Consider the following 72,089-nt stretch of genomic DNA (forward strand, 5'->3'; position numbering starts at 1 on the left):
GCTTTCTAATAATTTTTTTACTTTTATTTACATTACAATACATATTTTTATTACAATACATTTTTTGGATTCTTTTTGACATTCCCCTTTTATTTTGTATATAGCACAAATTCGCATAGAATTCATACTGAGTTTTGGGGTGTCGTCATTTTATTTTCGTATCCGTTTTAGGAAACCCTTCAGTTTTATTCCCATTTACGAGATTAATAAAATCTAATTGGTGCACTGGTGGTCTTTAAGAATCCCCAGTATTGGATTTAGAATTATGTTATTAGCTGTTTATTGTAAGCGTTTTGTTATGCAATGCAATATTGAAGCTGTATAGGTTGAGGGTAGTTATACATTTGTCGTATATGTATGTGTGTTTGCATTATTGTACCCTTACTACAATAACTAAGAAGGAATGAAATATTTATAAATACAAATAAGCATCCCGAGCGGTAATCAAACCTGTACAGCTTCAGCGTGTAGGCGCCGGCGCGCGGCGTATTAGTGAATCCTTCATTTTTTTATATATATTTTTCAATGCTTACTCAAGAAATGTGTCTAGGATATTTGGAAACATGCGAATAACCGTTACAGTGTATCATCAGTACAGAGTGCGCGCTCTACCCATACGGTATTTCATCGTGAAATTATGACTTTGGTGCGTGCCCGATGTTTGGAATGAGATAAGGATAACATTTTATCTTTATTTCTATCACAAAAGGAACAGTTACTAATTACATTACACATAGCGTTTTAACTAGGACAGTATGGGGTAAACCTAAAAAAGAGTTAGAAGAGCTATCTGATAACAAAAATTTTGATATGTTAATTTTTTTAACATAACTTTATGAGGATTAATTTTTTTTAACAAAAGTGCAATTTTAAACCAAGAATTTTTTGTGTAAAAGTTTTTTTTCCACAGCTTATGTTTTCATCAAAGCCGAGTTGGATGGAATGAATAAAAAAAACAATTTTTTTAAATACAGATAAAAAACATTTTTAGTGAGGATCTATAAATAATGAAAACTATATAAAAAGTAAAATTTAGCTTCTAATAGAACTATAATAGGTAGCAAATTTAACAAAATATTTATGACTATAGCCGCACTTTTCACTTTTTTGGAACATGAGACAAAAAAAACAACCTATTTATGATATTTTCTGAGACTCTCAACTTATTCCAATAAAAATATAGTGAATAAAAGTACATAATTATGTGTATCTACATTTTGAACGAAAATCGACTATCTTAGTACGAATATGTGAAGTAGCCATTAGGACAACGTCTGTATAGCTACTTATACTCCTAACATTTACTAATTTGGTTTAATAGAAGTACATTAAAAGCTACTGCAGTAATATTGCTCAGTGGCATTCATTTAGCGAACAAGTTTGCAAGCTGGTAAACTTAAACGGTCCGAGGTATTCTATTGTTAGTTCAATTGAATATACCGTATTTGGCGACTCACCTGAGTTTGAAATCAAAATCATTCTCATTATATGTATTCTTTCATTGTTTTTGTTGACGATTTTTGAATAAATATTGCGTTTTTTTTCTACAACATTTATATATTTGCACATTGTATTGTATTGTGTTATTACGTAATAATTTATTCCCTCAGTTCGCTACGCTACAAATGAAAATGACGCAGATATTTAGGATAAAATTGGATAGACTTTCCATCAGGTGGCTCATTCATTAATGTACCTTTCCAATTAAATTAGGACATGTACATTTTACTGAACAATATTAGTCTGACATTGATAGCATTTTTTTTATGCAAATAGACATAAGTTTTATATTATCTTTACTATTGGAGATAGTAAATAAATGTACCCTGTGATTATGTTATATAAGTACTATACATAACAATACTAAAATCTACTAAAAAAGATATATCTACTAAAAAAGAAACTACACTTATTGGGTGATTAGTGAAATCATAAAATGAAGAAGAAGAAGAAGAAATATACTTTATTGTGCATATTACAAGCTAACATAACATACATCTTCTTATAATATAAAAATGAGTCGCTGAATGTGTTCCTTAGCGCAAAACTCGAGAACGGTTGGACCGATTTCGCTAATTCTTTTTTTAAAATATTCTTTGAAGTACGAGGATGGTTCTTACGGAGGGAAAAATTCTAAAAAAAAAAAAAATATAAAATTAAAGAATCGACTGTTAGGCGATAAGAAGTTCGCCGGGTCAGCTAGTTAAAAATAAAACTTGCAAAACAATATTATGTACAAAGGCGGTCTTATCGCTAGGTAAGGGTTATCAAAAGACAAAACAGAAAATTAAAAACAAAGTAGATCCTACAATGTAATAATACAATAATATATATATATATATATATATATATATTTATATATATATATATAGAGTATATAGTATATATTATAAACATATAAAGAATTAAATACACAAATAAATACATACCCAAAATGTTACAAAATTTGTAAGTTATATATTTAACAAACGTCTGATGTATATAATTATATATTCCTTATGTTAGTTACTTATTTAACTTAAAAAATGTTCATTGCAATAGGAGCTTTATGGTAATTATACGACTCTCTTCCTGTTCCTACTAAATTTCTCTAGTCTAATCCTTGATTGTGTAGACTCTTGTTATTTTAATTTATGGGGTCCTAAATGCCCATCTAAAAAAAATCCTTTCTGACTTCTAGGTTTTCGAATTGCAGCTATAATTTTTTGACTACACAAGTATGACCAAGTATTGATATTTTAGACATATTGTAATAGTAATAGGTGCCTATCCAGATAGGTAATTAACGGTAATTTTACGACAATTCTAGTTTAATGGTGAGGAAATGAAAACGAAGAATCCGTTTCGATTTTTGCTCGTCCCGAAAGATATTTGTATTTGTGCTAATATTTATTTATTCGCAATAGTACAGCCAAAGTAAGCTATAGACATAGAATATTATGGGAACCTGGAATACCAGGAGCATCATAAGCGTAACTGAGGTAGCGCACAGCAGGACGGCGGTGCACTCGGCCCAACACACCCTCGAGGTGTGCTCGAGATGGGCAGCGCTGCGTCGCAATTTGATGACAGTTCTCGGAGGGTATTTTGGGTCACTCCCGAGCTTCATCACCGCGATGCTCGGCGACGACGAGTCCTGGAAGGCGATGGTCTCCTTCTGCGAGACAATAATATCTCAGAAGGAGAATGACGAGCGGATGAGAGAGGAAGCCGCCGACGAGGCCTCCCTCCGCAAGCGACAAACGGAGGTGCGTAGGAGGTGCTACTTAATGCGCCTCCAGTAACACCCCTGTGCCAGTGTTGGACCGGGATGGGAACCCGGTCCTGCTAGACACGGCGTCGTTGGGATTGTTGAGCTGGACAGTCTCCATGGAGGAGAAGTCTGGCCTTTTCGCCGAGGCCAGCCTGTCGCTGGAAAGATCCTGTTGCCTGCAGATCCGCGACCCTCCAATTAAAGCGGTTGAAGACTCCCCGCAGGGGTTTGGTCGGTATTGCACCCCCAAAAGCTGAAGTCGACATATGGTCTAGAACTGCCTACCCGGGCGTCCTGGATATCACCCGTAAACGGGTGCCCAGGCGATACAAAAGAAAACAAACGATCAAAGCTAAATAATATTGCTTTCAAGTAGTATTTTGTTCCTGTGGTGAGTTGAGGACCAGAGCTTCTAGGAGGTTTGGGGGTAGGGTCGGCAATGCGCTTGCTACGTGTTAAAAAATTGTTTGTTGGGTTAGAGAGTCACCCACAACTCCTAACACGAGACACAAGAGAGAGAGTAAAAAAAATCCTACAGAATCTTAATCTTCTTTTTCCAAAACACACAAAATCACCTTACACTAAAGCAAGACTTAAACCTATAAGAACTACAATGACTCACCCACAATAAATTGCACTCAGATCTTAAGACGGCGAGAGAATCTAACCCAAAAAAAGAAAAGAGCAAAAAGGCAAAAAGCCCGCAAACACTCGCCCTGAGGCTTATATACCCTAGCATACCCCGCGCGTCGCGACACAACTACCCCCTAAGGTGAACCGCGACGTAATACAATACGAGGGTATTCCAAAATTAAATCAGTCGCCTAGAAAAAGTAAATAGCAACGCTAATGCATAACTGTGCTATTATACATCAGCAGGAACGAAACCAGGCGCTATTAAAAATATATGCTACACGCTTGCGATGCTTTTGGTGTTGCAGGCGTCTATAAGTTACGGTAATCGCTTACCTTCAGGTGAGTCGTACGCGTTTTGCCAACCTAGTTGTATAAAAAAAGCGAATATCCTAAATATCGTCTTCTAATAAATAGTTATTACTCCTCGTTCGTAGGTATCGTAAGATGCCTTCCTTAATTCCAAAAAGAAAGGATTCATAAACAAATAACATTGTATTATATGAAGAACGATGGACGTTATTCCGTCAACAATTATTTCAAAATAAGTGTACGTTTTTTTTATCGGTATTTTCAGTTGTTACAATAACATTTTGTCTATTATGAAAATAGTGGAGTCTCGAATGAGTTACAAAAACTAAAAAAAAACTTTGCCTAGATTTTTAGAAAGAAACATTGAATTGATATTGTTACTTAAAATGTCTCTTTTTCCATGATATATGAAGAGGATAGGATAGGATAAGCTTATTCCGCCACCGTGCTCTAGAGCGCTAGTGCGGGTTTTCAGATATAATTATTCCCTACTATGAATAACAATCACTATAACAACCGAAACCGATAGATGTTATATTTTCGCATTTTCCAATAAAACGCATTGCTACCAAACCGAACCTCAAAATATGGATTTCAAAAAATTAATAGAAAAGTTTTAAATTTGTCTTATGGGATCCTATGTATCTTGGAAAAGTTTTTATAATGTTTAAAGTTATTACTTGTAGCGCAGAGCCTTGCAATTTCAGATTGAGTTGAAAGTAAAGGATTAAGAATACAACCCTCAATGCTAATTATGACCCAATTTCAGGCCAAATATTACAAAGTTTTTCTTTCAAAGCGACGTTTAAGTGTAATGTTTTCGTTAACTTTTATTTAACTGCAATACGCGAATAATACAAGAATAAAGTAAATTCTGAAAAAATATCTGTACTATTTTCGGCAATTGAAGAAAAACAAAGCATCTTCAATTTGGTAGGTACCAATTTTTCATCTACTGTTTGATTGTTATCGGTTTTGTGTGCGTGTATAGTACATTTAGAAAAAGTCGTGTAAAAACACAGACTTAGGTAACATATGAACTTACGATAGCCGTTAGCTCATTTTTCACTAAATAACTCTTTTACGTTATGGTTGTAATGACGAAAAAAAATTGTTCATTATATACATACGTACCCAAGTATACACAACCTAGTTATATTGTACTTTTACCTATTTGAGGTCATTTATTCATTATAATTTTTCTTCGTACGTGTTTCAATCATCAACGATGTAAATTATTTAACGAAAGTTAAAAGGACTAATTAAACAACACATTTTAGCTTTTTTTAAGAAGTACACATTTATGGGCACCATTTAAAATATAAATGTAAATTGAGGTTTACAGTAATGGCTTGAACTTTTTGTTGTCACGAGCTGTTAAAAATACCGCACACACTTTAAAGAGCCTTTGTACTACGATGAAGCTCTGTCTTTGTCTTTTGTGGTATTAAAAAACCTTTCATTTCCACTAAACGTTCATTCTCAATGAATTAAAATAAAACAGTCGTAATTCTAATTTCTGTACATACATGTAGCAAGCATGTTTGCTTACAAAGTTAACAATATATCAATTGTAAAATATTAAAACGTTTGCAATTATCGTTATATATAGGATTATTTTGTATAATTATTTTGTTTATTATCGAATAACATATTTATGATTGTTTGCTTCAAAATATGTTGATACATAGCTTATTGTAAACACTACAGTTAACATGTTTATGATTGGAATATTTTTTCTTTAATTTATCACATTTGTTTGGATAATAGCTACGAGTGAGATAAATTTGGGACAAACAAGTCAGCAGAAATAAACTTTGTTAATTAAGATGATACACAGTATTTAAGTAAATAATTACGCATGAAATGAATTCATTATAAAATCTTTCTAAATAATGTTTTAAGGAGATACCATCTTTTCAACTTATCGTGTTTTAATTTTCATGGCATGCAATGCTTATATCTAGAAACCTAGTACCTAGTGATATGGTATGTTTCAACCTCTCATAGCATGTTCTGGAGATGATAAAGTCTGGATATTTTTTTGCCAAGTATAATCATTATTATCTGATTTTTTCGTTCTACACATATATGTTTATGTATCATCATTACATCATTACAGCCTATACAGTCCACTGCTGGACATAGGCCTCCACAAGTTTACGCCAAAAATAACGTGAACTCATGTGTTTTGCCCATAGTCACCACGCTGGGCAGGCGGGTTGGTGACCGCAGTACTGGCTTTGTCGCACCGAAGACGCTGCTGCCCGTCTTCGGCCTGTGTATTTCAAAGCCAGCAGTTGGATGGTTATCCCGCCATCGGTCGGCTTCTCAAGTTCCAAGGTGGTAGCAGAACTGTGTTATCCCTTAGTCGCCTCTTACGACACCCACGGGAAGAGAGGGGGTGGCTAAATTCTTTAGTGCCGTAGCCACACAGCACATGTTTATGTATATATACGATTAATAGATCAATGTTTTGGATAAAATTCAAAAAACAATATTTTGGTTTTTTATTTTTGTCTTACATTTTTTTTTTTACGAATTTTGGTAAAAACTTCATTCACACTCATTTCAGCCCTCTTGTAGTCCACTACTGGCCATAGGCCTCCCTAAGTTCGTGCCAGACATCCCGGTTTTCCGCAATCCTCATTCAGCCTACATCAGAAATATTACCTACTACTATATTAGCCTACACCAGAGACATGATGGTAAAAATTTATTTCACCAAATTTAAAATAATGCGTATTCATTTGATTGTTTTTCTTTTTTACTACCAACGTTTATCTACTAGTCGATGTAATTTGAAGTCAGTTTTTTCGTTTCATAGACGACGCGTTGACGCAACGGTCACAGCACTCGTTTGTGACTGTTGCGCTGATGGTTGCGAGTTTGACCCCGCACATGACAAAGATTTGTATTGGGCATACAGATGTTTGCCGCGGTCTGGGTATTTGTGCAGTACTTGTGCGGTCTCCTCGCCGAGCCTCAGAGAGCACGATAAGATGTCGGTCGCGGTTGTTATCGTGTACACCTGATAGCGATCATTACACATAGTAGGGAATATATCCGCCAACCCACATTAGAGCAGCGTGGTGGATTAAGCTCTGATCCTTTTCCTACATGGGGAAAGAGGCGTATATCTCAGCAGTACGATATTACACGCTGAAGTTAAATAGAGTCGTAAAGCCCTAGCTTGTATATGTAAAAAATGGTTTTATTTGTCATTGTATTAAAAAATTAGTATTGATTAAAATTATATTTATATTAGGTAACTAGCTGTGCCCGCGGCTTCGCCCGCGTTGAAATTAGTGTTTCACAAAGTTTTCCCGGCAAACTTCCAGTAGAACTCTGATCAAAATCGGCTTAGTCGTTCCGTAAACCTTTCTCTTGCCAATGGTGAAGCCCTCTCTCCAATGGCGAAACCGCATGAAAATCCGTTCAGTAGATTTTGAGGGAATGGATCACATACACTTTTGGGGACTATTTTATAATACACTAACTGTCGCCCGCGACTACGTTCGCGCGGTTATGAAGATATGCATTACTATTAAGATGTTTAACGCAAATTATTTTTTTATTTCAGTCACTTGAAATGCTTATCACTCTGAGTAACTTTTTAAAAGGCGCAATTTAGTGTAATTTAATAGTTATTTTTATGAAACTTCTCTATACACTACATTTTTAGTTTTATTTTCAGGCTACAGTATACTGCACAATAACCTATTAGGCGAGCTTATAGCTGCCGTATATATTTCATACAAACTATCAACCCCAATTAAACCCCCTTAGCGGTGGAATATCGTTACGGGTCTCTGTAAAGAACTCACTATAGACGGCGCCACGGTTCGCTTAAACCAAAAATAAAAATCATCATATCAAGAATTTCGCTCTGGCGGGTGCATCGTTCCATAGCTTAATTGGCTAGAGCGCCGACACGGTCAGTCGGAGACGCGGGTTCGAATCCCGCTGGAGCGGTCGATTTTTGATATTATATTCAAAAATGTTTAGAATTCCTAACACAAAAATAAAATCGTACATATTCAAGTCTCTTACTTCAAAAATATAGGACTTTCATACAAACTTCCAACCCCCATTTTATCCCCTTAGGGGTCGAATTTCGTAAAACCCGTTCTTAGCAAATGTTTACGCCCTATAAGGAGCCTATCTGCCAAATTTCAAGTTTGTAGGTGTTATAGTTTCGGAGATTTTGTGATGAGCCCCCGTTATAACCCCAAAAGGGAGTTGATTTCTAAAGATACATTATTTGGATACCTTCTCATCACCTATAAGGCATAAATTTTAAATTTCAAGTCTCTTACTTTAAAAACATGGGACTTTCACACAAACTTCCAACCCCCGTTTTACCCTTAGGGGTCGAATTTCGTAAAATCCGTTCTTAGCGAATGTCTACGCCCTATAAGGAGCCTTTCTGTGAAATTTCAAGCTTGTAGATGTTATAGTTTCGGATATTTCGTGATAAGTGAGTCAACCTACCATCCCCCGTTTTAACCTCAAAAGGGAGTTGATTTCTAAAGATACATTATTTGGACACCTTCTCACCATCTAAAGAGCGTACATTTTAAATTTCAAGTGTCTTACTTCAAAAACATAGGATTTTCATACAAACTTCCAACCCCCGTTTTACCCTCTTGGGGGTCGAATTTCGTAAAACCCGTTCTTGGCGAATGTCTACGCCCTATAAGGAGCCTTCCTGTCAAATTTCAAGTTTGTAGGTGTTATAGTTTCGGAAATTTCGTGATGAGTGAGTCAACCTATCATCCCCCGTTTTAACCCCAAAAGGGAGTTGATTTCTAAAGATACATTATTTAAACACCTTTTCATCATTTATAGAGCATACATTTTAAATTTCAAGTCTCTTACTTCAAAAATATAGGACTTTCATACAAAGTTGCAACCCCCGTTTTACCCCCTTAGGGGTCGAGTTTCGTAAAATCCGTTCTTAGCGGATGTCTACGTCTTATAAGGAGCCTTCCTGCCAAATTTCAAGTTTGTAGGTGTTATAGTTTCGGAGATTTCGTGATGAGTGAGTGACCTTTCGCTTTTATATATATTATATTATTATTATTATAGATTATTTCTTTAGTGTGTCCTTTTCTCCGGCTTTACCCGAAGAGATAGATAGGTTTTTAACGATAAGGCTGCCTTTTGAACATATTTTTTGTTTTTGTTTTCTTGCAAGCTATTTGTATGTAAAATATTTTTGGCTGTACCATAAAGTATACTTGTATAAATGAACATAAAATAACTGCTGTGTGGTTACGGCAGTAAAGAACCCACTCCCTCTCTTGCCGCGGGTGTCGTAAGAGGCGATTAAGGGATAAAACAATTCCACCACCACCTTGGAACTTATATGGATGACGGGCTAACAATTCTACTGCTGACTTTCAAATACATCAAACCCGCCTGCCCAGTATGGTGACTATGGGCAAAACATGTGTTCGCGCCATAATGTTTGGCGCGAACTTAAGGAGGCCTATGTCCAGCAGTGGACTGCGATAGACTGAATCGAATTTAAGATATGTATAAAAAGTTTCGATAAATTTTCTAACTGCTAAATATAAATAAGCTATCAGTATCAAACGTATGCTATCTTTAAGTAAGTTGTCTTATCCTACTTGGTTCAAACGTACATTAATTAAATTATTATAATATGAATTCCTTTGTGGTTTATGTAATCAGCTCTTTGATTTACATCTCAATTATTACAAACAATACTGAACTGAAACAGCCTATAAAGATCCCTATATATAGGAGAAGGATTGTAGATTATTCCGCCAAGTTACTTTATTGTGGGTTTGCACATAATTTCCGTACAATGAGTAAATATAGATATTTATTATAAAGCAAGCTACCAGTACAAGTAAAATAATTATTTATTTGTTTATTTTATTTAACACCTATTTTTCTGTGATATTTATATGTTAATTATAGATATCTGCATGTAATTTTATATTTGATATTTGACAATTTTAATCTCACATCACATGACATCTATATATGTAAAATCATTAGGTATTTGACTTATCACAAAATTTCAAAAACCCCTGAAACTATAAATATGGAATTTGGCAGGGAGGTAGTTTATAGTTAGTAGACTGGGCCGGATTAAGGGAGTCTAAGGGCTCTTACAGTAGTTTGTACGAAAGTTTTATACTAGAAGTTTGAAATTTGGCAGGAGGATAGTTAATAACTAGTAAACGTCAAATAAGAACTCATTTTGTGACAGGGCCGTATTAAGGAGATCTAAGGGCATATTTGTATGAAAGTCTTTCAATCTTAATTTTTTGTGGTACAAACACTACAAGTTTACGTTGGACTAGACAAGAACAAATTTTGAAAAATTGTATTTCTAAGGAAGTGGATGGAATAGGGGTTGAAAATTTGCATGACAAGTCCGTCATTTTTCTAAATTAGTAGCATGAAAATTAATTTTTGGCCTATTGATTTAAAATAAATAAATACGGGTTTAAGCATTTGTGAACTTTAAAAGGGTGAAAAAGGGAATGAAATTCGTATGGAAGTCGGTCATTTCTGAAGATAGAAACTTGAAACTTTAACTTTAGGCTTTTGAACACATATAATTATGTAAATAAAAAATAATATAAAATCATTGACATTTTTAATGAAAATGAATCTTATCTTTGCGTAAACCTTGAATACTGGACTGTTTTTGATTTATAAATATTATTTGATTTATATATATCTATTCTATACATATAATAAAATGGTAGGAAAGTCAAAACTGTACATTGAATATTTTTTTTAAAAGAATACTTGGGGTGTGATCTACAATCGATACCGAAGCCAAAAATATGGTTTTTAGAATTTTTGTCTGTTTGTCTGTTTGTCTGTATGTATGTCCGGGATAAACTCAAAAAGTACTGCATGGATTTGCTTTAAATTCGGCACGAATATTATTAAGAAGTCGGGTCAACATATAGGCTACATATTATCATGCTATCACCTACGGGGAACGAGCAGTGAACCTTTATTTCTTCAACGCATTCTGTAACAACGCGTTATCTAACGACGCATATTTGAATGTTGTTGATATTATGTTAATAAACATGTCATAAGCTAGCTTCACACTATAAATAAATACATTCTGTAGTATATTTAGTATCAGCATTGCACCCGTGCAAAGCCGGGGCGGGTCGCTAGTATATATATATATACTAGCTGACTCGGTAAACGTTGTCTTGCCGCTAAACGCTATTTAAAAATAGGGGTTGGTGGTAGAAGGGTGAATATTAGAAAATTAGGGTTGTATGTATTTTTCAACGCCAAATCATAATAAAATAAAAAATAAATAATTTATCTACAAATTAAAAAAATACCTAGACTACCCTTAACATTTAGAGTGGTGAAAAATAAATGTTGTTCTATTTTAAGACCTACCCGATTTGCACTCAAAATTTCATGAAAATCGGTCAAGCCGTTTCGGAGGAGTTTAACTACAAACACCGCGACACGAGAATTTTATATATTAGATAAAAATTTATATAAATTAAAAGTTTATGATTACATGTAATATAAATAAGCATTCAAGTGTTTACGAAAATCCGGAAATTCTATATAGTCTAATTTTGTTTGCGCGCCAAGAAAAAACTATCTACCCTACTACTATCGACAAGTAATACAACGTAAGTAGACGAAAAAAATTGTGTTTGCTCGCAAACGAAAAAAAAACCGACTTCAATTACATCGAAAAGTAATACAACGTAGATCGACGAAAAAATAGTCAAGCAACTACGCGTTATCAAAGATTACTCAAAAAGTAGTTATTAGATCCCGATAAAATTTATATGTGACCACATGATAAACATCAGCTTTCGATTAAATTAAAAATTATCAAAATCGGTACACCCAGTAAAAAGTTATTACGTATTTTCGAGAGTTTTCCTCGATTTCTCTGGGATCCCATCATCAGATCCTGGTTTCCTTATCACGATACCAAACTAGGGATATCCCCTTTCCAACAAAAAAAAGAGAAAAAGAATTATCAAAATCGGTACATCCAGTAGAAAGTTATGCGGTATAATACAACGTAGGTCGACGAAAAAAGCGTCAAGTAAAAACGCATTATTAGATATAACTCGAAAAGTAGTTGTTAGATCTCAAATAAATTTAAATGGGACCAATTGGCACACACCACCTGTCGATTAAAACAAAATTTGTCGAAATCGGTCTACCCGGTCAAAAGTTCTGATGTAACATACATAAAAAAAAAATACAGTCGAATTGAGAACCTCCTCCTTTTTTGGAAGTCGGTTAAAAATTAACAAACACATTAGTCGTCATTACGATTTCCGAGGGTTTCCCTCGATTTGCCTGGGATTCCATCATCAGATTCTGGTTTCCTTATTATGGGACATCACACTTGGGATATCTCCGTTATAACAAGATAAGAATTATCAAAATCGGTTCTTAAGCGACGAAGCTATCCCCGAACATACATGTAAAATATATATATATATATATACGGTCGAATTGAGTAACCTCCTCATTTTTTGAAGTCGGTTAAAATTGGAGATTAGTTAGTATTAGTAAGTATTACTTACAAATGACTTGAGAAAACCAGAAGGAAGCCTGTTTAAAACAGAAGAAACAGGCTGTTTCTGTTCTATGTCTGTTCGCTCGACTATATTATAGCTCTGCAAGAAGTCTGGTAGCTCTAGCGCATGAAAGGTGAATCGTAAATATGTATACGAAGATATCCTATATTTTTGTAATATAATACGCTTCAGCCTGTAATATCCCACTACTGGGCATAGGCCTCTTTCCCCATGTAGGAGGATCAGAGCTTAATATATAATAATAAATATGTATTATTATTGTAATATAATAATATATGTTTATTATATATTATGGTTAGTGGTTGTTTTGGTTGAAATATTTTAGTAAATCGCATTAAGTAATAAACTTTAAATGGTAGTATATTTACGGCAATATAAATAAATAAATAAAAATAAATAAAATAATGATTAAACATTACTTTTGCCGAACACACACTACTTTTGAGCGAAGCCGCAGGCAACTTCTAGTTGGGAATAAATGCACGACGTCCGCATGAAATTAGAATATTTAAAAGTTTCGACATTAAACGGGACAATGGTACATTTTGTGGGATAATTGACGAATAGTCGCAGCTTTTTTTTTTGCAGCGGCTCTAATTTTTGAGGGTGTCTCACTGGCACGGAACGGAGTCAGTGGACGGAGTCATTGTAACTATCCTCTTTCATTCAATACGAGCAGAAACGTTGATAGTAACAAGAGCTCATTGGATTGTTTGAACAGAATAATCTTACCAAAAAACCTACCTGAATTCTTGTTTTGCAAATGGTCGTGCAGTTAAAAACCTTTTTTTAATTATTTAAGTTTAAACATAAATACCGTAAAATTATTCTGTTTACACTCTACTGCATGAAAACTTAAGTGTCATGTACCACTTAATAGAAAGGGAAGAGCAACTGTTCCAGTGTTAACTAATAATTTTGTTATATTTGATGGCAGGATGTTCGTGGATTCCAATCTAGTGAAACATTCGGACGCTGAGAAATTTCTCCCTCGCCTCCTCCTCTTTGGTTCATTATGCAGCCGCTCACTCCACGAGCCAATCACACGGCACCGCGATATTGCTCACTCGCTAGAGATTCTAACAGCGGCTATCGACATCGACTTTGACATAAATAGAGCAAGTAACACTTCTGTTACTAACGTAAGAAAATATTTTTTAGTAATTATTTACCTGTAGATATATTTGCCAAAATAATCTTTTTTTCTTTTTAAATTATCTACCATTAGTAATGAGCTAGGTATGTAGATATATAATAATATTATCATTACATAGTATTAAACAAACTCGCTTCCCGCTGTCTGTATGCTTAAATCTTTAAAATTACGTAACGGATTTTGATGCGGTTTTCTTTAGTAAATAGAGTGATTCTAGAGGATGGTTTATATCAATAATATATGTATGATATAGTAGAGGAACACTTGATGACGTAAATAAACACATTTTTTTGCGCTTACATTGCAAATATTTATTTTATATTTTATATTTAGTATCAGCATTGCATCCCTGCGAAGCCGGGGCAGGATGCTAGTTGTCTATAAATAAGAAAAATTATACACAGTGCCTAAAAACGAGTGTGCTTTAGAACACACTATTGAATTAAAACTTACTAAGCCTAATTAACTCTCTTTCTTTCCATCTTCACTAACGTGTATCTCCCTCTCAACTTCCGTTCGCCTTGCTCAACCACACTTTTCCTAACACTCTCGTCACTCATTAACCAGCTTACTCCCCAAGTCAAACGTACGTAAATATGTTTTACTCCAACAGCTTTACTTCAATAAATCAAAATTTCATTTGAAAATACATCGATAAGTTCAATATAGCGACAACTAAATACCACCTCACTGGCAATATTACCTGTTCCTGACACAAAGAATAATCCGGGTCCGTCTTTGTGTACGTATATCACAAAAGTCTCATAGCTCGTAACAGTACTGCTCGATTCAGTTGTAAGTATTTTTATTAAACGAGGGAGACGCGGGCCCGTGGTATTGAATAATACTCGTATAATGTGGTAACGCATGACTTGTCGCGAGACGCGTCGCGTTTGATAAGTTATTTCCGCTATATCGACTTTTGTTGCTGACATTTGCTACATTACATTTGATACACAAAAATAAATATAAGTAGAATATATTCAATAACTGGTAACTAAAAACGTAACAGAAGGCTAGCATTTACATTTTATTTCTATTCGAATGTAGGAAAACAAAACGTTCTCATTTGCCGGTAGAACAAATAATACTTAGGTAGTAATTTCACTGATCATGTTCTATCATTAGAATAATGGAATTAGTGCTAGAACTAATGGATAAAGATACCTTTAGAATAATGTGCGTATAAAAATGGGTGGTCTGTTTCTCCTTTTATTTTCTATTTGTTTCTTTCTGTTACTAAGTTAAAAAATGTTATTGGTAGGGATTGAATATTTTAACGAGGTAATGCGAGAGGTGTACGATTACTGCAATAATTTGTATGGGAATCGTCTTGTGTACTGTCTGTATAAGTATTACTTGTTCACAGCTCAATACATGTTCCGATTTCCGCCGAACGATGACTTTTTGAATTGAGCCGTCGTCGTCGCCTCGCTTTGGAGGCGAGATCCATACAAAACTTCTTTTATTACTGACAAGTGTCACTAAGAATCTAAAAATATATTGAATATTTTTTGTGTTTATCTCGATTACGATTCATTGAGAATTCAGATATTTTATAATAATGATTAAGCACTTAATTATCAATAATTAATATCAGTAGAAAATTACCTATAATTAAAATATTTACCTAGAATACCTATAATATAATAATATATATATTATTTTTTATAAATTACTTGCAATTATTTTGTAAAACTATGTGTAACAATTTTAATTCAACCGAACGTGCTCCATTCGCGACGGTAGACAACATATTAGGTAAACAAGTTTAGGCTTAAAATCAGTACGAAGTTTACGAGTTTCCCTATTTCAAAAGACATTAATTCAGGTGTATGTATAATTTAATTCATACATGAATAGTGTTCGAGATATCCTGTCGTAAATATCGAACAATATGTCGGTGTGAGTCAACGTTACGAATAGATAAGTAGGGTTATCGAACACAATAATATTTATATAATTCAAATATTTTACTAAGGTTAGGCAAAGAAGGATATATTCTGCTCAAAATCTGGAGGAGCCCGATTGGGAAAGTACCTCGACCTTACAGAAGATAACAGCTATATAATACTGCTGTTAAGCAGTTCCTGTGGTGAGTTAGGTGACCAGAGCTCCTGGGTATTGAGGGTAAGGTCAGTAGCGCGCTTGCGTTGTTTACAGTGTTTCAGGTGTCTATGAGCGACAGTAATCGTTTACCATCAGGTGAGCCGAACGCTTGTTTGTCGACCTAGTACTTATTAATCTTATAAAGACAAATAATTTAATTGCTTATTTGTTTAAAAAACTAAAATACTACTTTCCGATTTAAAAATTTCTCATCAGTAATTTAATGGCAGAAAATGGAAAAGCTTATGCGGCAGTGAACAGAAAGTTAATTTAAAATAAAGTTGTAACTTTAATCGAATTTGTTATTTGCTTTACTTTATGTTTTGATATCTTTCGTTATCAATGGTTATAAATATGAATTCTGTCTTGTTTTTAATATTAAAAAAATATATCAGTAAACATATATTGTACTAATTTAATAAACATTAATAGTACCTAGTCTTGATTTATCCTTTTAAAATTTTCAATAATAAACATAATATGTAATTATTTATTTGTAAAGATCAAGAAAATCAAAGGCAAGTTTGGTCTCATTAGTTGAAGTAAGAACGTATATATGTAAAAATAATAATATTCGAAATCTTTTCTAAATATTTTTAGCATAAGTGGCAACCCTGTGCACTAAGATCACGTTAAAACGTGTTTTAACCTGTCGATTCAACTGTGTTCCTTTGTAGTGTGGTTTATCGCTTAAACTAGCTTTGTTGGTGATATCAGTAACTTGTACAAGCTCGGACTCGTTTACGTACTAAATAAAATAACCTGCTTTAAAAAGAAGTTTACTAATAGTTGAAGTCGGAATATCTACAATTACCTGTAGATATAGCTTGAATGAATTAGGAAAATAATGTCAGAAAAAATGTATATAAAACAGTATTAATTTTCTTTTTTAAATAGGTAATTGACTGACTATAGACATACGTCATATTATATTTAAACACGAAAGTTATTATATCTTAATTATACGTTAAATAGTTAATAGGTAGGCATATAAACACGAGATATGCATATTTGATCAACACATTCCACAGTCAAAAAAAGTGTACTGTTGCAAGTTCCAATCCCTCTCCCATACGGAGAGGTAAATACAGCATTGGAATTTCCATGCATATTTTATTTTTTTAATTCAACTTAGTTTATGCAAATAATTAAATTTAAACAGCGAAATGACCACTCTACTTATGTTATTATTATACTAACCTATTTTTATTTTGAGCTAAGAAAAAGTTGAGAAAGAAGTGAAACACTTATTTAATACAGTAAAACTAATTTAAGTTAGCTGTTAGTAAAAATATACTTTATATTGCTCCGATGACGTAAATCGTTGTGTCTATATTTATTAGCAAACGTGGGTAGAGCAAGGCCTTTGTGTGAACATGTCGCATCGTGTCTGGATTGTCTATAAAATATGTCATCGAAATAGAGATAAACTTTGTCATGATAACACGCATGACCTGTTAGTTCACAAGTAATATTTGTTGCTATAGAAATAATAAGCATAATTACATTTTAGTATTTTCATATTATATAAACATTCGTTTCTTTTATTAACCGACTTCAAAAAAAGGAGGAGGTTACTCAATTCGACCGTATATATATGTATATATATATATATTTTTTTTTATGTATGTTCGGAGATAACTTCTTCGTTTATGAACCGATTTTGATAATTCTTTTTTTGTTGGAAAGGAGATATTCATAGTTTGGTACCATGATAAGGAAACCAGGATCGGATGATGAGATCCCAGAGAAATCGAGGGAAACTTTCAAAAATCGTAAGGGTGACTAGTAAATTTAATCATGTTTTCATTAAGTACTCTAAAGCACTACTATTTAATAAAGGTCTGGAGTCGATCTGATGATGGAGAAGAAAGACAGTCGAGGGAACTCTTCAACAATTTATAGCAATTACCTGCTTTTTGAACTTAATTCGTTTCTATTGATGAGAACTTTGCACCTGTATGAGTTATAAGTGCCATTACAGTCTGATGATGGAGACAAAAGTTAGTCGAGGGAACTCTTTAACGATTTATAGCAATTACCTGCTGTTTGAACTTAATTCGTTAATTAATTAAAACTCAATTCGTGTTAATCCTTGTGGTTCTCCCAACCTGGCCTCGGAGAACACGTTAGGCTGTCAGTCCCGGTTGTTATTACGTACACCTGATAGCGAACTTTACTCATAGTATGTCGACGCGTTAGCGCAGCGGTCACAGCACCGGCTGTTGCGCTGGCGTTAGTGGGTTCAATCTCCGCGCACGACAGACATTTGTATTGACCATATGGATGTTTGTCATGATCTGGGTGTTTGTGCTTGTGTATTGTGTATGTTTCCGAACCCCCGACATAAGAGAAAAAGCATCCTTGTTAGGTCTACCCATCACTAAAAATTGTAAAATAAAATAATTTTTAACAAAAAAAAAAACGACTTCAAAAGGAAACTAAAAAGTGAAAAATAAATTTACTTAGTACAAAGTAATTCGTATTTTGATTGAATTAATCAGAAATGATTAAATATGTCGGAGAATTAAGAAGGAGAAGGTATACTTTTCGGCTTGAAGGTATATTTCTCTTTCTCATGATCTCAGAGTACTCACTCAGTCTACTGTGGGCATAAGTGGGTAATGTTGACTCAACAAATAAACACAATTCAATGATATCACCAAATTATTATAACACAGGAATCAGTTAACAGAAAGGTAACGCAGTACGGAAGGCGGGTAGTTATTAGTTAAGGGGGCGAAGACTAACTTCTTAGCATTCGATGGATTCACGGTTCACCGTGCGGGTACCGAGTCCATCGTGTGGCAGAGGGAGTAACTCAGAGCAGTGCCTAGGACTTGCGACCTAGGTGTAGGTTTAAGGAGGCCCCCTTTGAGATGCGCATCAACGCTCACCTTCACTGCTCGAGTTATACGTCCCGCCTAGCCAAATTAATCGTAATAGATAACAATTAATTCGTTTACACAAATTAATTATTGAATGAGTCTAGGTTAAGCTACTAGCAGGATACAACAAGTGTATCGTGCTAAGCCAGAGCCAAGACTACCTTAGCGGCGGTTGCACCGTTTGTTTAGTACACGTCAGAATAACTCGAGTAATATAATAAATGAGGGTAGGTGACTATGGAACGATGTGCTAGGTGGCGCGTCGATCACCCCACTACTCTAACAGCTAATAATTGACAACTGACATTATCTGAATACACCCAAGTCAAACACTTGACGTTCCGTATTCATACTCTGCGATAAATAAATATTTTATACTTTTGAAGTTGGTGCCAAGTAAATACTACAACAACCTGGCTACAATAACAAATACAAACAACACACACACAACAAACAAGTACAAAAAATATTATTAGATATGTCAAAACAATAACAGAATAATAACAGTATTCAATCTAATAGTCAATGAAACAAATTATGAAAGAAAACTAAATACAACTTATGAGTAGATACTAGAGTAGTTATTGTTTTACTTGGCACCGACTTCAAAATTATAAAATATTTATTTAATCATTTCTGATTAATTCAATCAAAATACGAATTACTTTGTACTAAGTAAATTTATTTTTCACTTTTTAGTTTCCTTTTCAAGTCGGTTTTTTTTTTGTTAAAAATTATTTTTAAAAATATATACCTATGTAACAGGTAGTTGTCCCACGAAATTTAAATTAAAACCCGTAAATAGATTTTTTCTATGAATTTTCATATACATATAGGTACAAACTTTGTTCTGACCACAACGAATACATTAAATACGCGTATACTTATACAATATAATATTAAGAAGCTTACTTTAGAGAACCTTCTTACTTTCTTCTATATGTATATAAGAGTATATATAATTTAAAAACTATATACAATTTTAAATATGTAATTATAAGTATTATATAATTATAAATTGGTGGTATTTAATCATAAATAAATAGCCGGCCAAGTGCGAGTCGGACTCGCGCAACGAGGATTCAGCACAAACAAAATTAATATTTTTTTATTATTATATGATGTACAATTTATGCTTTTCGCAATTTTTCTTTTATCTGTGTTATCCTCGTAAGACGTTGCTTCGTACCAAATTTCAAGGTTTTGAGTTTACGGGAAGTACTCTGTAGGTTTTGATTCCCTTGCGAGTGTCGAAAATTTGTAGCATAAACGGTTGTATCTTTTGATTGCGTTTGCTTAGAAGTTTGATTTGTTCACAGCTCTAAGGGACAGTAGACTTGAGTATTTGATATGAATTTCGGCTTAAAATCTCCACGCGTTCCTTAGAAAAAGGGTCTTGATAGACGGACAAAAAAGTGATCCTATATTTCCATTGATCCTATTGTTCCATTTTTTCCTTTTGAGGTACGAAACCCTAAAAATTAAGAAATAATTGAAGTTATTTGTCAGAACGTTTTTTTTAACTTCTCAACTACCGGTCTTACACAAGAAACCTTCAGATAGCTGGCGTAAATATAAATGTATATGTTAATAGACGTATAATTATTAAATTTAGAGAGGACAACAGCTATGATAGAAGAAAATATTTTGAACGTATTCATAGCCGTTGATGATATCATTGATATAACATCGATTTTACGTAAAGTAGATACGGGGAAAAGAAGACCAACCTAGATGCAAAAATACAATCGCTGACGTTGCAATGCTGAGACACTTCTTTCCAATTTGGTATTCGAGGCATTTTTATATTCAATATATATTTCAAAGAGAGAAAACGTGTGTTATATTATTGTTGAACTATTTTAATATAATAAAGAACAATATATAAAATATAGTAGATAAAGTATAAAATACAAATAGTTCAAATGGTTTATGGTATAAGTACCTACAAGAAAAATATTTCGATCGAATTTTGTCCAAATTGATTTCAGTTCCAACAAACGTCATCATTCAAATATAAAAATACAATACGTCATGTTTTGTGAAGACTAAGAACACTTCAGGCTGTAATATCACACTGCTGGGCGTCTCTCCTCATGTAGGAGAAGGATCAGAGCTTAATCCACCATGCTCTCTGAGGCACGGCGGGAAGACCCACAAGGACTGCACCAACATCCAGACCACGGCAAACATCTGTATGGTCAATACAAATGTTTGCCATGTGCGGGGATCGAACCTGCAACCACCAATGCAACAGCCACAAACCAGAGCTGTAACTGTTGTGCTAACGACGGCGTCAAGACTAAGAAATATGTATAAAAAATTGATTAATGATGATGATGAACCTTTGATCTAGTGTAAAACGTTCCAAATGACGTGGACTTTTCACTGTTACCTGGGAACGATAAATGTGTTGTATATAATTTTACAGTGGAAGAATATATAATGATTTACTTAAACCGATGAAAGTAATTATTTGATGATAAAAAAGTACCTACTGAAAAAAACCAAAGTTAAATAAAATAGGAAAAAAAATTACCATTTTTCTGACTTTGCCGAATGTGAAAACAAGGACGCAATAAAAATTGTATTTGTATACACACTGGTTACATTTCCGTATAAATTTGGTGTAAAAAATAAATGTAAATGCGAACAATTTGGATATTCTCGAGTGGTCAAAACTAGCCTTGCAAAATGCATAATGCTCTTTTTGTGTCCATGAAGCTCCAGGGAAAATGTTTAAAATGTAAAAGTATTTTAGCACTATAAATAATTTAAAATCGCATTGCTTTTCAATGCTTGTTTTTTTTAAGTTAACGACTCATACTTTAAAAAAAATTATGTGGATGTGGCTAATTTTGAGTTAAGGTTTTAGGAATTTATTAGTAATATACCTAACTACTCTTCGTGTTGACGTAGTAGAAACAGGTGTTCGTATGCCTAGTTACTGCCACTTATCCGCACGTTGTTGTTCTCTGTACTATGGACAAAGATGAGAAGGTCTGCCCCTATGTTTCATGAATAGTATTGACGCGCGACCCTCACTGATTCCTCATCATGCTTGATCCAACAATATTTTCTTTTCCTCTTGCGTATAGAACAAGACCAGGGATCTTCGTTTAATCACAGGTACCTGCGTGCCAGTGTACCTATCTCTGCTCAAGGAGTGGACACTAGGGTTGAACAAATAAGTATTTGTATATATATACTTTGCTCATGGCATATAATTAAGTATGTTCATATGGGATACTTATTAAATAGCAAGAGAAGTTAAAATGAACATTTTAAAAATATTATACGCATAAGTTTTTTTTTCGAATAACAAACATTTCACGAAAATCTTGGTGTCTGCATCGAAATCAACATCGAATATAACTCTGGTTATGTATTTAAATCTTGTTTCATTTGTCATTCCTTAGCGAGCAGCAACAAAGTACAGGAAGTGAATACGGGATTATAAAAAGGTGAGGTTAGCAAAAGAATGTTGATTTTGTTCCCTGCTGTAGGTACTACGAAATTTAAAGAGCTTTTTTGCACCGAATACGAGTATTTTTCTACGCATATACAACGTTTATAATTATTAAAACTAACTTTTATGAATTTATTATATTATTCATAACAAATTTATTATTCGTACGTCGTGAGAGTTTTTTTAATTTGCATTATTTAATTAAGGTTAGGTAAGTAAAATCATTAAGAACATCGTTAAGAGTACTTGACAATTGTAGAGATGTAGAATATGAAACGTAATTAAATTCTGTTTTAACATCTATTTTTTTATTCTTGCTAATAAAATTAAAGTTAGCATATACAATAGGTATATTCATAATTAACAAAATTAGCAATTCGAATATTTTAAATATTAATGTAAAATTTTATTATAATTAAAACTCAAAGAAAATAAAAAGAATTCACTTCAGTCAGGATAATTAAACTCATATTTCTAGAAAGGACCTTATATTCTACATGATTATATTCTTTTGATAAGAGTTTTCACGGCTTTTATGTTATAATAAAACAATACAGTCGGAAGGGTTTAATCCCCGTAATATATTTTATTAAGCATAAAATGTGATAGCCCGATTCGTGGGTTTGCTATTTAAAACGATTATTACGTTTGTTATTTTAATAAATTGTGTCGCGCAGAAAACATCGTTTTAGGGAATTTGTATGTTTGATGTTTGTGTTCTTTCTCAAACAAAACCCATCTTAATGATTGAAAATTATTTTATGCTAGCTGACCAGACAAACTTCGTATCGCCTTATTTTTTTTCCCTTAAATATAATAATTACATATATCAAAGTAAAATATAGCCTATCTTTCAAGATGGAAATTTAATTAAAAATGGTTAAGTAGTTTAGGAGTCACGTTTAGGATGAACAACGTAACACGTAATTTATACATCTATACAAATAAATAAATTGGAGTCTGTTCGAAATATTAAAATAACCGCTTCTTACTAAATGCATATGGAATACATCCACGGTACATATACCAAAATAATATTTTTTATTTAAAATATTTGCCTGCCTGTCTGTCTGTCTGTCTGTTTGTTCCGGCTAATCTCTGAAATGGCTGGACTGATTTTGAACGGACTTTCACAGGCAGATAGCTGATGTAGTAAGGAGTAACTGAGGCTATTTTTATTTTAGATAGATGAAGTAAGGAGTAACTAAGGCTATTTTTATATTAAGGCTTATTTTATTTATTTTATAACTCTGCGAACTGAAAAATAACTTTTTTGTTAAATTCCAACCGGACGAAGTCGCGGGCACAGCTAGTATTGAGATAATAGAAGATGTACAGTCATTATTGAAAATTGAATCATAATGTCGTAATATTTTTGACTACTAAAGTATGACTCACAAATAAAGTGTGTAGTGTTCTGTTTTAGGCATTTATATACAAAAATAGAAATATATATTTTTTAAATATTATGATTGAAATGAAGGCAATAAGATGAGTGTGAAATTATGTAAAACTCTGCTAATACGGGTAAATGCGACGTCACGCCGAGGCGGAATGGTCGAAGTTAGACTATGGTTTTAATTTTAATAAGTGATATCATTGCACGAGCTACCAAAGAACTGAAATAGAATTATAAAGAAATTATAAGATAAATTATTTTCTCAGTTTGCGCAGGTACTGAAATTGATTTAACATTTTGACGCAATTGCTGAAAATTTTATTGGCTGCGCAAAGAGGTGGAGTTTTTGTTTGCATGCTTCCTATACATAATTATTAAAACTAAACCATTAATTTGTATTTATGTTTGTATATTGTATATTTTTTATGTGCACATATGTATGTCTATATATGTATAAGTATATTTGTATTTTATGTAACGCTTTCTGCTGATTTCATCTCTATATTGTCTAATACTATGTCTGGAAGAAATGATTAATAAGCAATAAGACTGCCACAATGGTGTCTTCATTCTCTTTTTTATCACTTTATGTATACACATTAATATACATTAACATACATTAATATACATTAAGTAAAACTAATTGCGTTTATGCGGTGACCTAATTAAAACATATTTATCTTAATAAAATATTAATTATAAATGAACATGAAGTTCTTATAACTAAATTGTTCTTTATCTTCGTCGTTATGAAATATTAAATCTAAAAACAAATGATCACGTATATAATTAATTTTCTTATACTTAACGAATATTTTTAAATTAAAAATGTATTAAAAAACAGTACTTTATAAATTATTCCAGTGTCAAAGTTTTGAGTGTACTTTCCTGTTTGCCATCGCATCTAAAATAGGTGAGTGGTCCAAAGATCTTTTAAAGATTACCATAGCATGCGCCAACATTCAGAAGTCATTATTAAGCTTTAATGGATTTGGGACTCCAGCCGTCAGATCCTTATCGTGGTTGCCCGTCGTTAAAAACAAAGAAATTAATTTGGGCGGCTTCGACTGCAGTTTATTTATTACGGTCGATAAGATTCTTTTCTTGTTACCTGTATATGACTTTTAAGGTGTCGATCCCAGGTGATTTATTTACAAAGGATAAAGAGAGACACTCGTATCACTAATTAATTAAAAGTAAGTACATTTGAATGATAATAAAATTAAACAATAAATATTTATTTATGGTAATTTGTACGTGATTATTTAATAATATATTTGTAATTATCTAACGTAATTTCAATCATACTCGCTTTATTGTAAAATCGAGTTATAATAGCTCGTAATGATTAAGGTATGTTTTACAGAGACAGTTTGTTTCTGAAATTAAATTTGGTAACTAAATTATAATAGTAATCGTTTTTTAATGACTTTTCGATGATTGAAATCTTAATCGGTATGAAAAATATTCGTGTCGCGGTGTTTGTAGTTAAACTCCTCCGAAACAGCTTGACCGATTCTCATGAAATTTTGTGTGCATATCGGGTAGGTCTGAGAATCGAACAACATCTATTTTTCATCCCCCTAATTGTTAAGGGTAGTTCACCCCTAAATATATTTTTTAAATTTTTAGATAAATTATTTATTTTTTATTTTAATATGATTTGGCGTTGAAAAATAGATACAATCCTAAATTTTTACCGTTCTACCACCAACCCCTATTTTTAAATAGCGTTTAGCGGCAAGACAGCGTTTGCCGAGTCAGCTAGTATATTTATATTATTTCTTTTTATTATATTTCAGACAACTTGAAGCTATCAAATTTGACTAAATTAAATGTAGTTTAAAATTCATCGTTTACTTAATGTGCTCAAATAATTGTACCATAAAGTATTTAAAACAATAAACAAGTCAACTATTATAAGTGAAATTAGCTAAAGCCTTGAATTTTATAAATTATCTCCTAAAAATTGTACCTGTAAAATATACCTAATCATTAATAAACAACAGCTGGCCAAACAATGTACCGTTAACACAACACATTACTTTTCTAATCTGCTCATTGTATTCCCTATCTCTGTATTAGATGGACATTTATGAATAGACGGAAGAACTTACATATGTTGACCGAGTACATAGTTTAAATTCGTCATTAAGCGTACCGTAAACTGTGAAGTTGCGAACAAGCCGCCGGAACTAGTTCATAACCATTAAATTGGGACGCCTGGACCCATGTATTAATTATATTGCTGACGTTACATTCGTTTAATTGCCTGAGAAAAAACCGACTGAGAACTTATTGTGCTGAGACCAATGTTGCCTGCCAGGAAATAATTTAATTTTGATACTCATTTATCGCAATGTAAAGTAACTTTAAGGTTGAAGAAGTTTCCATGCAAAATAATTTTCAAGTTTATTAAAAACATATGAGTAGCGTAAATAATACGATTAATATAATTATATATATATATAATAAAATTAACTACGTTGTGATAACAGTTCCACTAGCAGCGACAGTCAGGGATAAGATTCACACATAAACAGCGTTTTTATTTTATTCTTGTTGGTCACCGTGCCACGGACAGCGCAATCACAAAGCCCTCAGTCCTCGACATTATCGTAAACAGTTGATAACGATCATTAATCTTGATTACAGAATTATCCGACAGTACGAAATGGAAAATTTCCAATTTGTCTCTTTTTAATGTAAATTTTTTTTCGCATTACAGAATTTTATAATTCAGAAAGATCGTTTAATTTCAATTTTAGTGTGGGTGTACAATACATGTAGTATTTTTATGAAATTGACAATTACCCACTAAACTCTACTTAAAAATCTTTCAATCCATTGTATGAATATTTTAAAAATTCTAATTATTATTTAGATTACTAGTTCGTTTAGTAAGTTTGTAATTAGAACTTTCAAACATAGAACCGACTATTAGAACTTCAAACGCTTGTAAAACAAACATTTTAATGTGAAACAATACACCTATTCCATACGGAACTTTAAAAATAAAAGTAGTGATGTAAATTTACTTGACAGGGCCATTTAGCGCTTTTAAAAATGCAACTGAATACTGAAACGCAAAATACATTCACTGCTTTACTAATTTGTGGGTAATATTGGTAAGAGCGCTGTCGAACGTCGCTGTCGGCGCTTAAATGAATACGGACGAAAGATTTTAATTTACACGACGACGCTTCCGTTTCGATCGATGTTATCAACATATTTATAACGTTGCTTGAGATCATCCAACTGTTTCGTATATTCAAATAAACCTATGTTTTATAAATATGAATTATGAATGGTTTGTTTTGATTTATCTTTGATATATTATAGAGAGGATTATATTTCAGACTAATACGAAATTTAAACAATAAATACAATTTAAAATAATCAACTGGCATTAGATATAGCAACACTGTCAATAGATATATAAGGTTTGCAAGTTTGTTTATAGATTTGTATCAATTGTATGACCAACTTTTTGGAACTGCTAAATCGATTTTACAAATTCTTTCACCAGTATAAAGCTATGTTATTCCTATATTTTCGTGATAGTGTGCTTTCAGTCAGCATAATTTCGGATTTGAGACATCGTTGTGGATGTGTGCGCATGCGCGACGGCTAAACTCTGGCGGTTACGGGTTCGATTCCCGCTCAGGATGGATATTTGTATTTGTACAAATAGTTTCCAGTCTGAGTGTCTGTCACTTTAAGCTGTCCGTCCCGGTTTTTATCATAGACACTTGATCGTTACTCAAAGTATCCGTATATATCCGTCATTCCGCAGTAGAGCAGCGTAATGAAATAAGTTTCAACCCCTATCCTACACGGAGAAAGAAGACTATGTCCAGAAGTGGGATCTTAAAGACGGAATCAATCAGCAACATTTGTAAAACAAGTTGGAAGAAAAAGCGTTTATGGATTGCTTCACCCGCTCATGTTGACTATGGTAAGTAATACGTAAATATTAACAATGTATATAATCTATTTATATATCCGGGAAGTTGAGTGAAATATAGAATTAGTTGAATAACTGAATTAGTAACTGAGGTAGGGCACAGCAGGAATTTCCTGCTCAAAATATGGAGCAGCCCGACTCGGGTAGTACCTCGACCTTACAGAAGATCACAGCAAAATAATACTGTTTTCAAGCAGTATTGTGTTCCTGGTCCTGGGGATTGGTTATAGGGTCGGCAACGCGCTTGCGATGCTTCTGGTGTTGCAAGCGTCTATAGGCTACGGTAATCTTTTACCACCAGGTGAGCCGTACGCTTGTTTGCCGACCTAGTGACATAAAAAAAATTATATTAATTATATATTATTATTAATTAAAAATTGGAAAGTGATTTTTCAGCACTACTTATTATTAATTGTGAAACATTAATACACTTATTGATAAAAGTTAGTTACCATCAGGACATTGAATGAAGATAAATTTAACATTGAATAGTATGTTGGTTGAACGCATAATTTTCAAAATACGTTAACTTGTGGTTGGCTGCCTTTGGGTAGAGACTTTAGGAACGAGTAAATAAACTTGAAATCTACAGCAAAAAGATTGTCGCAAAACGAAGTAGGTACGAGTCACCAAGCTCGACATATTTTATAATTGATAACAATTTTGTATAAACTAATAATAAAAATATTTATATGAATATATCATTATTATATTTATATTAACATATAAATGTTTATATTTATATTATATAAATATTAAAATAATAAAATATAAATGTTTATCTACAGATAGCTATGTACACGACTAATTGCAGTAAGGCTATTTGGGATACTCTGCTTCTATTTTAAACAAATGTTTACATAGTTATGTTTATATAAATAAATTGTGTACACTTTTATATGACGCCGCGTTAGCGCAACGGTCACAGCCATGGATTGTGCCGGTTGCGCTTTCGATGCACATGACAAACATTTGTATTAGCCATACAGGTGTTTGCCGTGGTCTGGGTGTTTGTGCAGTCCTTATGGGTGTCCCCACCGTGCCTCGGAGATCACGTTAAACCGTCGGTCCTGGTTGTTATCATGAAGACCTGATAGCGATCGTTACTCATAGTAGGGATATAGGTATATCCGCCAACCCGCATTGGAGCAGCGTGGTGGATTAAGCTTTGATCCTTCTCCTACATGGGGAAAGAGGCCTATGCCCAGTAGTGGGATATTACAGGCTGAAGCGACTTTTACATCACAATAAAAAGTACTTCCAATTTTATTATTCTAACCTTTTTTAGTAACATAACGGTTCAAAATGTCAACCACTTATATTTACCAGCAAGTGAAATAAAATTCTGCTTTATGAAACGATAATTACTGTTATAAATATAGATAATTGACTACACAACCCACGCGGTTTCATCGGCGTTAGCTTTCGAATTCATGACACATAGCTTGACGTCTATGTAATCAAGTCCGTTCCTATGAGTCATAACTTTGACGAATTTTAACGCCCAAATTGTTTATTTAAATTAATCTTTATGCTTTTACTTAACTACCGATATCAGAGCACAATATCAATTATTATTTTTTCTATTTTATATAAATTGTATAAAATTCCTGTTGTTAGAAATTCTAGGACTTTGACTATTTAATATTTATCTAATGAATACTTTACGTGACTACATGTACACATACATAAAGAAATATAAGTGGTGTGAAGTGATGAAGTGAGTGTGTTGACAAAGCATTAAAAAATAATTTATTTATTTAGAGAGACAATTGATAGCTTGTTATCAGATCGCATCATTAAATTTGTCATTCATTTTTCATATATTTTTTAGGCTGAGTTTTTAGGTATACGTGCTTGTACGCCGTATTTATTAGGTAAGAATTTGAGTCTGTAGTAAATTATTAGTAGGTACATTAATCAATTAATATCGATCGAATCTGTCGTTTACACGTAAAAAGCTATTAACGTTTGGAAGCCATATTATCGTGACATGTGGATGTCAGGCGGCACACACGACCAGACCCCAGGTGCAAGGGCAGCTGGTGATGAGCCGGAGCGTGCCAGCCGCGTGCCCACATGGCTCTTTTTCTACATATTTTACAAAATCGTCATAATATACTTAAGACAGAGAGATTATATTAAAAGCATCAATCTATAATATAAAAATGAGTCGCTGAATGTGTTGCTAAGCGCAAAACTCGAGAACGGTTGGACCGATTTCGCTAATTTTTTTTTAAAATATTCCTTGAAGTACGAGGATGGTTCTTACGGAGAGAAAAATTCAAAAAAAAAAAATTAAATTTCCTGAAAAAGTCTAAAAACAACACTTTTCTATACTCCCATATAAAAGATTTGTGATAATACTTAAAAGTCAATTTGAACTTTAATACCATACGATAAAGTTTGTGTTAGGCGATACGAAGTTCGCCGGGTCAGCTAGTATAATATAATAATATCAATAAAATACGCACACGGTCGTCTGTTCCTACGGTAAGGTACTTAATGCTTGGGATATAGCTATATTTTTTTTAGATAAATACATATAAACAATAATTATATTATATAAATAAATACATATATCACACCCATAATAGAAGCGGGCATCGAACCCACAAACCCCGGCAGAAAACAGGGTTACTACAAACTGCACCAACGGGCTAGTCGTAGCATAAAAAACGAGGATAATGAAAGTGTAAAGTAGTTTTATATTATTTTTTATATCATTTGCTAGCTGTGCCCCGCGACTTCGTCCGCGTGGAATTTAACAAAAAAGTTATTGCTCAGTTCGCAGTGTTATAAAATAATTAAATTTCTAAAATAATAAAAAGTAGCATAAGTAACTCCTTATTTACATCAGCTATTGCTAGTGAAAGTCCCGTCAAAATCGGTCCAGCCGTTTCAGAGATTAGCAGGAACAAACAGACAGACAGACAAAGATTGAAAAAAAATGTTATTTTGGTATATGTACCGTGAATACATCAATATGAATTTAGTAAAAAACGGTTATTTTAACATTACAAACAGACATTCCAATTTTATTTATTTGTATAGATTAAAATAAACGTGTTATTTAGTTTTAATGGCAAACATATTTTAAATGAAAAAAAAAATCTATATATTATATCGTACTAATACATGTAAAATGTAATGTAATGTTTGTATAACGCGTGAATTTTTTTAAACATAAATACCTAACTTCAATTTATGCTTCAAGGATATAAATCGGAATTATAATTTTATGATAATTTAACTTTAATTATGTTTTAATAAAAAGCTTCATCGATATAGCTTATGAATAAGTTTCGACGATCAAAATTTTATTATTGATAAAAAACGTATTTTAATTTATATTGGCATAAGTATGAATGAATATTTTTTTTGCAGAAACCGGTAACTGATAAAACAAAATAATCTGGAAACGTAAAGCTTAGGGGAACTATGAATGAAGTTTATTTTCAAAAAGGCTTTGTCACACATCCTGTTCTGTTTTTGCTTTTACCTGCCGCTGTCTACGATATTTTATTGTCTATTTATACCTGAGAGTGTCCCAAGTCCCAACGTGGTCTTAACAAAAAATTGTATGGTGTAACAATTGAAGCGGTTTGCGTGCCGGAGGCGGGTGAGCGTGGCATTGTTACATTCTTGGCTTGTATTAAAAATATCGCTCCCGGTGCCATACGGGCTAAGGTATTTATGAATGAACGTGACAGGCTGGCGAGTGGGACTGTCGGCAGCGGCCACAGCCAGGTAGAAAATTACACTATTGGAATTCTTACAGCATGCCGAGTAGGGCTACTCAACACGGCGGCCATGGATAAGCCGCAGAGCGGGGCGCGGGGTACCACAGACGCGCATGCGTCGAACACTTTTGATTCAGACATTCTCTCTCCCTCAGTCAACTTACAGCCGTTGTGAGCGGACACTGTGTCGTCATGTGTCGCTCGCCAACTTTCTCGAGTAGTGATGTGATACGGTATAACTGTATAGACGCAGTTCCATTTTGACAGATGTGCTAAGTGAAAACATAATAAACGTTTATTGTCATGTTGTAACAATATTGTATTTTTTTTAATAATTTCAAAATGAAGTTATTACTAGTGTTAGTGATTGTGGCATTGTTTAAAACAATTTTGGCCGGAATTGCTCCTTCTGGATCGTGTCCTGCAGTGTGTGCGTGCAAATGGAAAGGAGGAAAACAGACTGTAGAGTGTGTGGAACGAGCACTTATTACAGTACCTGAACTAGTGGATCCTGCAACACAAGTACTTGATCTCTCTGGAAATAATCTACAAATTCTTCCCCAAGAAGCTTTTGCAAGGACTGGACTTGTTAATCTGCAGCGGGTATATCTTCGTAGTTGTAACATAGGTCAAATAAATGAACGAGCGTTTAAGGGTCTGACTAATTTAGTTGAGTTAGACCTTTCCCATAATTTACTTACTCAAATACCTTCCAATAGCTTCAAAGATGCCCCGTCTCTTAGAGATCTCACGCTCGCTAATAATCCTATTTTGAAAATTCACTCAGAGGCCCTTAATAACCTCGGTAACATTGTAAGATTTGATTTATCGAGTTGCGACATAAGGGATATCGCACCTGATGTATTTAGAAACTTAAAATCTTTAGAATCCTTGAAGTTAAATGGGAATAATCTTCGAGACCTTCCCTTGAGCTCATTGGAAAAATTAGAAAAATTAAGAGTTATTGATTTGTCGGATAATCCATGGAATTGTGACTGCAGACTTCGGGATCTTAAGATATGGCTATCGAATCATAAACTATTTTCTACTCCTAGTTGCTCTTTACCCACTCGGTTAGCAAATAAACCATTTTCTGAGCTAGCTCTTGACGAATTTGCTTGTAAACCAGAAATTTTGCCTATTAATAGGTATGTAGAGGCATCTATCGGTGGAAACGCCACAGTTGTTTGTAGAACAGAAGCTGTACCAAGTGCAAATATTAATTGGTATTGGAACGGTAGATTATTACAAAATGGGACAAATTTTAACTCTCATCAAAGAATTTACACATTCGAATCAGGAGATATTAAGAAGAAGTCAACGCTTATTTTGACGAACACCCAAGAATCAGGTTCAATTGAATTTTACTGTGTTGCCGAAAATAAAGGGGGAAGCGCAGAAGCTAACTTTACTGTATATTTAACTCAAACCGCAGTAGGAATGGCTTCACTAGGAAGCGCTCAAATAGCGAGCCTTGGGGCTGCGCTATTCTTGGTTATAGTAGTAATTTCATTAGGTTTACTATTAACATTCGTTAGATTTCGCCCGACACCTACTTGTGAAAGTAAAACACCAAATACATTAGATAGAGTTGTGTCTGGTAACGAGGTCCACCCAACTGTGACTGATAGACCGCATGTGGCTGTTTTAACTAATAGACAAGAGTCACCACATTATGATGAAACTAAGTGCAATCCAGTGTTGAAACCGCCGAGATCTAATGATATTCCTTACACTACAAATCACTATGAAGGTCGTGGAAGTTTAGTTACAACTGGTGGACCTGTTGTAGTTTCTCCTACTATATCGGGAGGAATAAACCCAGATCTTATTAATGATACAAGACCAGATACTGTTAACCGTCCAGGAAGTGGAGAATATGCTCGCGAGGGCTCCGATTCTTTGTATCCTTCAGGTCTTTGGGACCAGATTAAAATGAATCAAGCAAATAACTTAGCACGTGCGATAAGTTCAGCTATTCCGGCCTATTACAATGATCGAACGCCAATAATTGAAAATAGTAGTGTTAACGGATCTCACGAAGAACTGGGTTATATGAGTCGCACATTTCCTCGATCACATGCAATGGCCGCAGCTAATGCGGGTTCAGTGGACGTTCAGTATCCGGCCGATTATGGTTTGCCGGTAGGCGGAGCACGTACATTAAGAGTCTGGCAGCGTGCTCCGCCTGTACTTCCACCAGTGTCGGCGCTTAAACGAGTCCTCACTATCACGAGGCCCTCCGAGGATGGTTTTCAGGATGGCTGTGCTACGGATGTGTAGAGTAAAACAAGAGTAACTAAGTCCAAATGTTTATATTGTAAATATCTTATTACCCATATGCCGCATATGTAACAACAGGTCATATAATAGATTTTGTATCATATAATTTATTTAGATTTAATTAGTGGAAAGTTACATTGGATCCACATATGAAGGATCTACGACTGATTAGTTGAAAAAATAATAGTAAGTTATTACGTGATATGGATATGGTATTACATAAGATCGCCAAATGATTAATAATATTATACTGAATGTAATATATCTTGATTGTTAAAATCAAAAATAGATGTTAATTTATAAAAATAATTATGTCGTAAGTATAATGAAAGAAAAACTAAATATCCAAAGAGAATTCCCTTAATAGAAATACAATAATGTTTTACTATGTGTTATTGTAATGCACAAAAACGTTGTTTGATGTATAATAATGTATGTGAATGTTTTATGTCGAAAAAAAATAGAAGTAAAGATGGAAGTATAATAAACAAGGCGATTAAAATATTTCTGTAGTATCTTTTAACTTCTACCTTTTAATACATCATCATGTGCATCCTACTAAAGGAAAATATATGTTTATTTTATGTGACATACACACACGTCCTATAAATTGTTATAACTATATAATACTATAATATCAGCATTTTTCACTTTTACTAAATACTAATTTTCTTATAAATAGCTTTAGCTGTTCTAGTATTATACTTTTGTTAATGCTGATTGCAGTTAATTAATGACTATACTGTGATACACTTAAACAAGTTAAGATTATTACGCTTTAGAGTAAATTTAATATAATATAGTTTGGTTTAGTTTTATCTTCGAAGGCATTGACACCGGAAGCAACAGTAGATAAGACGTCCGTTCTTAGTACAAAAACGTTGTTAACTTTTTATACAACGTCAAATAGATTTATCTTTTCCGGAATGAGCAAGTTTTGAAATGATAAGAATAATTCGAAAGTTCCTACGCTTTTATTTCAATTTTTAACTCATCTATTACCGGGGTTGTACGTCTTAAATTGTCGTTAAAGCTCAAAAATTCCATTTGTATCGCATATTTCATTATTAATTTTAAACTTCTGTCGTTATGAGATAGCATTAGAAAAATAAAGTTGTATTTTGTAATATCGATAGTTCTGAACAATTAACCACGTAAGCCTGCTTTTATATACATACTTAATTTAAATATTTTGTTGTTAAACATTATTTTAGTGAAAGTTTATTATTTATGTTAGGATCTCTTTACTTGTATTTAGTTAGAATACCTATATAAAGGATTTTTTTTTTAAATTTAAAGTCAATGTTAAAAACAAAAGAATTTATACTAGTTATAAAAAAAAAACTTGAACAAGTGACTATTTTGTTATAGAAGAATTTGTTAATGTCTCAAATTAGTGTAAATAATATACCACGTTAAAAGAAATACTCATGTAGATGGTATTTGAAATGTAATAGTCAAAGTTTTTATTTTACTAAATACATTGAACCCTAAAAAGTTGAAATTGCCTTCCAAGGCATCGAAGTAAAACCGGTTAGCGTTATTTCATTTCCGCTCAATTCTGTTTTTTATTGGAAGCGAACCCTAAACGGGTTCAATGGAATCGTGCTTCAAGCGTGAAGTGGTCAAATATTGAGAGATAAAGTATAAGTTAACACTGTTGTTAAATGATGAAGTTTTGTTACAAGTGCTGGTATTCATATTAAATACTAGCTGTGCCCGCGACTTCGTTTGCGTGGAATTAAACAAAAAAGTTATTGTTCAGTTCGCAGATTAATAAAATAAATAAATTTCTGAAATAAAAGTAGCCCAAGTTACTCCTTACTACATCAGCTATCTGCCCGCGAAAGTCCCGTCAAAATCGGTCCAGCCGTTTCAGAGATTAGCCGAAACAAACAGACATACAGACAGACAGAAAGACAAAAGACAAAATTTGTATAGATGGATGTAATTATGTTTATATGCATCACTGATAATTAAGCTTAATTTTTGTAAATTTTAGTTTGAATGAAACTGTGAAATGTGCTTTGAAAGTTACTGAATGTGGTTTGCTACTAGCTATACTTGTTAGCATTCTTCTAAATGAAACAAAAGATGATATAATTCGCTACGTTACCCAACTGTTGGCTGTTGAGCATGTAGATACATGTTTGTCTCTTCAAGTTATATCACGTCTATCGTGAAGGATAAATTATAACAAAATCTGCATATTTTATAAATGTTTTTGATTGTGTTATAATCGATTGAAGTAATTATAACTTATTTAATTTTTCCTAGTTCGAAGCCGTTATATTCATCACTGTTAGTCTAGCAATCTCTTATATTTTATACCAGACTTCGCGTCTTACAAACAGTCAAAAACTTGAAGTTTACTTTTAGTTTTTAATTTTTTTTAATTTTCGTAACTTTTCATCTCGTATGAGTGAGAAAGTCGTTCTCAAGTTATGGCGTACGAAAAAAAAAATCGGAATTCATTTTTATATACGAAGCTTAAACAATATTTTTCGAAACAGTTAAAGAATTTAAGTTTAATATGTTACTGTAAGGTGATTTACAAATTAAAATTCGCTTCGTACACCGCGCTTAATATGTCGCGAGTCGCGTGCAGCCCGCCAGCTGGTAAAGCAACCGTTATTCAGGTCAATACGTTCTCGCTTTTGAGTCTGAAATACGTAAGAAAGGATATTTAAAAAAGTAATTCAAAAGATTAAAATGTCGAAATAAAATTTTAGTTAGCTCTAACCTACACATAATTATGTATAATAGAGAACTGCCCCGATGCGATGTAGTGGTGCGTGTAGTTGTCTAAGCAACGGCGGTCGCTAGCTCGATTGACGCTCGGTGTGGATATTATTTATTATTTTATTTCTATGTATATTTATAAAAAAATAATAATAACTCTTTAGCTATAATAGTCAGCTGTTACCCATAACACAAGCATTAAGTTGCTTTCATCGGAACGGACGACCGTGTGTATATTATTAGATATTGTTATTATTTGTTCAAATATGTGTTTCCTCTCTGGGTGTCTGTCACTTTAAGCTGTCTGTCAGCCTGGATGTCTCTCTTTGTTGATCGTCCCAGGATCATTCAGGGAGCCCGTCAAGTAGTTAATACGCCATACGCCCAAACTACTGAGTAAATTTTAGCAAAAGTTGGCATGTTACGTATTTGTACGAGCAGACACACCTCACACTTAACGGCCCCACTAGGATTATCTCCTGTAGGGGCTGCGGAACACGTACAATACACAAGCACAAACATCCAAACCACGGGAACACTTGTATGCTCACTTGTATTGCACAAATGTTTCCCATGAGCGGGGATCGAGCCCGCAACCTTCAGTGCAACTAGCTAGTGCTATGACCGCTAGGTACATTAGACACGTTAAACAAATATATTATCAAGAAATTAAAAAAAGTTTTATTGGATGAGTTACAGGTATCCTTGTACTGTTTACTGTACTGTACTTGTACAGGTGTTCTGTGTATAAGTACTTACAGATATAAAATAAAATAATTGTGTTTGCTCGCAAACGAAAAAAATATAAGTAATAACTTGTCTGTCATTTAAGTCGGTTCGCTGTATTCAGCGTACACGAAAAAAAGTCATGTAAAAGCGCGATATTAAAGTTTACAAAACAAGCAGTGCAGCTTTGGATTAAAACAAGAATCATCAAAATCAGTATACCCAGTGAAAAATTATGCGTTATATATTACCGCAACGTAGGTTGAAGAAAATAGTCAAGTAAATACGCATCATTAGATTTAACACAAAAAGTACTTGTTAGATCGCAATTAAATTTAAATGGGTCCACATGACCCGTGCCACCTTTTGATTGAATTGAAAACTTTGTCCTGTTTTGGAAGTCGGTTAAAAATGTAAGAGAGATAAGATTTTTTTACGGGGAATATAGGGACATTTTTATTCAACCAATATTTTGTACAAACTCTTATGAGACGTTTGATGGAAATTTTACAGCGATCTTCCTGGACATCAACAGACAAGAACTTAAAAAAGGTTTTTATGCTTTATGGTATTTAATTGCAAAACGGTAACTTTGGCATTACAAATTGTGTTACCTTGACCTTTTTAAGACATTGAAATTAAACTCCACACACGTAAAAGCAGAATCGACGGCTTCGAAAACAAAAGATAAATAGAAAAATTCCTTTGAAGTGATTTAAATATGTTTTAGAGTTTTACTTAAAGTAACAGTTAATTAAAGTGGGTATTATCCCACCCCCGTACGAAGAAAATATTCTATTTACATTTTTACGACCTTTGCAAAGTTAGTGGATTTGAACGTGGGAGTATTCTTTCTGTGAATAATTTTGAAATACGATGTTGTTTCTTGATGTTATTTAATTTTTAGGGTTTCTCAATTAATGTATATAGCGCTACCTGAAAATACATATTTTATGTGAGATTTGATAATCGATCGAAACAGATATATTTATGCAAATAGGTATTTGTTTCTGGTCTGGGATTTTGTTGCCGGGTCCTGCTGGGTCTCATAGTACCTACTTGTAAAGCTGTTAATCCTGGTCAGTTTCGTAGATATTAAGAGTCAAAGGACATTATCCGCCAAAAGGAAGTGTGGGGTTAAGCTCTACCACATAGGTACTTATTTCACAGTATGGGTGAGTATTTTTTTTCAAATGTATAATGTATAGTTTAATTTAAGTTAAAAAAAAAATATTATAGTGGCAGTAATTATAGATCGACCGTCGTTACACCACATTTTATTACATTATATATAAGTAAGTGTATTCTGTGTTAAAAATATGATTGAAACAATATTTGGTTACGTTACTTTGGTTACGTTTTAACTTTAACGATCCCTATCATTTTTATTACATAATAGTTTATAGAATTAGGTCAAATAAATCACCTTTAGAATTTTTAGTTTATTTAGATTTAAACCTCAAGCATTCTGAAATTCATACCAACCATATATATATATACCTAGTACCTACCTTATGACAACACGTAACTAGATGCTTTCTTCAAGACAATCATAACCTCATTACATGAAAGAAAACAATCATAAAACAATGAGCGTATAAAAGTACGCACCGTTCATTATCTCCAAGGTTTGCGCTTTCTCTTCGTATAAACGGTCACTTTCTGACAATAATAAAATGTTTTGGTATAACAATGGAAATTCACAGCGGGCGTTTTAAATACCCGGCTACAATTTCAATTTCGTCCTCGAGAGGACAATCGCAACTGTGCCAGTCGCTTTTACAGCTTTACTTAATAATATTTTTACTCTATCATTTTTTTATACATCTATTCATTTTTATGACTTAATTTAATAATATTATAAATTTATTCAATAATTTGGTTAGTTTTAGGCTAGATTATAGATATTATTATTTTTATGTGTTATTTTTCCGGCTACTAAATTAGCAAAAATAAATACTAATATAGCAAAAACCAAAATTTTAATAAATATGTCGCAGAAATTATATATAAAAATGTGGTTTTGAATTGTAATTGTTTGTCATGTGCGGGGATCGAACCCGCAACCGCCACGCCAGCGCAACAGCCACAAACCAGTGCTGTGACCGTTGCGCCAACGCGTCGTATTACTGTAGTATCATTGTAAAATTGGTATATTACTGATTTTACTTTTTATTTTTGAAGTTATACTTTTTAACGCGTTAGGGAAAAATGTTGCCGCGTTGGCGCAACGGTCGCAGCCATGGATTGTGCCTGTTGCGCTAGCGGTTGCGGGTTCGATCCCGCACATGACAAACATTTGTATTGGCTATACAGGTGTTTACTGTGGTCTGGGTGTTTGTACAGTCCTTGTGGGTCTCCCCACCGTACCTCGGAGAGCAGGCTAAGCCGTCGGTCCCGGTTGTTATCATGTCCACCTGATAGCGATCGTTACTCATAGTAGGAAATATATCCGCCAACCCTCATTGGAGCAGCGTGGTGGATTAAGCTCTGATCCGTCTCCTACATGGAGAAAAATGCCTATGCCCAGTAGTGGGATATTAGAAGAACCACTATTTAGTGATAAGATCTTCCAAATCAAAGAATATAAGTATTTTGTGTTAATGGGTGCCATAAAATTATAAATTGTTATTGTTATTATATTACACTTATTATATAATTGACTGGAATACAATTTGAATTATGGTTCAAGTTGTCGGGTCCGAATCAGAACAAGAAACTGTGTAATATAGAAACGCGCGATGGAATTATTTTGTACACAAATCCACAGACACCGATTTAATTCCTCTAATTAATCTCTCTAGATACGTTTAGTGTACTGTGCTGAGGGAGCGGCGTTTGCAGATTACAGGAGAGGCGCTGCGTGCTGATGGCGAGTAAAATTTGACCCACCATATTAATATGGTAATAACTAAAGATGTAATTGTACGAGTAGTACTGAAAATATGTACCAAACTATATTTAGACACAATAAATTCATTATTATAATTAAGAATTTATGTTCCAATTTCAATACAACAAAACTTAACCAATAGTTACTTAATTAGTTTTCTAGAGCTATAGATTAATTATACATTTAAAGATATCGGAATGTCTATTTGATGTTCATATTAATTGGAAAATTATCAAATCCAGAAAGAGATACTATTTAATAAGGGATACCCAGCCTAGTTAATATGGGTGCAATTTACTAATGAATAGCAAGAGCAAAGAGCTGTAGTTATAAATAAGCGAAAAATTACAAAAATATTTGTTGCTATCGCTTCAACCTGTATTATCCCACTGCTGGGCATATGCCTCTTTTTCCCATGTAGGAGAAGGATCAGAGCTTAATCCACCACGCTGCTCCGGTGGATAAATTCCCTTATATTGTTATACTTATATTATTGGATAATGGATATATTTGTTGCTATTTTTTTTTATTAACATTTGCAGAATAAAATTAAAAAATAAATAAACATTGAAGTCTGGAATGTAATATAGAGAAGTAGATAGTACATATTGAAACGCAATTGGCCCGTCTATCTTCGTTTCGTATTTTTGTGTGCATCAACAGTAGATAATTATATACTTGACGTCGACCCATATACAGCAATCTAAATACATACCTATAGCATGGTAACGATAGCAACTCCGATCCTTATGGAACCCGAGTTTACACTTAAAACAGAACTAATTAAGCGTTAAGGGTTATGCGATGTTGAATAATAATATATTGAAAACAATATTTGCCAATAATTTTTATCTACAAAAAAATATATTTTTTTTTGTAAATCAATAATATTAAATTGTTTCCTCTATTATCTTTGCATCTATTCAATTTCATCTAATATATAAAATTCTCGTGTCGCGGTGTTTAGTAGTTAAACTCCTCCGAAACGGCTTGACCGATTCTCATGAAATTTTGTGTGCGTATTGGGTAGGTCTGAGAATCGAACAAAATCTATTTTTCATCCCCCTAAATGTTAAGGGTAGTCCGCCCCTAATTTTTATTATTAATTATTTATTTTTCATGATACAACATTAAAAAATAAATACAATCCTAAATTTTCAACCCTCTACGATCAACCCCTATTTTTAAATAGCGTTTAGCGGCAAGACAACGTTTGCCGAGTCAGCTAGTATTACTATATATTTTTAAATATTCATTTTTGTCTATTTAAATGCATGATTGTAAACTGTCTGACACGACGTTTAAATATAATGTCACTTTCTAATGGAATGTAGATCGAGTTTTTACTTCACAATAATATCCTCTGAATTATTTAATCCATCCCGTCGTAGATTTCCGCTATATATTTATTTCTATGATTGATTACTATGAGAAACGACGCGTATTAACACTAAACTTACAAAATTCGTTCAAATAACTGCCTTTGAAACTTCAAATTACAGGTTTCCATTTTCGTTAACTTGGGTACTGTATGACTTTTCTATATTATACAGCTTAAGTACCTAAATAATTTCACTTGACTTATTAGTTACTTGACACTTTTTGTAGGTTATTGTTATGTATTAAAGAAATTTTACTTGTAATCGAGTCAGATCGTCTTAAAAGCAGATTTTTAAAAAACAAAAATTTGTAAATACTATTACTAATAATGCTTAAGCATTATGAAACACATACTCGTATACATTCAATATGGCTTGAATAATTTGAGAATTATAATCACAGGCTTGCTTTGGTTTAGTTGGCACAACACGTTAGATGGGTCTGCCAAGGTGTTAAATAAATGGAACAAGCGGTCGAAGTAAATTTTTGATTTATTTCGTTTTCGTGAATGTTTTAATAATTTTCTCTCCTAGTAGTCGTTAATGTGATAAGTTCGAGATTGTAAGGTATATAAAACACTTTATGACACGCGAGGATTCAGTTAACAGCTAGTGTTCTTGTCTTATGACTCATAGCGAGACATTAATAACTAGTGTTTGTGTCTTTGTGGTCTTGATTTTACTATGTAAGGATACATAGTAAAATGGTGTTTTTACCACAAAGACATCCCAATGAATGGGCTCTCAAGATATAAAAACAATTTTTCAAATCTATCCCGTGGATCCCGATACAATCAAACAAACAAATTTTCCTGTTTTTTATAATATTATATTGATAATAATATCAGTATTGATAAATGAAATAGTAGCAGTCGAATAACAAGTTTTTAGGTATTAAAAAAAACTAACCCTCTGTAACTTTAGTAGCCTGGGGCTTTTGTACGAAACCATTGATTTCTTCAAATAAATTTTAATTAACGGTCAAGTCAATTACACGGGCCTTAAATTACGTATTCGTAAAGTAACCAACCCTTAACATTTCCACTTCCTGCGTGTCATCAAAACGATTCCCAGTCATACCACTAGGTAATTTAATCGTCTTGTCATTTTGTTTACTGAATCAGAAATACCTACCATCCATGTAGCCTAATAAACTTGTATTTGTTGTACAAGAAAATAAGTATAACTACTGTATATTGTCATAGAATTACATTATTTAAAATAATATTCTTGAATAATAGCTATGTGTTTTTAAATGTTTAGTGTACTTTATTGTGTTCCCACTGAAGCAAAATATTTAGTTTTGTTAGGATAGAATTTTCCTAATTACTATAGTTAGTGTCTGTTGGTTACGTCTTCGGTGCCACAAAGCCAGCCCTGTGGTCACCAACCCGCCTACCCAGTGTGGTGACTATGGGCAAAATACATGAGTTGACGCCAGTTTTGGCGCAAACTTGTGGAGGCCTATGTCCAGCAGCGGACTGCGATCGGCTGAAGTGAGTGAGTGAGTGAGGATAATTTTTAGCTATATAGCTAATATAGTAATCTTAGCTTATCTTAATATAGCTAATTTTTAGCTATATAGCTAATATAGTAATCTTTTGTAGAATATAATGTAATTTTATAATCAATAATGTAAGTTTGAATTCTGAACAACTCGTGGCAAACTAATGAAAAATAAAAATTGTAGAATTCTTGGGAGGTAAATCGCTTCTCCTTAATACAGATAGCTCAGCTACCTAGGTAGGAGAAGTAGAGAACATAATAGTCATTGCTTTAAATTACACCTAGAAACTGATTCTTCCTTTTTTGTCACTTGTTACTTGAATATGTTGTGTAAATACGGAAATAAATAAATAAATAAATAAATTAAATTAAATTATATAGATTTCATGATAACGAACAGAGTCAGGAATCCTACAATATTATATTTATCTTTTATGACAAACGCGACGGAATTTGCGTCATGAAAATAAATAGGATATTTTCTCGTGGAATTATTCTACCTAGGGGTTCGTTTTTATTTTATTCTGCATTAGTATTTTGCGTATGAGTCAGTCAAAATGTGCATAGTTAATAAGTCCGCTTACCTGATGCTGTCAACTTAAATGTACAATACACTAAAACATCACACGTCATCTTTAAACTTTAACACGAATGAATTTTAATGTGTGGCTGCGAAAATAGTCAAGTGAAATAATTATTTCATATATATTTGAAAAATATAATTCAAGAACTATTATTTAGTATTAATAAATATTTAATAAACAATTAATACAACATATATACACCGTGCAAATCTTAGCCAAGCGCGTTGAACAATTTTTTATTTTATTTTACGTAGAGCCTTTTGATAGAACTCACATACAGCAACACATGTTTCATTTGAGACTCGGCTGTGTTCACTCAACGCTACTGATTGTAATAAATCGTAAATTGAGTTATTATTGTTTATTTTATTATTTTGATGACGACGGAACCAACCATAAAGAATATTAATGAATCGTTTATATGCTGTATTAAACTCTCGTGGGTGGATTTATGTTGGTGGATATATGTGTATCTGTAATGTTTCAAAAGCAATCTTCTTAAACTGCAAATGGGTTTTCTTAACTTTGTTTACATTTCTATTTCTTAAAATAATTAAACCAAGGACTCGTACAACATACCTCCTTATATAATTCAGTGATTTGTGAAAAATTCCAAGTAGCGTTACTTTTGTTCGCTGGTTCTGTTTGTCGCTCGCTAACTGTAAGTGAGAGGTTAAAGGGATGTTTTGGATTAGATAACTGTCTCTTAATTTAGTATAAAGGAAAATCGATCTACTATAATATTTAAGAAACTGGTCATTTTAGGTAAATTAGTACAAGAACAATGAAAAATGATAAATCAGTATTTTTTTTAAATTAATTAAATTAAACTGTTTAAAGTTCAAACCTTCGTTGTTTAACAAGTGCCTAAAAATTCGGTCGATGAACAATAAATCTTCTTCCATTTTTTTTAACCATTTTCATATTTGAACCGGAGAGAGTTTCGAACTCTACCGTATAATAATTATAGTACCTGGGTGACCGAGCTTAGCTCGGTATTATAAAATATGAATAATATTTTTTTGCCAACAATGATAAAAAATATAAATAAATATAAAAAATCAAAAATAATTGAATTTGATTTGAATCATGGTCTATTCGGTCGATCGCGACCGGCCGATTTCGCAGCTGAGCTATTACAACTTTACTGAAATGTGCAAAAATTACCTTTGTATTCTAACGGTATTTTTCATTGTCTAAAACTGGGGTAAAACGACATTTTCTAAAATTGAATCCTAACTAGATTTATTTATCTCCCCCGAAATTCCCTGCATACTAAATTTCATGAAAATCATCGCCCGCGTTGAAATCAGTGTGTCACAAAGTTTTCCCGGCAAAGTTCCAGTGAAACTCTCTTCAAAATCGGCTTAGCCGTTCCGTAAACCTTCCTCTTGAAGCCCTCTCTCCATTGATGAAACCGCATGAAAATCCGTTCAGTAGATTTTGAGGGAATCGATCACATACACTTTTGGGGACTTTGTTTTATAATACACTAACTGATGCCCGCGACTACGTCCGCGTGGTTATGAAGATATGAATTACTATCAATATGTTTAACGCAAATTTTTTTTTTATTTCAGTCACTGCTTATCACACTGAGTAACTTTTTAAAAGGCACAATTTAGAATAATTTAATACTTATTTTTATAAAGCCTCTGTATACACAATATTTTTAGTTTTATTTTCAGGCTGCAGTATAATATCCCTATCGGGCGAACTTATAGCTGCTGTATATGTTTCCTACAAACTATCAACCACAATTAAACCCCCTTAGCGGTGGAATATCGCAAAATCCGTTTTTAGCGGACGTCTACTAACTATAATCTACCTCCCTGCTAAATTTCATCATGGATGGATGGACCATCTAGCAGTTTTTGAGTTCTCGTGATGAGTTATAGATTACGATGCATTATTTGGACATCTTCTCACCATTTATAGAGCATACATTTTAAATTTCAAGTCTGTTACTTCAAAAACATAGGACTTTCATACAAACTTCCAACTCCCGTTTTATCCCCTTACGGGTCGAGTATCCTAAAATCCGTTCTTAGTGGATGTCTACACTCTATAAGGAATCTACCTGCCAAATTTCAAGTTTACAGCTGTTATAGTTTCGGAGGTTTCGTGATATGTGAGTCAACCTACCATCCCCCGTTTTACCTCCAAAAGGGAGTTGATTTCTAACGATACATTGTTTAGACAACTTCTCACCATCTATAGAGCATACATTTTAAATTTCAAGTCTGTTACTTCAAAAACACAGGACTTTCATACAAACTTCCAACCCCCGTTTTACCCCCTTAAGGGTCGAGTTTCTTAAAATCCGTACTTAGCAGATGTCTACGTCCTATAAACAGCCTACCTGCTAAATTTAAAGTTTGTAGGTGTTATAATATAATAATAATAATAATAATAATAATAATAATAATAATAATAAGAAACCTATAAATATCTCGGAATGTCAGAGGCATTGGGCATTGATGACGGAGCCATGAAACAACTGGTAAAGGAAAGATTCTTTGGCCGGCTGAAGAAAGTTCTCCACAGCTTTCTTTCGGGCGGTAACAAGGTGCGTGCCTTTAACAGTTGGGTTATGCCCTTAATCGTCTATACCTTTGGCATTTTGAGATGGACTCAAACGGAATTAGATACCCTTGATCGCCAAGTCCGTAAACTGTTAACAGCGTACCGAATACACCATCCTCGATCGTCTGTGATGAGATTATACATCCCACGAAAATGTGGGGGTCGTGGCTTTTTAAACGCTAAAAATCTCCACAATCGTGAGGTGTGTAATCTCAGAGAGTATTTTTTAAATATGAAAAACGATATGCACATGGACGTTGTTGCAGTTGATAGGGGCTTTACTCCGCTGTCCTTAGGCAAAGAGAAATGGCGTAAGCCTATAGTAATGCGTACCGTTGACCGCGTGGCCGTATGGAAGAGCAAGGAATTACATGGCCGGTTCTACAAAGTTCTGACAGACCCAGATGTAGACCAGCCCAGCTCTATATCCTGGTTACAACACGGGAACCTCTTCGGAGAAACCGAAGGTTTTGTCTGTGCAATTATGGACGAAGTTATTAAGACGAATAACTACCGGAAACATATCATGAAAGATGGAACTCCAGACATATGCCGAGCTTGCCATAAGCCTGGAGAATCCATTAGACATGTTGTTTCCGGTTGTAGTCATCTTGCTAACGGTGAGTACTTGCATAGACATAACCAAGTAGCCAGGATTATACACCAACAACTTGCAATTCGGTACGGCTTCGTTGAAAATGAGTTGCCTTATTATAGGTATAGCCCAACGCCATTTCTTGAGAATGGTCGTGCATTGCTCTACTGGGATCGATCTATTGTCACTGACAGGTTTATTGCAGCCAATAAACCTGATATAGTGCTAGTAGACCGATCAGCGCGCCGAGCAATTATTGTTGACATTACAGTTCCACATGACGATAATCTCGTAAAGGCCGAAAAAGAAAAATTAAGTAAATATTTAGACCTTGCCCACGAGATTACCGGCATGTGGAATGTAGACTCAACAATAATTGTTCCTATTGTTGTATCGGTTAATGGTCTATTAGCGAAGAGTTTCGACCAACACCTTAAGAAACTCTCACTTGACTGTTGGATCAAGGGTCAGATACAAAAGGCAGTGTTGCTTGAAACGGCCCGCATTGTGAGGAGGTTCCTCAGCCTGGAACCTTAACTACCGGTGGCCTGGGCCTCAACCTGCCATCGGAGGACTACTATTTTTATATTTTTAAATATTTTTATTTGTCTTTTTTATAAATATATTTAAAAATGTAATCATAAGAAAATATACTGAATAAAAGAAATAATAATAATAATAATATCTTTATTTCACAAACTTAGAACTATATATAGTACAATGATAATGTGGTAACAATATCAGAAGTAATGAGATTAGCATCTGTAACCGAACTAGGCATAGCCTGTATCTCGGCTATCAGCAGCATTCCCTTCCAGTAATTATTTATTATACCATAATAGGTGCCAGGAAATATATCTCTTATACATTCATTTAATATATACATTAGCTTTAAGTTTGTAAGACGACGATTACATAAACTTCTAATTTATTTCATGAATTGTTTTAATATGTGAGTTTGTGAGTGTGTGTGTTCCGTGAGTGTGTGTGCGTGTGTGTGTGTGTGTTGCATGTGAGAGAGTGTTATGTGTGTCTGTATGTAAGTATGTATTAAGTTAGTTGGTTAGTAAGCTATGTAAACTCTTTTTATAATTTGTGTTATTAAGTCACTATATGCTGCAGTAAATTCTATTTGTCCACAATGTTTTTAATTAGTTTTTACTGTGTTATTTTTAATAGTTTTTCTGTTTCCTCGTAGCTTAAATTTTGTAAGTATTGGTATACTTTTAGTTTACATTGTTTTCTTGTCAAGGGGTATATATTTAGTATTCTATTAATCTTATTGTAAAGGTAAGGGCCTAGAAAACTCACGAATTTTTTAACGAAGTGCGTATTAAATGTAGTTAAATTATCACATACATGATGTTTACGACGTCTTTGCAATAGCAGTGGATTGTAAGACTGTTTGTTGTGTTCATTCAGGACTACTCTTAGTATAAATAGCTGTCTGACTGTCAAAACCCCGCACAACTGAAACAATATAACAGTAGGAAAATGTACCGGCTTAAACATGCTGACTTTCAGAATAGCTCTTTGCGCGACCTCCAATGCCTTCAGCGTGGTACTGCAGATACCCCCCCATGACGAAATACAGTAGGAAATAAGCGACTGACACAGAGCCTGGTATATCTGTTTCAGCAATGATGGGCTTGCTACTTGACAAAAGGTGTTATAGTTTCGGAGATTTCGTGATGAGTTACGATAGATTATAAAGAGGTCAAGTTTCTAACTTTGTTTGTTTGTAAATTAATAATAATAAATAATAACGAATAATCCGATCACGAAAATTATTTCACTAACAGAAATTTACACTATTCAGGAGTGATATAGGCTATATTTTTTATTATTTATTTATTTATTAAGCTATTTATTAAGTATTTTAGAACAACATAGGCTATATTTTATTGTTATTGAATAAAAATTCAGTGAAAAATCTTTTAAATAAAATTCTCGTGTCACAAGATACGTAAGTTAAGTTACAATACTCCTCTGAAACGACTGGACTGGTTTTTGTGAAATTTTGTGTGATATGCGTGTGCGGGATTGAGACTCAGCCAACATCAATTTTTATACAGTTCAGTTATAAGGGGAGGTGATTAAGGGGGTTAATAACATATATGGCAAAAAGACCTTTCGCTTTTATATATGTATAGATAGATATATATCTTATACTATTAAACGAGTAATTCTTGTAACCGTATAATAATAATATAAAATAAAAATGAAGAAAAATTACCACAACCAAGTAATAATAATAATCAATCAGTAAGCGTAAACTAGCATTAAAGTCATCATTTCCAACAATAATTACATAGCAAGCATAGCATAGCATAGCAAGACGATAAAACTATGATGAGAGGTGTTTGTAAAGTTAAATCCCTGATTTCACAAACTAGCTGCTTAAAATAGTGAGAGTTACAGTTGTATAACTACTCGTAATTTACGACAGTAAGATTTTATCTGTTAAATTGAGACATAAAACCCTACAAGTTATATTGTTTACTTTATGTAAATTTTAAGTTTATAACCTAGTTGATGTAAGTGTCAACTGTAATACATTTATGTTAATATATAAGATACTAAGGACCTATATCCAGGTAACTTAAGGCGTGTTACACGCATATGTACTTTGGGTCGGCTTTAATCGGCACAGCCGGGCAGTAAAAGGGCGCTCGGCTTAGTCACACTTTCAGCATGTGGTTAAATCAAGCCGAATGGTAAAATTCAAATGACGGTTGCATTTTGCGGACTGACCATCATTAAATGTATGTTAAATTTTTGATTTGTTGTTGTTTTTTATCTTGATCTTAAAAATTCTAGGCACGATGTAGTATTTGAAAATCAGAACAATAAGAAATTTGTTTAGTTTTATAAATACCCAGGACTGCTACATCAAAGATAGCGAAATTATGCCTAGCCGACAATATTCGGATATGTCAATTCAATGAAGGTATGCTAAACGGGAGTGCCGATCCGAATGCCGAGCGGCTTTACCGATCGGCAGATGCCAAATATACACAATGCACATAGTATTTTAGGTATTTGTATTTTGGTGCATTTTGTTTTTAAAAAATACTGATGAACCTACTACATATACTACTCTTTTAAGTGTAAAATCCTACTAAATACCTAAACTAATGTTCATGCATTATACATTGTATTTGAAATGATTAAATCCTTTTAATGTGATAACACGGGCGTAGTCAATGTATGAAGTTTATTTCAACTACATTGGTGTATTATACGTAATTGTCACTAAACATTAAATTTAATGGAATAATATAGGAAGAGATTATAAAATACTACACGAATTGTCTTTTTATTGAAAGTTTAATAATATTACTAGCTATGCTCGCGACTTCGCCTGTGTGGAATAGTGACTTTACATGTTCAACGTGACTCTTTAAATTGGCATAACTTTTTTACTTATGAACCGATTAGCATGAAACAAACACAAAATGTTAATCTAAGATTGTCGCAATATATTAGTAAAAACCAAATCTAAATCGGATAAGCTGTTTCCGAGATTAGCGTGCACAAACGCACAGACAAACAGACAATAATTCTGACAATCGTTGTTTTGGGTGCTATTTGTGTTAATAAAGGTCCCATTAATATTTTATATCATATATCTTAAATGTACAGACAGCAACTCGTTACATTTTTACTATTCGTATTGATTATATATAATTATTCTTTAGATGAACTTAGTTAAAAATATACGAGTATATTCTATACTTATAATAAAATTAAAGTAACTACGATTTTTGAGAGCCTACTGCAATCGAGACTGAAGCCAAAGCTATATGTTTGATTTTTGTCTGTCTGTCTGTATCTGTTGGTATCCTCGCCGCGCATCACACCGAAACTGTTTAACGAATTTTGCGATACTTAGCCACTAGCCAGTGTCTATTATTCAAATTTTAATTAGTTATATGTATTTAGACATGTGAATATGTACATGTATAAAAAAAACGATATATGTGTGTATGTATGTACGTTATATTAAAAGTTTTTAACGTGACAACGTGTAATAAATCGATGAACGCCGGCTGCATGCACGAAAAAGGATGACTTGTTGTCCCGTTACGCTCATTGTACGCTTGCGCCGCATCTATCTCTCTTCCACTCGATTGCCTATGCGTCCGAGGAGATGTTTTGTTATGACGTTGTCACGTTAAACTATCGTCCGCAAACCAACTTTACAGACAACCAATTTTTTTCCATAATATTAACTAAAAATAGATCAAGAAATACAAACCTCATAAAACAACTTTTAGTTTTCATATAAAACATTAATGTAAAATCGTAATAGTTTTTAAAATTATTAGGTATAGCACACGATAGTCACTCAGGTTATCTCACTCAAGAGTACCTCAAGCGAGTTTCTTTTACCCCTTAAAATTTAGCAATAAAGTGACTACGAGTATATTATAAGGCAGTAGTATTGCTATAAATAAATTTGATTGCCTTTACAAAGGGCTTGTGCGACGCCATTCGGATTAGTGGTTAAACGCAAATTAACTAGGAATACATTGATTAATTTTGAATGCTGATCGGATCTGTTATCGGTGAAATGTGTAAATGCTCTTATAGTAAAATAATTAAAGTAGTTCGACAGAAAAGTGACACAGACAACAAAAATAAACTAACTAACGCACGTTTCGCTTTAAGGCGCTTAAAGCTTAAATTCATTTTCTCCATCCTGAAATTGTTAATTAAAGAAAATGTGTATGCACTGGCCAACAATGTATATATTTTTGGGTTTACTTCTACGATAACTGTTATCTTCACTTGATTATTTTTTAATTAATGTAAGTAGTATAAAGAATTGGAATGTTTAAATATCTTATCGATTTTTTCCTTGGCCTATGAAATATCTGTAGAATTAATCGGAACTCAGGTTCACTGAACGACCCTAGAAAAAGCCTCTATCGTGTAGCTGGAGGACGTACCATTTAATATGCAGAAATATTTCGATTTTAATCCATATAACCATTTACCTACTATGCATATTACGCTTTCATAGGTTACTAGGTCAGCAATAATTTTTAAAACCTTGTTAAATCTTGTATATATAAATAAACGAATCATGTAATCATATTCACATTCTCAATAGTAAGTTTTTTTCGAGAATTTTCGTTAATTATCTTATATTAATAATTATTATTATATATATTGTAGAGGCCTATGTCCATTAGTGGAATGCGAAAGGCTGATGTGATGTGATGTGTGATGATCTAATATTTTAATAAATAAGTAATTGGTGAGACATAATAGTCAGCTGATATTTTATGCGTAAAAAACGAACCGCCGAAATATACATATACGTATAACTTTCGAACGACTGCCCCAAATTGGGCAATCTTTTTGTTGTGTTCATTTATGTCAGCACAATAGTTGTACAAAAGAAAATTTCACAACGTATTCGCGAAAATAAAAGTTAGTTTCATATAAATGGGACTTTTTACTAATGAATTTTTAGTAATTTGGCCAAAATGGTATTGTGGTAAGAATGAGATCGATTCGATTGGATTCGATTATCGATTGCTCTAACGAGAAAGGTGTTTGTCAAAATGAAAAATTATATGTAATGTAAGGGATATTTTACCCGACATGAGTTCTTTCTACTTATTACTTCCGACTCTATTTCCTTTTGATATATCAACTGATATACATAAACTAACGTAAAGCTTTAGCCTGTATATATCCCGCGACTGGGCATAGGCCGCTTTTCCCATCTACGAGAAGAATCAAAGCTTAATCCACCACGCTGCTCCAATGCGGTTTGGCGGTTGAAAATATTCCCTACTATAAGTAGCGATCGCTATTAGGTGTACACGATAATAACCGGGACAGACGGTTTGACGGTTGATTTGTGTTTGTTTACAGTTGGTATACGACTGAGTCTACTAGTAATAGTACAACCGATTTTTTGCGTATTATACTATAATATGATTTTAGGCCTAGGGGTCACGGCATACTCTAATTCACTAGCGGTAGCTTTGTAGCGGTATGTTTGTTGCGATCTGGGTGTCTGTGATTGATTTGTGTCTATGATTTCGGACCCTCAACACAGGATTCAAATTCTACTGGGGTCTGTTCAATTTTCTTATTTATTTATTATTTAGTACAAAAGCACCATAAATGTGTATCTAGTCTATAATTGTCCATGTTAAGCAGCTGTTGCAAAAGAAAATTTAACCTTATGTAAAAGAGATAGATACGAAGGTAAAATTGTAAGGTCGTTGACTCATCACGAAATTTCAAAAACGACCGGTCGCATAAATATGAAATTTGGCTAGGGTAGTTCATAGTTAGTAGGCATCCGTCAAAAATGAATTTTGTTGATAAGCCTAGATTAAACAGGTCTAAGGGCTCTGTCAAGTTTGTATGAAATTCTTTCATTTTTTGTGTTGCAAACTTGAAATTTACCATTGAGGTAGTGAATAGTTAGTAGATGTCCTCCAATAAGTTTTTGTTGCGATAGGATTGAATTAAGATGGTCAATAAGGGCTCTCACAAGTTTTTATAAAGTTCCTTATTATTTATGCTTCAAACTTGAAATTTAACAAAGAGGTAATTAATAATTAGTAGTCCTGGACTTTCTGTACTGACGATGACCATTCATGTCCAGGCCCAAAGAACAAGACGCATTTCCCTCCGGCGTGGGGTATGACAGAGAGATGTAATATCACCGAAACTGTTTACCACTGCGCTGGAGGATGTCTTTAAGACCACACCAAAAGATGTCTAAGGGCTCTCGCAAGTTTCACGTATTCAAGTCATTAATTTAATGCTACTGACGCTACAAGTTAATAGTTGGTAGAAATTATACCTATGAAGGGGTGAAACAGGGATTGGAAGTTAATCATTTTCCAAGTTGGAAACACTAAATTTTATTTCCGGAATACTGATTACTAAAAACGAGTAAACTTTTAGTTCAGCGTTTATGAATATTCTACCTTAGATGGGTGAAAATCGAGGATAAAAAGTTGTATCGAAGATTGTTATTTTTTATATAAAGGTATGAAACTTTGTTTTGAAGCGACGAATCAAAAATGAGCGTTAGCGTTTGTGAAAATTTTATACGCAAAGGGGTGAATCAAAAATCAAAATCAAAAATAACTTTTTTCAAATAGGCACCAAGAGCACTATCGAATCGTCGAATTTTAAAGTGTTTATTATTTTTGTATGAGTAAAGCTACCACCGGTTTGGAATGTAGATTCTGCAGACAAGAATCGGGAAGAAACTCCGCAGTTACTCTTTTGAAAATATTGAATCAAACCCGCGACCGCCGGTGTTTAGGTGCCGCCATGGCACGTGCACCGCTACGTTCGTATAACTGAAATAAATAACTTAAAAATTGCTGAAGTAGACCTTACTGAAAACTGTTTATCTCACGTTTGTTTATGAAACTCAATAGAGAATGGGCTCTGCGAGCAGTCTGGTAGTTCTAGCGCACAAAAGTCAAACAATAAATGTGATATATAAAGGATATTTAATTAATGTCATATATTTTTGAATTGAAGCTTCTTTTGGCGTATGAGGGTAAAATTTTTACAGTTGAAACGGCAACGTTTCGATGAAATGTTTTTTGTCATCAAGGAATCCCGATTATATTGTTTTCTGATTGCGGTCCGCAATTTAGTTCTAACTACTTTAAGGATTTTGCAAAAGAATGGGGTTTTAAACATATAACTTCTTCGCCTCATTATCCACAATCGAATGGTCAGGTTGAACGTATGATTCAGACGGCAAAACGCATAATAATTAAGACAAGAGAAACTGGCTCAGATTATCGTTTAGGTGTTTTAGAATATTTAAATACTCCGCTGGCAAAAGAATTACCCTCTCCAGCAGAAATATCACAAAGTAGAAAATTTAGAAGTATTCTTCCGATGTCGAAAAAATTACTTAAGCCAAACGTTCATAGAAATATAAAACAGAAATTATTACATAGGCAAAAGAAACAGAAATTTTAGTACGATAAGAGTGCAAAAAACTTAAAAGAATTGAGTAAGGGTCAAAGGGTAAGGATTTATGATTTGCGTAATAAGACATGGATACCTGGTTCGATAAGCAGTATATTAGGTAATAGATCTTATGAAGTGAGTATGTTAAACGGTAAAAAATTAATTCGTAATAGGCGGTATATAATTTCTGACACGGCAATAAGGCATGGCACGCCTCGCTATAGTTGTCAATATAATGATATTAACTGTAATACAGAAACAAAGATAGAAACAAATAACAACAATTATGTAACTCGTTCTAGCAGGATAGTGAGGCCGGATAGATTGGGGTTCACATAAGAAGATTTTTCTTCAAGAAGATTTGATGAATGATGCATGTTTTGTTGTAATGCTATAGTTACGTTAAGTAAATAAAAAAAAAAAATAAAAAAAAATAAAAAAAAAATTATAATAATAATATATATAACGTGAAATTAAATGTAATGAATATTATAATAACAAGGTTTATAAAGTCATAATTTGTAAGTAAAGTGTATAGAAATCATAATTTTTATTATTATGATCACATCTATCTAAGTTGTTGAATGTTTTAATAATATTTTGTGATATATTGTGTCTATCGAGGTAATTGAATTATTGATTAATTTGTGATTTTGAATAATTGTTAATTATGTATAAGATATATTAGATGTAATTTCATTTGTTTTCTTAATTAAAGGGGGAAGATGTGAGGGTAGGTTAATAATAAATGTGTAAGCATAGGTGAATGTAAAAATAAAGATCAGACCATTACAGCAGCCTTTTTTGTCGATGGCGCTGGAACGGAAATCTAAAGCTTTAGATTTATATAATATAAGAAGATTTAGATTAAAAAAGACTTAAAAATTAGTTTGCCAAAGAAGGTTCGCTTGTGACGTGTGTACTTTGTACGCACGCACTTTTATTTTATTTTATTTATTTGTAGCATATTAAGAAAAGCATGTATTAAACTACATTTACTTGCAAAAGCTCTTAGGCTTGTCCGCAAGGAACAGTCACACACATTTTATATAATACTTGTATATGTACATATTGCAGTAACATATATAAAAACACATATTACACATATTAAAGTTTCGTTTTTACTGTAGTTAATAGAAATCATAATAATTAGGTATAACTTAGCAGCTTTTTGGAAATACAATAAATTCGACACGAGCGAAGCCGCGGGCCACAGCTAGTCATTACACAGATAGTATTTGCAAAAGAAGAAGCGTCTTCTGTGCGACAAAGCCAGTACTGCGGTCACCAACCCGCCTACCCAGCGTGGTGACTATGGGCAAAACACATGAGTTCACGTTATTTTTGGCGTAAACTTGTGGAGGCCTATGTCCAGCAGTGGACTGTATAGTCTGTAATGATGATAATGATGATTTGCACAAGAATTTTATATCAAGATGGTTTGAAATATCAATACCGATTTATTATACTTCTATAACAGAAGTAGAAAATTTTGTTATAGATGTAGGAAAGCTAACAGTAAAATTAACTTTTCCATCTTAATAATTGAGCTTCAAATTAATGTATCCTTCTCCTAACACGAGGAGAGAGGCCTGTACCTAGCAGTGGGATATTACAGGCTGAAGCGTAAATTAATGTCACTAAATTTTAAATGTGGTTTGCTTTCAATATTTTTCTCAAGAGATCGGTAAAAATCAAGTAAAATACATTGGTGAAAATATTGGATTCATAGAATCTTCTGTTAGTACAAGTAGCATAACTTAAACTACTACTTCTTAAGATTTCAACAATATTTTTTTTTCTGTTATAAGTTTTAAATCTTAAACTAAGTATTACAATTCTCAATATTTAAAAAAATTACGTATCATAGCTAAGCATAGATCAACCACGATCTGACCGTAGTTTCCTTTTATACATTTGTACAATTCGGAATGTTTCTGACCTTCTAGTTAGACGTTTTGTTACGTGTTGATACGTTTAAAATATCAAGTTAATGGGAATTTAATTAGTCTGTTATATAACGTTTATATGTATAAAAATAAAACGAAACACGAAAGTAACTTTAAGAGATTAAGTCTGGATTATTAACACCGAGTTAAAAGCTTACACAACTTATCTGTTACATTGGAATAAAGATTCAGAGGTCTCGAAAGGGTCTCGAAAAAAGATTAAGGGAATTCAAAAAGATGCCTATCTCCGTATATTTACTATTTACTTTCTTTTTCTTCTAAATCCTCTCGGTCTTTTGTTTCTTCATGTTCGCTTGTTAGTCTTGGCCTTGTAAGTAATTACCTTTGGGATAAAACCGGGATATTCTTATTAAACTGGCGTACGGTCAGCTCAGAGCTATCTTAGCACAAATTAACACTGCCAGACTATTGATAACTTGTGTTTTTATCAGCTTCAAATTTGATACTAAGTTTGTAAGTATATAAGCTAAAGCTAAATTTCATATTAAGCTTATAAGTTTAAAAATTACGAAAGATTAATATTTTTCTTAGGGTTTAGAATTATTATTTATATATGAATAAAAATGAAGACTTTATTTTTATGTTTTACTAAACAACATAGATTTTTTATGAATAAAGATAAAATATCGTACATAACAAAATTTTTAGCTAGATAATATTGTATATGTATTTTCTTATCCTTAAGACAAATATCATACGTATTCTTTCTCTGTTGCACTGTGTGTTATTTAATCAAAATTTCCTTCTTCTTATTCCTCCTTCTTATTTTAAAGAAAATTTTATGTATCTCGGCGAAACTTCAGAATAAAGAGAAATCTCAAATACTTATGCTGAAGCTATCCGTACATAAGTCCAAGTATGTTGGTCAGTCTTTTACTGTTCAAGCTATTAAATTATGGAATAGTACAGACTATTACTTACCTTCAAGGAAGGCTAAATCACTGTTAACTTATCTTACGATGGAGATGATTTAAATAGTAAAGGTTGCCTGGAAGAGATCGCGATAAGGCCGCCTTTGCATACATTATTTGTTTTTTGTATCAAATCGTTCTAAAATGTATCTTATTTTTTGTGTGTGCATAAAGTTTAATAAATAAAATAAAATAAATAAAATAGTATTATATGTTGCAAATTCATTTGTTTTTTTTTGTTTTTATTTATTTATTTATATTTATGTTTTTATTATTTCAACTAACTTTTATTTTCAAGTTACATTTATTGAGTACATACTTTATTAGTTCAGGGAAGATCATTTTACATCCTTCTTTTTATTTATGTATTTTCTGTAAGTATTAGAATATAGACATTTGTGTGTAAGTTTACTATCCAAAAACACCACCTACACAATTTGAAGTGTATGTGTGGTGTACAATAAAGTATAAAATAAATATTATCGTAACACTAACTTTTTATTGATAAATATTAACGCTTCAGTCTGTAATATCCCACCACTATAATAATAAATTTTTATATATTGCGAGTATTCTTTTCGAGTTTACTTTATAGTAGCTTGCAATTTCTAATTATTACGAAACGTTTTAAAAACAGTTACGATCTCAGTCTTTTTTTTAATCTCCACTAGTGTAGTAACTAATTAATTATTGAATTTCAGCTTCATTCGATTTTAATAGTAATTAATAAAAAGAAATAGCTTGGCCCTCAAAGGTGTAAATTAAATGTTGAATTGGCTAATAAACCGCGATAAATTCCGAAAAAGTTGTTTCATTATAATGAGTGAAATTAGCGTAAACATTAGAAAACAATATATAAAAAAAGTTAAATTAAAGACATTGACGAATGACGTTTTGTACCATTGTATCATTTCAAATTACCTGCAAATATTTAAGTTTAAGTTACATTTTCTAATCAGAATTTAATTCAACGCACTTTACATTACATAATCAAACCCATCAAATACTCATACAAACTTGAATCGTTTTATCATGTGTATCGAGTACCGAGTCGTTGATTCACTATTTACATCGCGATGACAAATGTCAAAACGGGCCCATTAAATTTTGATGACTATAGTATGAGACAAGTACGTAACTATTATACATCCAGATAAAAATGACCCTGACCAAAATAGTTTAACAGAGCGCCATAAATGTCAACTACACAACATAAACAATAATTAATTAGATGACATAGGTACCTTGTGATATAAAAGTAATAGAATGTAAGGGAATAAAATAGCAAATTTTTTATTGGTTTACTAACATTTACAATTATATACTAATAAAATTATTAGATATATATAATATGTGGCCTATACAAATGTTTGTCATGAGTGGGGTCGAACTATAAACCGTAAGTGTGTCAGTCATTTGATTTTGCTAATTTGAACGCATTCAGAAAGTCAGATGTATTTGGTATAGGAAATAGAAAGGGTAAGAGAACTAACTACTTGTAACGATTCTTTCTAAATCGTTTTATTTTATTAACCATTAAATACGTGCTGAGATTGTAAATTATACAAAAAAAAAAATGATAGAGACTATGTTGTTCTCTATAATTAAATACACATTTTACCAATATTATTATTTATTTTTTTCGAAGAATGAATAATATGACTTAAACCTATGGGCTATAAGTAACAAGTCTTAATTCATACCAAGCGAAGTTTGTTAGTAGCAAGAAAAATTTACGCCACATGCCTATTAATTAATATTCTTATATTATTTTGTTAAGTTGTAAGGTAAGCAGGCTTATATTGGTTTGTATATTTAGAGGTAATTGCATTGCGGACAAGTTTACAGGTGATTGACAAGGCAGGATTAATGAGGTCGTGAGTGTATTCCAAATACCTTTCTTAATTACCCATATTAAGCAAATAGTTAATATAGCCTAAGAGTTGGACGACAGTTTGACTAATGGTGATTGAATTCGTAAGCCTTTAGTCCATTCGAATATACGCGTGAATTGTATTTTTGTATCCTAATTTCATACATTTAATTTAAAAATTCATACATATATAATGACATTTTCTCAATGTCTTAATATAGAATCAAATTCATGAAGTGATAGAGTCAATATCTATAATCTATAATATATATAAAAGCGAAAGGTCACTCCCTCATCACGAAATCTCAGAAACTATAACAGCTACAAACTTGAACTTTGGCAGGTAGGTTCCTTATAGGGCTTAGATATCTGCTAAGAACGGATTTTACGAAATTCTACCGCTAAGGGGGTAAAACGGGGGCTGGGAGTTTGTATGAAAGTCCTATGTTTTTGAAGTAGGAGACTTGAAATTTAAATTGTAAGCTCTATAGATGGTTAAAAGGTGTCCAAATATTGTATCTTTAGAAAGCAACTCTCTTTTGTGGTTAAAACGGGGGATGGTAGATTGATTCACTCATCACGAAATCTCCGGAACTATAACAGCTACAAACTTGAAATTTAGCAGATAAGTTCCTTATAGGGCGTAAACATCCGCTAAGAACTGATTTTACGAAACTCGATCCCTAAGGGGATAAAACGGAGTTTGGAAGTTTGTATGAAAGTCCTATGTTTTTGAAGTAAGAGACTTGAAATTTAAAATGTACGCTCTTTAGATGATGAAAAGGTATCCAAATAATGTATCTTTAGAAATCAACTCCTTTTTGGGGTTAAAACGGGGAATGGTAGGTTGACTCCCTCATCACGAAATCTCAGAAACTATAACAGCTACAAACTGGAACTTTGGCAGGTAGGTTCCTTATAGACCTGTAGACATCCTCTAAGAACTGATTTCACGAAACTCGACCCCTAAGGGAATAAAACGGGGTTTGGAAGTTTGTATGAAAGTCCCATTTTTTTGAAGTAAGAGACTTGAAATTTAAAATGTTCACTCTTTAGATGGTGAGAAGGTGTCCAATTAATGTATTTTTAGAAATCAACTCCCTTTTGGAGTTAAAACGGGGGATGGTAGGTTGACTCACTCATCACGAAACCTCTGAAACTATAACAGCTACAAAGTTGAAATTTGGTAGGTAGGTTCCCTATAAAGCGTAGACATCCACTAAGAACTGATTTTGCGAAAATCTACCCCTAAGGGGATAAAACGTTGATCGGAAGTTTGTATGAAAGTCTTTTGTTTTTGAAGTAAGAGACTTGAAATTTAAAATATGTGCTCTATAGATGGTGAGGAGGTGTCCAAATAATGTATCGTAATCTATATATATAAAAGAGAAAGGTCACTAACTCACTCATCACGAGAACTCAAAAACCGCTGGATGGTCTATCCATCCAGGTTGGACAAAGATAAAATTTGGCAGGGAGGTATATTATAGTTAGCAGACGTTCGCTAAAAACGGATTTTACGATATTCCACCGCTAAGGGGGTTTAATTGGGGTTGATAGTTTGTATGAAACATATACAGCCTGAAAATTAAACTAAAAATGTGGTGTATAGAAATTGTGCCTTTTAAAAAGTTACTCAGTTTGATAAGCATTTCAAGTGACTGAAATAAAAAAATAATTTGCGTTAAACATCTTAATAGTAATGCATATCTTCATAACCACGCGGACGTAGTCGCGGGCAATAGTTAGTGTATTATAAAATAAAGTCCCCAAAAGTGTATGTGATCGATTCCTTCAAAATCTACTGAACGGGTTTTCATGCGGTTTCACCATACGAGAGAGGGCTCCACCATTGGCAAGAGGAAAGTTTATGGAACGGCTTAGCCGATTTTGATGAGAGTTTCACTGGAAGTTTGTCGGAAAAACTTTGTGATACACTAATTTCAACGCGGGCAAAGCCGCGGGCACAGCTAGTTGATATATAAAATTCATTATTTTAATTATGGGACATAATTCAAAAGTTATTGATTATTTATTTAAAAAAAAACTTTTTGTGTATACTAACGTTCATACATATATCTAGATTTCACAAACATGAAATTCAATATATTTTACTTAACAGTAAACAACTCGTGTTTAGTATCTGAATAAAACTTTTCAGTATAACATACCTAAAATTGAAAAATATGAACTTCTAAATATAGCCCATAGCGTCATATTTTAAAAGGCAGCAGCATGCATATATGTACAGATAGCTGTGTAGAATCAAGATGGCATAAGTCGATACTTTTTAAAAATTAAACAGTACCTAACTGCGACAGCGAAGGCTTGGCGTCGTAAGCTTACTTTTTTTTTCTCGTTTTACGACTATCGTAATTCATTTCAGAGTAATCTATTTTTTTTTGTAAATATGCTCCTCCAACTCCAAGTTTAATTATATTAGTCTTCTATAAAATAATTATACTTATCGTAAAGCTATCACAGGTTTCGAATGTAGATTCTACTGCGAAGAGATGATAAGGAACTCTAACCTTTTTAAAAACTGTTAATTATTATAAATTTAGTTAGGTAATTGTAATTTGCGAATACCATGGTATACATATTCAAAAACATTACAATTCATTTACATATCAGTAATCATGGTTTCAAATAAAATGTAAATTTCACAGCAGTACTTTACACGTATACTCGGCAAATACGTAGTAGGATAATGTTAGTTTTTCCTTTATCGTGCAGTTGAAAATTTGCTCTTTTGATTTAGCTTAGAACTTTATTCTTTAATGAAATGAAGTTTATGCGGAAATCTCTAAGTATTCTTTACAATTTAGCTTCTTGTTTTTTCACATTCGATTTTTGAACTTGAAACTTGAAAGCAATTCTCATAAACATGCACGAAACATGTTAGACGGTTGATTTAAGCTTATTCCTTAAAAAAAAAAAAAAAAATTGGAATAAATATGGTTCAAGTGTGTACGGTAAAAATTGTTTCTGTGCTTATCGCTACTTCTCTACAATATATTAGTAGGTACTTATTATTAACCACTTTTTTATGTACTTGTTTTATTCTTATTGATTAATATTAGTCTTGATGTAACCTTCATCAGTTCTAAAACCCTGCTTGTTAAAAATCTGTCCTATTAATTAAGTAGTTATTAGAAGTCAGGTGGTAACGAAAGTTACACGAGGCACGCAAGCTACTTGATGGCACAAGGCACAGTGATATACATACATTTCTGTCGATGAAATAATAATAATTTTTTTTTATCAAAATTCCTTAATTACTTCAGTAATCTAAATGAAATAATACTGTGTCTCATTAGTATATTCTCAATTAGTATATTGTTTTTCTGTGTTTAGTAAGGTAGCCAAACCTCTGAGATAGGTTCAGCGATGTGCTTTTGAGTCATCTGGTGTTGTAAGCATCCGTACGATACGGTGTCCGCTTACCAACAGGCGGACCGTACACTTGTTGTTCCATGCCCAAAGAGAGCCTATTGGTTAAAAAAGAACAAAATAATGGCATTAAATTAAAAACGAAATATATTATAAATTATATGTTCTGTAATTATACTACTAACACATGTGTGGGTATGGTACAAGCGTTTTTATATGAACACTTTACTAATAAAATTAATTCCAAAAATAATTATATTTAACTATAATATTTTATTTTTTGTAGAGTATACAAAAAAAAAACTAGATAATATTTTTGGAACGAAGTTCCTTATGGGCAAAACCGTCCGTATCGTTAAACAAAAGCGTAATTTTCTTATGTATATGTATAATAAATATATGTATAGTTTAGTGATGACTGTCATTATTATTGCAGTTTGACATTATTATATACTAGCTGTGCCCGCGACTTCGTCCGCGTGGAATTTAACATAATAGTTAATCAGTTTCGCGTGGAATTTAACAGAAAAGCTAGTTAAGTTTGCAGAGTTATAAAATAAAATAAAAAATCTAAAATAAAAGTAGCCTAAGTTACTCCTTATTATATCAGCCATCTGCCAGTGAAAGTCCCGTCAAAATCGACCAAGCCGTTTCAGGGATTGGCTGGAATAAACAGACACACAGACAGACAGACAGACAGACAGAGAAAACTTATAAAAAATAAAGGTGTTAAGATAATTTTGTAAAGTAGTTTTATTTTTATTTTTATCGATATAATTGTGTTTGCTCGCAAACGAAAAAAAAACCGACTTCAATTACATCGACGAGTAATACAACGTAGATCGACGAAAAAATAGTCAAGTAACAACGCATTATCAAAGATTACTCAAAAAGTAGTTATCAGATCTCGATGAAATTTAAATGTGACCACATGATAAACTTCGGCTTTCGATTAAATTAAAAATCATTAAAATCGCTAAACCTAATAAAAAATTATTGCGGATTTTCAAGAAGTTCCCTCGATTTCTCTGGGGTCCCATCATCAGATCCTGGTTTCCCTATCATGGTACTAAACTAGAGATATCTTCTTTCCAACAAAAAAAGAATTATCAAAATTGGTACACCTAGTAAAAAGTTATTGCAGATTTTCAAGACTTTCCCTCGATTTCTCTAGGATCCCATCATCAGATCTTGGTTTCCTTATGATGGTACTAAACTTGGGATATCTCCTTTCCAACAAAAAAAGAATTATCAAAATCCGTACATCCAGTAGAAAGTTATGCGGTATAATACAACGTAGGTCGACGAAAAAAGCGTCAAGTAAAAACGCATTATTAGATATAGCTCGAAAAGTAGATGTTAGATCTCAAATAAATTTAAATGGGACCAATTGGCACACACCACCTTTCGATTGAAAGAAAATTTGTCGAAATCGCTCCACCGAGTCAAAAGTTCTGATGAAACATAAAAAAAAAAAAAAAAAAAAAAAATACAGTCGAATTGAGAACCTCCTCCTTTTTTGGAAGTCGGTTAAAAAAAATATAGTAAAAAATGTATTCTCCTAGTAATCATTTTTTTTTACCTCGAATAGAACTTGAAATTAATATTTTATAATTAGGAACTGCGTTCCTATCTGGTGTCCCACGACACCACACGGTTTTTTTTAATTTAAAGTTAGATACTAGATGCAGTCGAAAGGAAAACGAAAGTGTCATTTCGATCTATTTTTTTTCTTCGAAACTGCTCGTTATTTCCAACGATGGTGACTTACCAAAGTCTCTCATATATTGAAATATTAAAAAAATATTACAATGATTGTGTTTAATCGTAATCGACAAAAACAGACTTAAATTAGGTTGACACGTAATACAACGTAGATAGACGAAAAAATATTGAAGTAAATACGCGTTATCAAAGATTAATCCAAAATCTGTAATTAGATCTACGGCATTAAAGAATATAGTCACCCCCTCTCTTCCCGTTGGAAAGGGGCGTCGTGGAGACGACTAAGGGATAATACAGTTCTACTACCACCTTGGAACTCATAAAGCCGACCGATGGCGGGATAACCATCCAACTGCTGGCTTTGAAATACACAGGCCGAAGACGGTCAGCAGTGTCTTCGATGCGACAAAGCCAGCCCTGCGGTCACTAACCAACCTGCCCAGCATGGTGACTATGGGCATCACACATGAGTTCACGTAATTTTTGGCGCGAACTTGGGGAGGCCTGTGTCCAGTAGTGGACTGCAATAGGGTGAAATGATGATGATGAAATTTAAATGAAACTACAAGACAAGCATCAGCTTTCGATTAAAATAAGAATCATCAATATTGGTATGCCTAGTAAAAAGTCATACGTTATTTTTTATTTTTATTTGTTCAAAAATACAAAAACACATACTTAACACATATTCATAAGCCTGTCGCGAAGACTCACAAGAGCTTTTCCCCGGGTAGAAATTTTTTCGTCTTCCTTATAAGGACCGGACCAGGCATGCCTGATCAGGACTAAATAAGCATGTAACGCAGATGATTTGTCTGGACCTGATCTGGATCCGATCAGGAAATTTCATCTCATCCTGATCAGCCGGTTCGGTCCGGTCCTTTTGAAAAACACGAATGTATATTTTTGAAAAAATCGTTTAATAAAAAAAAAGCGAATTGATATCATAAATATGTTACTTAACATAATCATTATGATATTTATTTCCGTTTATTTTTTCCAATGTATTATTTATTTATGTTTTTTACTTTAAATATTGATTATTTTTATTTATTTTTATGTTTTTAATTAATTATTATTATTAATTAAATTTTATTTATTAACTTCTAATAATTAACTACTAATCAACTATTTCCTATTACTTACGACTGCTCCACTATGTAGAAATGGACTCCCTGCTAGACTGTCCTGAAACTGTATATATACTAAGTGCGCTTAAAAACATTAATAGCGCGATTTAGGCTCAGTTCGCGTAATTTTTTTCAGGCTATCCTGATCTGGACCGGACCGGGTCCTGATCCAGTATGCCTTACCATACTTGATTATATATTTTACATCAGGCTGTCCTTATCTGGACCGGACCGGGTCCTGATCCAGTATGTCTTACCATACTTGATTATATTTTATACCAGGCTATCCTTGTCTGGACCAGACCTGGTCCTGATAGAGCTTGCCGGATCTGGCATGCCTCATTCTATCCTGATCCGGTCCAGATATATGATCTGGTTGAGCCTGACCTTTTTTCTAGTCGGGTCTGGACGAGCCGCAGCGTCGCATACCATATTATCATATGTTTATACCGTACCGTACCATATTATACCAATAACTGAAGTTATTAATAAAGTTATTATTAAACTCTTAAAGATTTTAATAAACGTTCTTTTATAAATAAAACGTAGGTCGACAAAATAAATACAATCAAATTAAGAATCCCCTCTTTTTTGGAACACTTTTAAAAAAAAATTAACAATGAGTGGATAAATCAAAAACTTTTACAACTATGTAAATATTAGGATAAATTATTTTATTAATGTACTAAATATTGTGGTAGCGTGGTTCTCAAGAAGGCTTACAATAAATCGCAAAACTCAGCAATACAAATTCAGAGAAAGAGAGAGAAATAAAACTACTAAAAACCCTAAAATCTTATGGCAATTATTAAATATACTAACTGAACGAATTCGAAGTCGATTGATAATACAATTTCACTCAATAATTTTAGTGACAATAGAAATACTCCATACAAATTGCCAGTTCATTTGCGAATTTTTTTGAAATGGATGTTAAGAATTCATTGAATAATCTTTACGGGACATGTCATCGTATAGACGTATTACGAATATTTTCTTAAGCTTTGTACCTGCAAATGCTAATGTAGTCGAAAAAATCTTACGCAGTTTTAACACAAATAATAATAAATCACTAAAAAGCACGCAGTAGCAGCACGTTACGACAAAGTTAATGACACTTAAAACATTATCCAGCCGCTTAAGTGACGAGAACGTAGTATGGCAAAATTTTCGTCAAGTTTAATGCTTAATAAGGGTTGTCTATTATCCTCAGTTTCCCTTAAGTTACGTTCCTGGAAAGTTTGATTAGTTAGCAGATTATGCACTGAACGACATTAAATTATCATTAGAAACTCAGTGACTCGAACATGCCATTACCTAGATGTATAATAAGTGATTTACCGTAACTGGCGAGTGTACTTACTGCCACGTTTGCCGTAAGATGACTTTATAATACCATCAAACTCGTGTTTGAACAAAGAATATTAGGAGTACAAATATAACTATATAGTATATGAAAAAGATTGAGCGAGATTTATATTATAAAATATTATATTATAATAATATAAATAGTGGCAATTTATTTTCTGAAGGTTGCTTGTCAGAGATTCTAAAAGAAAGGAAAAATTTAGCGGAAGACTTGAATACAATTATTTAATTTGATCAGTATTTAAATTTTTTAGAAATTCGATCGCAAACACGGCTCTGAGCTCTTATTCAGGTTACAATTTGCTACCTTCATAAAAAAAGTTCAATCACACAAGCCCTTACTAATAATTCGCTCACTCCTTTACAAAACTGCAAAAATGATAAAATTGTTATCGTCACCTTGAAAGCTCGTGCCCTTGTAGCGAATGAACATGACTTGGTACTTTGTGCGCTACAAATTCGATGTAAATTGTTCTAAAAGCTCTGCGTTTGTTATAGTAATCGTATCTATATAATTGTGTTTGCACGCAAACGAAAAAAAAACCGACTTCAATTACATCGACAAGTAATACAACGTAGATCGACGAAAAAATAGTCAAGCAACTACGCGTTATCAAAGATTACTCAAAAAGTAGTTATCAGATCTCGATAAAATTTATATCTGACCACATGATAAACATCAGCTTTCGATTAAATTAAAAATTATCAAAATCGGTACACCCAGTAAAAAGTTATTACAGATTTTCGAGAGTTTCCCTCGATTTCTCTAGGATCTCATCATCAGATCCTGGTTTCTTTATCACGGTACCAAACTAGGGATATCCCCTTTCCAACAAAAAAAGAATTATCAAAATCGGTATATCCAGTAGAAAGTTATGCGGTATAGGGTAAGTAGGCGGTATATAACGTAGGTCGACGAAAAAAGCGTCAAGTAAAAACGCATTATTAGATACAACTCGAAAAGTAGTTGTTAGATCTCAAATAAATTTAAATGGGACCAATTGGCACACACCACCTTTCGATTAAAACAAAATTTGTCGAAATCGGTCTACCCGGTCAAAAGTTCTGATGTAACATACATAAAAAAAAAAAAAAAATACAGTCAAATTGAGAACCTCCTCCTTTTTTGGAAGTCGGTTAAAAATAAAAATGAATGTTGCTAAGCGCATATCTCGAGAATGGCTTGACCAATTCGGCTAATTATTTGTTTGTATGTTCCTTAAGGCCCACAGAAGGTATTAAAAGTAAAAAAAAAAATAATTAAAAAAAAATATTAACTTTTGACAGAACGAAATCTGTCCGGACAGCTAGTCTATGGACATAAAAATGGATGTGGCTAAGTGCATAACTCGAGAATAGCTCGACCAATTCGACTAATATATTTTTCGTATGTTCCTTAAGGCCTTCAGAAGGTTTTAATTTAAAAAAAAATAGTAAAAAAATTAATAAAAAATATATTTTACTATTAAGTTTTGACAGAACGAAGTCTGTCCGGGCAGCTAGTTTGAAATAAATTTAAATTGCTTTGAAAGTAATTTTATCTTTTACTTAAATAATTTGCAAATACCACAGTAAAAGGTTTAGCGTTATGTTTCTGTGTTCCGGTACGCAAATTCAGTAAACTAAATAGTCACAAGGGACGCAATGACGTAGTCTCCACGGTTGATGGCATACGATTGAAATCTCTTGTCGTTACTACAGACAGGATAAACACTGGAAAATATTTGATTAAATTTGCAATAGTTTTTTGAATTTATAGAATAATAAAAATCTTAAAATATTTTTTTTCCAAGAATATTAATAAGCAATAAATAAATAAATAAGAATAAATGAAAGTTACAGAATAATGAGATAGTAAATATATTATGAATGTGTTTACAATATACAAATATATATGTAATTAAAGAAGTTTATAGTAAACATGTAACGTCAAATATGTAACAGAAAAATGTACAGATCGTAATATAAACATCAGCTGAATTCGTTTGATAAATGGCGTTATAGGCGTAGTCCCCACGCGAAAGCACCATTTTAATCAAAATAAGAATCTTACGATCTCACGCGACCGAAGCCTCTACGTTAAGGCTAAACTACAAAAGCAGAGCGATAAGTAACCCAGCACTTAGAGCTCGACGCTCTTTTCATTTTTGTGTAGTTGAAAGGTAGCAGCTTTTATAAAAATAATCCGTTTATTTTTTTTTTTTTGAATTTGAAGGTTCAATTATATAGTGTAAAAATAAAAGAGTAAGCAGTGGAAGTAATAAATACTAAAGAACTTGCTGTATCCCACTGGTTAATTGTTTTATGTTACATTTTAATTGATTACTGTCTGAAAATGTCAGATAAAAATTATGTTAATATTGTAACTACAATTATGTTAATAATTGAGTGTCGCTCGAAGAATTTATCTATTAAGTTTGATATACAAAAGCATTTCTCTTTAATTGTGCTTAACGCGAGTATATCAATCTTTGGTTTTAATTAAATGCAGAGTGTGCTGAGGGAATACTTCCAAGCTATTTAACTGTAACTCAGATTTTCATCACAAAGATAGTTTTTTTTTTGTATATAACATTTGACATTTTTTCTATTTAAAATTTTTGCTTATAAAATTTTCTTTATTGTTTAGCTGTGCCAACCAAATGAAAAATTCGTATGATTTTATCTTGTATTTAAATTTAATGAAACATTTATGTGCACGAATGTAACAAAGTTTACTTGTTTCAATGCATACTTCCGTATAACCAAATAAAAAAAAATCTTTAGAATAGCCTATTTATTACGTAAGATTAAAAGTTACAAAATTCTGTTGGATCAGAACTTCTACTAAGACATACTACGAAGAGAATACGATATGATCGAAGTAAGTATATATATGTATATATACATACATACATATATATATATATATACACGTTTTATTTTACTCATTGATTGCCAAAACTTCCAGTTTAAAGAATAAACCATATTCCAAGAAGACTGTTATATCATCTATACATATACAAACAAATAAAATTGGAGTGTCTGTTTGTTATATTAAAATAACCGCTTTTTACTAAATGTATATGGATACACGATACATATACCAAAATATCATTTTTTACAATTATGTCGGTCTGTCTGTTTGTGATGTAATAAGAAGTAACTTAAGCTACTTTTATTTTAGAAATTTATTTATTTTATAACTTTTTTGTTAAATTCTACGCGGACGAAGTCGCGGGCACAGCTAGTAAACAATATTAATGCTACGGCCCGCTATATACATGGTTCGAAAATAAATCCTAGTACTTCGACAAGTGTTCGTGAACTACACATGTACAAGATATTCATTATTTCTTGTTTACTTGACTTTAAGAGCATTGAAGATAGTTGCTGAATTGTAATAGCACAAGACTTTGAAGGAGTTCCACATTTTAAGAACATCAAGGGCGACGACAACGATTAAAACGCAACATATAGTCTTTTTTCTTTATTGACATATTTTAAGTATATAATACTTAATAATACAATGGCAAATTATTGTCAACATAATAATTTGTGTAATATATATTAAAATAATGAATATACCTAACAGTTTTCAGACAGCAACATTTCGCCTCCATTCATTAGAATATATTTCAGATACAAACACGAGACGAAGTGAAAAATAAAATATTGTAAGTCGTTACGAATAAAGGACATTCGTTTTAAATGGAAAATAAAACAACGTCACGCTTGTTAAAACCAAAGGCCTTGTAAATTTAGTGTAAATCCAATAAAGAAGCAATTGTCTTCATCGATTTATACAAAAGTGCTATGTGTAAGATCTGTTTTCGTAGGCCAATATCTAAAGCATCGGGACGCCACTCGCGAGCAATCTGTTTACGTAACAGCCCCCGTTATGCTCGAGGAGGGTTCCCGTTGTAGACGTTAAACATATTGCCTCATAAATCGCAGGAATCCCAGCCTGCGCTATACATCTGTACCAGTGTCGATTTGACTACATTTCCCTTACAATTTTATGGCGATGAACAATCACTGCTAAATGGTAATAATACGTCAAGGAGTCGTCGTAGGTCAATAAAATCGTCTGAAAAGTTTTTGTATATTTACGAGCAAAAATAAATAAGAGCAAGTATGTAAAAAAATAAAAGTATGGAACAAGCTTATAACAAGAAGTACGGTATATCTCTCTTCCCGTGGGTATCTTAAGAGGTGACTAAGGGATAACACAGTTCCACTACCACCTTGGAACTTAAAAAGCCGACCGATGGCGGGAAAACCATCCAACTGCTGGCTTTGAAATACACGGTCGCCAACCCGTCTGCCCAGCGTAGTGACTATGGGCAACACACATGAGTTCACGCCATTTTGGCACGAACTTGTGGAGGCCTTTGTCAAGCAGTGAGTGCAGACTGTATTAGGCTGATGTGATGATGATGAGTGATGACGTTATATCTGTTGGCAAAATTATTTTAATACATAATTCGTAATGTTCAAAGTGTATCCGCTTTGTTTATTATATTATACGTATCTTAACAACATTCTTATAATAAAAAATAAGAATTACATATACTTGTATACTGAAATAATAATAAGTATATATATTATACACATATATATATATACCTTTTATCAAAAAATGTTCATTATGTTGTAAATGATTGTAGCGTCACCTATATTGGTGTGATCATCTATTCGCTTGACAAACCGTTTCCTAGCTGTATTCGATAAACAGTCTTTAATATATTACAAAGGCAGTCTAGGAAATGTATTCAATGAAGTTTCTCGCGTACGACCCTTGAACGGAGACAGTTTCGACACGATTAAGTCATTTGTCATCATTGGAAATTTACCTGACAACCGTTGAAGTGTTATATTATTTAGTATTGTAGTTAATTTGTAGTATTAGTTTAATTTGTAGTAACGAAAAGCTATATCTA

The 72,089-nt window shown here is 33.0% G+C and overlaps 1 protein-coding gene across 1 annotated transcript; it reads left to right on the plus strand.

Moving 5' to 3' along the window:
* Positions 1-31,868: 31,868 nt before the first annotated feature.
* LOC123655607 (leucine-rich repeat-containing protein 24) lies at positions 31,869-34,313 on the plus strand. The gene has a single exon (XM_045591371.1). It carries the CDS (start codon positions 31,869-31,871, stop codon positions 33,807-33,809), a length of 1,941 nt encoding a protein of 646 aa, XP_045447327.1. The 3' UTR covers positions 33,810-34,313.
* The last annotated feature ends 37,776 nt before the right edge of the window (positions 34,314-72,089 follow it).

Source organism: Melitaea cinxia, chromosome 8, assembly GCF_905220565.1.
Source record: "Melitaea cinxia chromosome 8, ilMelCinx1.1, whole genome shotgun sequence".
NCBI lineage: Eukaryota > Metazoa > Arthropoda > Insecta > Lepidoptera > Nymphalidae > Melitaea > Melitaea cinxia.

Bases quoted from the DNA above. Each gene is read 5' to 3' on its own strand.
- LOC123655607 (XM_045591371.1), top strand. From the start codon at position 31,869: ATGAAGTTATTACTAGTGTTAGTGATTGTGGCATTGTTTAAAACAATT.